The sequence below is a fragment of the Osmerus eperlanus genome, chromosome 24 (assembly GCF_963692335.1).
Source record: "Osmerus eperlanus chromosome 24, fOsmEpe2.1, whole genome shotgun sequence".
Taxonomy (NCBI): domain Eukaryota; kingdom Metazoa; phylum Chordata; class Actinopteri; order Osmeriformes; family Osmeridae; genus Osmerus; species Osmerus eperlanus.
Window position 1 is genome coordinate 10130708 of NC_085041.1, and position 68198 is coordinate 10198905.

At 41.5% G+C, this 68198-nt stretch overlaps 1 protein-coding gene across 3 annotated transcripts; it reads left to right on the plus strand.

The window, feature by feature from the left end:
• The first annotated feature begins 31904 nt into the window (after positions 1 to 31904).
• zranb2 (zinc finger, RAN-binding domain containing 2) lies at positions 31905 to 60042 on the plus strand. Of its 3 annotated transcripts, none has more exons than XM_062450507.1 (10): positions 31905 to 32068; positions 42601 to 42653; positions 56223 to 56331; positions 56469 to 56551; positions 56768 to 56844; positions 57488 to 57643; positions 57736 to 57899; positions 58292 to 58354; positions 58687 to 58893; positions 59062 to 60042. In XM_062450507.1, the coding sequence occupies exons 1-9, from the start codon at positions 32004 to 32006 to the stop codon at positions 58862 to 58864; spliced, it is 948 nt and encodes a 315-aa protein (XP_062306491.1). In that variant the 5' UTR covers positions 31905 to 32003; the 3' UTR covers positions 58865 to 58893; positions 59062 to 60042. The 3 variants fall into 3 exon arrangements, with proteins under 3 accessions (XP_062306491.1, XP_062306490.1, XP_062306492.1); XM_062450506.1 differs by having other exon boundaries at positions 31906 to 32068; positions 58687 to 58827; XM_062450508.1 differs by lacking the exon at positions 42601 to 42653 and having other exon boundaries at positions 31934 to 32068; positions 58687 to 58827.
• Positions 60043 to 68198: the final 8156 nt, after the last annotated feature.

Consider the following 68198-nt stretch of genomic DNA (forward strand, 5'->3'; position numbering starts at 1 on the left):
ATGGACATCAACCGTGAGTTGGGACTTCTTGGACTGGTGGAAGTGGGATAGTATTGGGGCAGCATGCGAGCCAAAGTGCGGAGGGTGCCGCTGTGGGAACTGCCAGCCAGGTGGCAAAGAAATGACTCTCGCTGAGGAAAGAGAGCTCGAGGTGGTAAGGGAAGGCCTCACCTATGTCACAGGGGACAGCCACAGAAAAGACCCACATTGGCATGCGAGCTATCCGTGGTTGGAAGGCCCCGTGTCGCTACCAAATAACAAGAGGACGGTTGAAGCCACGTTTTTCAGGACAGAGAGACAGCTATCAAAAGAGGCTGAATGGAAGAGCGCCTATACGGCTCAAGTGCATGACATGGTAAGCCAGAAAGCTGAAATGAAATTTTCCGAAGATGACATTCTCAGCTGGAAAGGACCAGTGTGGTATGTGAGTCACCTTATTGCTCCAAATCCCCACTCTGTCACCACCCCAGTGAGACTTGTGTGGAACAGTAGCCAAAAGTGTAACGGCGTCAGCTTGAATGATCTACTGATGAAAGGTCCGGACGTCCTCAATCAAATTCGCTCCGTCCTCCTCAGATTCAGAAGTGGAGTCTATGCTGCCCTGGGAGACATAAAAAAGATGTATAACTCAGTCTGGCTGGAGGACCGCGAAGTGTACTTGCACAGATTCCTCTGGCGAGACTCCGAGGATGAGGAGCTGGGGGAGTATGCCGTTACGAGAGTGAACAGTGGCGACAAGCCTGCTGGGTGCATTGCGCAGGTAGCGATGCATGAGACAGCCAATCTTCCTCCCTTTGCCCACCTCAAGGAAGAGAGGCGGGTACTCCAGGAAGATAGCTATGTGGATGACATTCTCACATCCCACAACATCCTCGACCAGCTGGAAGTCATCACCGCAAATGTGGAAAGAATCCTGAAAGCTGGCAGATTTGAGCTCAAACCTTGGGTCCGGTCAGGCCAAAGTGGGAGTAAGGAGGACAGTGGCGAAGTAGAGGAGACTAGGGGAAAGACATTGATCCTACCAAACCAAATGTGTGATGATGAGAACAAGGCACTTGGTCTGGGCTACATTGTGGAAGAAGACAAGCTCCACGTCATGGTGGGGATCAATTTCTCCAAAAGGAGGAAAAAGATGCGGCTTGGTCAAGACCTTCTTCAAGGGCAAATCAGAACCCAGACGCCGAATCACCTAACGAGAAGGGAGCTTCTCAGCCAAGTATCAGGGCTGTATGATCCCATCGGGTTGGTGGCTCCTGTAAATCAAAAGGGAGCGATTCTGGTATGCAGAGCTTTCCAAGAAGCAAAAGTGGGAAGCTGTCCGGCCAGAGATACATGGGACACAGCGCTCTCAGATGGACTTAGGGAGGATGGAATTAAGCTCTTCGAAGAGTATGAACAACTGGGCAAAGTCAAGTTTAGAAGGGCACTGACCCTATTTGGCTCAACAACTAAACCCTTGGCAGTTACCTTTTCTGATGGAAGTGAAGACACCTATGGGGCAGTGATGTACCTAAGGTGGGAGTCGAACAAAGGCCCACTTGTCAGACTTGTAGAGTCTAAAGCCAAGTTAACTCAGTTGGACCACAAAGGGGATGCTGTTAAAGCGGAGATGTGTGGAGCAGTGTTTGCTTCACACTTGAGAAAGTATTTCGAGCTGCACAGTCGAATCCAAGTGGAGAAGTGGTATCACCTTGTGGATAGCCAAACAGTCCTTGGTGCAATACAGCGAGAAAGCTACGGTTATCAGACATTTTTCGCAAACAGGATTGGAGAGATTCAGAGTAGAACAAGCATTCAGGACTGGTGGTGGATTCATGGAGCAGATAACATTGCTGATATCATAACCAGAGGTGCAAGCCCTCAGAACCTTGATGAGGACTCGGAGTGGCAGAATGGACCAAAGTTCCTGGTGCTTCCTGTGTGTGAATGGCCGATAAAATCAGCTAAAGAACTGGCTGCCACCGCCAGAGAGAACATTAACAAGTTGCAGAGGAAAGCTTTCGTAGCAGCACTGGCAAGGCAGGAAGTGGGGAAACAGGAAGAAGAACCAACAAGTCAGAGGAGACCACCTGCAGGGTCAGTAATTTGGAATCTTGTTGATGTCAGCATTCTAACTCGACTGGTGGAGACAGTAGCATGGATGTGGAGAACAGCAAAGAGGTTTCTCGGGAAGAACAAGTCCCTAAACAGTTCTCGACCCAGCAGTTCATGCTGCTGGCTCAAGAAGCTCACAGCGAGAGTCATGACGGAGTGGCTGGAACCTTGCTTAAAATGAGAAGGAAAGCTTGGATCATAAAAGGAAGGAGGATTGCTCAAAAAGTCGTTGATAACTGCATAATCTGCAGGAAAGCAAGAGCAAAGAAATGTCAACAAGTAATGAGTGATCTTCCTCCCGAAAGGACTGAACCTGCTGCTCCTTTCAAGTTCACAACAGTAGACCTATTTGGACCGTATTCCGTTAAGGATGAAGTTAAGAAGAGGGATGAAGTTAAGAAGAGAGTAACACTCAAAGTCTGGGGAGTCGTCTTCTGCTGTATGGCCAGCAGAGCTATCCACACAGAGTTGGTTAACACCTTATCAAGTGAAGGGTTTCTGATGGCTTATCAGAGGTTCACAGCAATCCGTGGGCACCCCAGGAAGATCTGGTCTGATCCAAGCACCAATTTCAGCTTTGGAGGAGCTATATAAGTTTCTGGACAGCGTGGACGAAGCTGGAGTTGGAGGACAACGCAGCTATAAATGGGACAGAGTGGATGTGGAGAATCCATCCAGCTGATTCGCCACATAGGAATGGCGCTGCGGAAGCTGCTGTGCGGATTGTAAAGAGAGCGCTCCAGGAGACATTGTTTGGGTGAGTTACCAAAACGCTTTGAGGGGGCAGTTCAAGCTGAGCAGAGTCGTTGCGACTAATCCAGACTGCAAAGGCATTGTGAGAGACGTCAATGTGCAGATCTTTCCAAGTTGCTCCGTCCCTTGTACATCAGATTTGAAAGGGAAGACGAGGCATTCAAATAAGGTTGAGAGAATCCGAGCAACTATTGTTCACAGGGACATTAGGAGAATCAGAATCAGAATGGGATTTATTCGCCATGAAAGTTTGCACAGACAAGGAATTTGCTTTGGCAGGAAGGTGCATACAATAAACATATAGGGACCTAAAATTTAAATATGTGGACTATCTGTACTACATAAACTAGCAGTACTAAGTGGAATTAGAATTAAATAAAATATAAAATAAAATATAAGTTGCCATAATTTACAATCTAAAAATACAAATATTACAAAAAATACAAATGTACAAGATACAATTTTGTAATGCAGTGTGTTTAAGCGGCAAGTCATTAGAGTCAGTGTGGTCCCTTGGCCTTGTTGAAGAGGCCAACAGCGGAAGGGAAGAAACTGTTTTTGTGGCGTGAGGTATTGCTCCTGATGGACCACAGGCGGAGGGGAGTGACAGAAACAGAGTGTCCAGGGAGGAGTCGGCCACAATCTTCCTCGCTCACCTCAGGGTCCTTGAGGTGTGCAGGTCATCGAGGGTAGGCAGATTGCAGCCAATCACCTTTTCAGCAGTGCGGATGATACGCTGCAGCCTGCTTTTGTCCTTGGCAGTGGCAGCAGCGTACCAGACGGTGATGGAGGAGGTGAGGATGGACTCAATGATGGCTGAGTAGAAGTGCACCATCATTGTCTTTGGCAGGTTGAACTTCTTCAGCTGCCGAAGGAAGTACATCCTCTGTTGTGCTTTCTTGATGAGGGAGCTGATGTTCAGTTCCAACTTGAGGTCCTGGGAGAGGATAGTGCCCAGGAAGCGGAAGGACTCAACAGTGTTGACTGGGGAGTCACACAGGGTGATGGGGGTGAGTGGGGCTGTGTTCTTCCTGAAGTCCACAACCATCTCCACTGTCTTAAGAGCATTGAGCTCTAAGTTGTTCTGTCTGCACCAGGTCACTAGGTTGGCCGCTTCCCACCTATAATCAGACTCGTCTCCACCAGAGATGAGCCCAATAAGGGTGGTGTCGTCCGCAAACTTCAGGAGTTTGACGGACGGATGACTGGAGGTGCAGCTGTTGGTGTACAGGGAGAAGAGCAGAGGAGAAAGGACGCAGCCCTGAGGTGATCCGGTGCTGATGGACCGGGAGTCAGAGACTTGTGTTCCCAGCTTAACACACTGCTTCCTGTCAGACAGGAAGTCTGATCCACCTGCAGGTGGAATCAGGCATGTTCAGCTGGGAGAGCTTGTCCTGAAGCAGGGCGGGGATGATGGTATTGAAGGCAGAGCTGAAGTCCACAAACAGGATCCTGGCATAGGATGCTGGGGAGTCCAGGTGCTGTAGGGTGAAGTGGAGGGCCATGTTAACTGCATCGTCTGGTTCTGTAGGCAAATTGCAGGGGGTCCAGTAGAGGAGGCTGGTTGTCTTACTTCCAGTGGAAGAGCAAGCAGTGAGTGGTGCGTCAGGAGGACCAGATTCGATCCTCAAGGTTTGACAGTGCAGCGGCGATCGCCCAAATGTTTCCATAGGGTGATCGAGTGGGAGGTGTGAAGTCAAACTGAAGTGGAGACAATTAGCAAAGTGGGCGGAACCTAAATGCCCTTCCGGGATTCCGCCCGGGGCTTTAAAGGGGCGATTGACTGCAAAACCGATTTTACCTTGTCATAGTTGAAAAATGACAGTTTGGTGTGTAAAATAGACATACAGTGAACCTCAAAGTCCATTGACGCCTCTTTCCTATATAAATCTCACAATTTGTAACTGCTGCTGTGAAACGATAGCTTTCAAAAACATTCCCCGCTGTGACGTCCCAACGGGGCTCCTCCTTTTTTGGCTCTTTGTCACGCCCCAACATTTACCTTCAGACCAGCCCACCGGTGTTCTGGCCCAGGAACATTACTGGAGCTCACGTAGATCTCAGACACTAGTTTATCAGCGCGCTGCTCTGTAGCCTACTTCCACGGGATTTGAAAGAAGAAACTTTTTCTAAGGATATTGAAAATGGACCACGGTCGTAAATGCAGTGTTCCAGGCTGTACAGGGAATGCTGACAGTCAGTCTTCCCACGGAACCAAACTCTCGACGGGCATGGCTGATGTTTGTCTACGAGAAGATCCCTGTGAAGTTCAACCCTTGGTTCTTAATTTGCTCGAACCATTTCACCAACGACAGTTTTGAAAACCTAGGACAATTTAAAGAAGGATTTGCTAAGCCGCTGTTGCTGAAAAGAGGTGCTGTTCCAATCGTATGCTCATCACAAACGCAAGCTGTAAGTATGATTTTGTCGCTAACAGTTAGCCTGCAATGCTAACGTCTCCTGTATCTAGCATAGGTAGAATGCTAAATACGTTTCTAAACACATCAGCATACCTTACTTAGCAAATGACTCTAGCTAGACTAACTGTAGTCGGCATTGGAAGGGAAGCTTCCGAAAACGAATAGCCAGAAAACGAATAGCAGTCTAGCCTATTGCTAACGCTTGTCTAGATTATCTATTCGAAAGAACTGGAGAAAGGCAGGTGCTAGATACATGATACGTTAGTATTGCTAATAACTGTTACCCGACAAAATCATACTACAGCTTGCGGTTGTGATGAACGTAAGGTCGGAACGCACCTCTTTTCAGCAACAGCTTCATAGCAAATCCTGCTTTACATTGTCCCAGGTTTTCAAAACCGTCCTTGGTGAAATGGTTCGCGCAAATGTGTCCAGGGTCGAACTGCACAGAGATCTTCTACGCTACGGTATAGACAAACATCAGCCATGCCCGTCTAGTCAATGTTAACTATAGACTCTAGCTCATCTGCTTTTTATTAAGTGATTTGCAAGGAATGCAAGAACAGCTAACCTAGATAGCGAAAACACCTAGACTGTAGGCATGTAAACTAGTTTAGCTTGCTAACGCAAGAGCATAGGTTGAATGTGTGATGATTTAGCCTAGTTTATTGGCAATGGGGCTAACGTTATTTCATGTTCCTGACTGTGTTTCATTCAAATAAATAATACCTGTGTTGTCATGTAAAACTACAATTCAAGATGTTTGTCCAGATCTATTTTTCAGCAAGATAGCTAGAGCTAACTGAAGCTGAGTTGAATCACGATAGTTTGTTTGCTAAGCTGTAGTGTAGTGCTAACGTTACCCACCTAAGTCGATCCTGTTTGCTTCGACAACAGAAGTGGAAACAACTAACGTAATCATTTCAAATGATATCTAGTCAATCTGTTGAAAACAGTGTTGTGTAGACAAAAAAGATTTCTTTGTACGTTTTTATTTCAAGTCTCCACTTTCCATGTTTCAGTGAGTGTTGGCCATGTTGCTTCACTCGTTGTAGACCAACCAATCAGCACGCAGCTCATCTATATATTCATGAGCATACCATAAAAGGAGAAAACCTAGCGTTTTTTCCCAGGAAAATTTCACTGGGTGTATAAGGGGGCATAGAACAGCACACGGGCCATTTTTAGCCCAACCAATGTTGCATACCCTATTCGGAGACCTTAAGGAACAGTGTGAAATACCCAAGAAACCCAGTCAATCGCCCCTTTAAAAAGGAGACGTCGGAAGTAAACATTAGTTGAAGAACGGCAGGAGTCGAGAGGAAGAGAGAGACTGGTCTGCCGGTCGCCAGCAAGAGATGCCCTACAAACGGCCGAATGACAGCCGGTAAGGAAACTAAGCTCTGAAACCTCCTCGCTGATGTAGCCACACAGTTGGCAGACGACTAACTCTGACGTCACTAAACCCTGTGGTGCCGGGGAAATTCGTCCACTTACCGCTGTTTAAGGAATGAGTAAGTAAGTAAGTAAGACTTTATTTATATAGCACATTTCATACAAGAATTGTAGCTCAAGTTGCTTTACATAAAATCAATAAAAACAATAATACAAGTGATAAAAGTAATAATTAAAATAGCAAATCTATAAAAACAATAATATAAGTAATAAAAGTAGTAAAACCCTTCTGAGATAAAAATTAATTAAATGCTTATGTAAAAAGGTAGGTTTTAAGCTGTCTTTTAAAAATGTCTAGCGTGTTTGCTTCCCTAATATTTATGGGTAATTTGTTCCATAGTTTTGGGGCGTAATTGACAAAGGCCGAATCACCAATCTTCTTATGACTGCTTCTGGTGACCTCTAATAGGCCTGCATTTGATGATCGCAGTGTTCTAGCTGGTGTGTAGTTTATAAGGGAGTTAGCAATGTAGCTTGGTCCTTGTCCATGTACAGCTTTGTATGTGAGGAAAAGGACCTTAAAGTCAATTCGGAAGGTAACGGGGAGCCAGTGTAAAGTAGCTAGGACAGGACTAATGTGTTCTCTCCTTTTAGTTTTGGTTAATAATCTAGCTGCAGAATTTTGAATGAGCTGTAGTCTTTCAGTGGTTTTCTTGGGAAGACCAGTGAAAAGTGCGTTACAGTAGTCCAGCCGGCTGGATATAAAAGCATGAATTAACTTCTCTGCATCATTTTGGTTTATGAATGGTCATACCTTTGCTATATTCCTCAGGTGATAGAAAGCTGTTTTGGTCACTTTATGAAAGTGAGAGTTGAAATTCAAATCTGAGTCCAGGATTACACCGAGACTCGTCACCTCTGGTTTAAGACAGGGGGTTAAGCGTCCTAGATTCTTAGTAAGCATCTCTCTTTTGGATTTGGGGCCACATAGTAGGACTTCGGTTTTGTATTCATTTAATTTAATAAAGTTATCATCATCCATTTGTTTATTGCCAACAGGCAGTTGGTATGAGTGTTTGGTAAACTTTAAGAGTACGAAGATGAGCGAGTCTGTATTGCTTTTGATGCTCTTGATCTATGGTGTTAGTGTAATTAACTGTTTTAAATGTTATATTGGGTTTAAATATGTGTATTTGTGTTTTAAAAACAGGAAAAATCTGATAAAAATGTGTATTTAAATATGTATATTTGTGTTAAAAGGTTTTTCACCTGAACTAAACCGAACTGAAAGCTGAAAATCAAATAAAAAAAGGAGAAAAAGGGAAAATGATCTGAGTGGAATCCAGTTCTTTATTTCGGGGTGGAGGCATCAAATCCCTTTCAAGTGGGGTAGCACAAAATATTAGGAGGAACTTGACAACAACGTTGAGGTAAGCGACCTGGGCAGTGGTGATTGTGGGTGCACACTAGTTCTACAAGTGATTTTAAAGGCCATATTGCAGGTTTATTTTTCCGACGAATTTGCGCTATTTGCTTGTTGGTAATAAACATTTAAACTGTTATCCATTGTATTTGATGTTGGGTGTCACAAAACGGAATATAATACGAAAAAGTAGCTACTTTTTTGCAATGATTCTTCTTTCCCCACAATGCATTGTATGACGTCACGTTGGGGAGACGACAGACCAAAGCCGCTATGAGACCTTTGAAATCAATTAGAAATAAACACTTGGCTAGTACCAGAGAATGTCTATTATGGGCTCTGCTAGTACCATCAAAACGTGGGACATCTAATCGGAAATGTCAAGTCAAGTCAATTTTATTGATCCCACTAGGGTAAATTTGTTTGTAGACAGGTATTAAGACACATTCAATCCATCATAAAATACTACATAAACAACATACCTGACACCACACAAGACAACACACAATACATTACAATACAGTGATCACTTAATATTGAAAACCCAGAATAAGATCCGTCCATAAATACTTCATGCCATTCATTTATGCACATTTAGCCTCCCAATGGCAAAACAAAAAAAAGAGTCCCCAAATCGTTTTGTTCTGAGGGTGGGAGCTCTATACCTTCTTCCTGAAGGCAAGAGCTCAAACTCCCCCTTCAGGGCATGGTCAGTACAAGCCAATATGGAGTGGGTCTTCCTTGCGACCTGCCGAACATAAAGCTCAGAGAGCTGGACTTGGTTTACCCCAATGACTTTACTGGACACTCTGACAAGCCGGTCAAGCCTGTTCTTATTAGCCAGATTCAGATTCCCAAACCATACCACCACACAAAATGTCAGCACTGACTCAATAAAAGTTATATAAAACAGCGTCATCATTTTGTTGCACACCTTAAAAGAGTTCATTTTTCTCAAGAAATAGAGACGTTGCTGTACCTTTTTTTGAAATGGCATCTGTGTTGTTCTGAAAGCACAGCCTGTTATCAAACAGAGTACCCAGATATTTATAATTCTCAACCAAATCAATCTCAATCCCCTCAATAGTTGTGAATCGGGGAATGGGCACCGACCTCCTGAAGTCGATAATCATATCCTTGGTCTTTGACAAATTCAGTTCAAGATGAAACTCCTTACACCATGACACAAAGTCATTGACAAACAGCCCATGATCCATATCTCCTCCCTTCAGCAAGCTGACTATGACCGTGTCATATGCAAACTTTATGATGTGTCTATTCTCAAACTTACTCTGGCAACTATTTGTGTACAGAATATAAAGAAGAGGAGAGAGTACACAACCATGGAGTGAGCCAGTGGATGAATGGAGCTTGTCTGAAAGGATGCCATTAACCCTCACACACTGTGATCTTTCTGTCATAAAGTCTAAGATCTATCCAATAATATTCATATCAAGATTGAAGTCAGAAAGAAGTTTCTCTACTAGCAAGTGTGGTTGAATAGTGTTAAAGATCCTGTAAAGTAAATTCCATGTTTTGCTTCTAAGTACATTATACACGTGTGAAATGAGTGCCTGAAAGCATGTGCAAAGCGCTAAAACTTTGTCACACTGAAATGTGGAGTTAAACCGAAGAACAGTTTCTCTTCCGTTTTCAGATCAGGTTTTAATGGGCGGAGCCAAAAAATGCCCTATCTACGTCATTTCGCCCTATCTACGTCAGATCACTGAATGGCTCCTCCTGCTGTACTGTTATTGTAGCCTACATCAGCTAGCTAGCTAGCTTCAGGATGTCTCCCACCGCCCGCAACTGCATCTTCCCTGGATGCAAGAACTACAGCTGCACTGCAACGCCATTTAAGTTCACTATTGCTAATGAAAGGAAAAATAGGTGGATAGATTTTGTGAAGAGACACGCTCATGGAAAGCTTTGGATAAACTCCAACAGCCGCTTCTGCACTGACCATTTCACAGCGGACAGTTTTAACATGGACCAGAGACAGACGAGGTTCACCAACACACGGCTTCTCTTGCAGCGCGGAGCCGTACCGAGCATCGCCCCTCCGGCTGTTCATCCTCCGGTCGCACCTGGACCATCCACCGCCGCCAGCAGTTCATCACTCAGTTCTGTGTGCTTGTTATAATTATACTAGATAACTTTTCCAGAGGTATCTCTGCTATGAGTTAGTGCAAACCGCTAAATTGATATTAGGCTACTCGGTGTAGAATGATGGTATTTTGGTGAAATGGTAGCTAATGTGTTAGAAGTAGCCTAGTTGGAGAGCTCACTGTCTGCTGTCTCTGGTGTCCATTTTTACTGTTACAGCTCAGGGGAACATTTCATTTATATGCATCTGTATGTTTCACTCATTGAACAAATAAATACTAATTCTATACGGTTTTGTTCGGCTTGACATAGCGTCCATTATCTGGGTCGGAGGTAGGCACTAGGCAGCGAGGGGCGTAGCTTCAGCTCCTTGAGGCGACACGCCCCCCCAGTCTCAAGGAGAGAAGACTGCTGATTTTTTCACGATTTCAAAGCCTAATTTAACATACTTGTGGGTGTTATTTTTTCATTCGAATTTGGATGGGTAGTTAATAACACATTATTCTGTGATATGGCAAACTTAAAACTCGTTTCCAGGTCCACTTTACAGGATCTTTAAAAGCATAAGAAAAATCAATGAACAGAAGTCTTGCATGAGTTAGTGGGCCCTCAAGGTGATGATACAAGCTGTTCAGCAGCATCAGAGAGGCATCCTCAACACCCTTACCAGCTCTATAAGCAAACTGCAGAGGATCCAGAGAACCCTGGATCTGCTGCCTAACAGCCAGTCCTACCACTTTCTCTAAAACCTTCTTAACCCTTGTGTTATCTTCGGGTCATTCTGACCCATCAGTCATTGTGACCCACCGTCGTATTGCAACAACTTTACCGCATACAAAAACAAAATGAAGCATTTTATTTTAACCGTCGGGCTGTCTCAGACCCCCCACATTGCAAAGGTTAAAAGAAAATTATTTTTATTTGTTTTTGTATTGGGTAAAATTGGGTAAACACAACGATGGTTCGTTATGAACCTTTGGGTCATGTGACCCGAAGGCAGCACAAGGGTTAAGTAAAGATGTAAGTGCTACCGGTCTAAAATCATTTAAGGACTTGTAAGGTTTTGTACACTTAGCGACAGGGACAATAATTGAATGTTTCCAGATTTCTGGAATCTTTTGTAACTCCAAAGATTTCATAAAAATAACCTGAAAAATATTGCAGAGCTGATCAGCACAAGTCTTTAGTACTTTGCCACAGATCTTATCAGGGCCTGGGCTCTTCCTACTGTTGGTGTGCCTAAACAGTTTTGTAACAAAGTCAACATCAATGGTCAATGTTTGACTCGACTTAGTCTTGCACCTCATCTTGTCTATCTGTTCATTAAAATCTTGTTTATCAATCTTTAAATAAAAATCATTCAAACCATCAGCCAATTGGCTATCAGAATTAAAACCCTCCAGACTGACTGCCTTATTACCCCATACATGACATCCAGTCATCTTTTTCATGCCATTCCAAGCAGTTCTTAGATTATTACTTTTAAATTCTGTCTCTATTTTGTCCCTGTAGTTAAACTTTGCTTTCTTAATTTCAGCCCTTACCTCTTTCCTCAACTCTCATCTTGGCTATATCTCCTCTATTAAATGCTGCTCTCCTTTGACTTAAAATACTCTTCAAGTCTTTTGAAACCCAGGGTTTATTATTTGGGAATATTCTAACTTCCTTGGTAGGGATCACAGAGTCCGTACAGAATGTAACATAACTACACACCACATCAGTAAATTCATTTGTCATCAGAGGAGTCCAGGAACACTGACCAGTCAGTACACTCGAAACAGCCCTGAAGTGCAAGGGAACTCTCCTCAGTCCAAACCTTATCCATTCGCTTCACAACCTGCTCACGCTGAAGCACAGTCTTGTAGGTCGGAAAAAGGTGTACTACATTGTGATCTGAAGATCCAAGCGGGGGTCCACCCACAGATTTATAAGCTCCCTTGATAGAGCCATAACACAAGTCAAGGGTTTTACTGTGACGAGTAGGGCATGAGACATACTGATAAAACCCCGATAATGCCCTTTAGTTTACAATGGTTAAAATCTCCCATAATAAAATTGGGGGAATCTGGAGATATAGATTGCAGTTCTTGTGTCACTTTAAATATTAACTCAGCTGCTGCTTTGGCGTTTGCTTTAGGATGTATATAGACCACCGTAACAAACAATTGAGGGAATTCCCTCGGAAGGTAGCCGGGCCTAAGCGACACAGAGAGTAACTCTGTGTCAGCTAGACAGACCCGTTTTCTTACCGTAAAGTTGCTACACCATCTGCAGTTTATATACAAACAAACGCCCCCTCCTTTAGCCTTCCCCGTTACCTCACAGTCACGATCAAGTCGAATAAGAGTCCCGAAACCATCAATTTCCAGTGAAGAATCCGTCTCCACATGTGTTTACAACGTCGCAGAAAATATTTCATTAGGGATAATCTTGGGGGGATTTTACAGATGGTAAATTAGCCCATAGCTAGCCCATAGCTAGCATGATGTCTTCTTTTTTTTGATCTAGATAAGTTTACCAGTAGTACTAGTCTACGTATCTGAACTAGAGCTAACAACGTGGATTTTTATGTAGGGTAAGTGGAAGAGAAATGTACTTGCCCCACTGGACAAGTTAAAACTCAAACAAAATAAAAAGCCATGTTACTTGTACAGAGGGTCTGGGATCGCTCCATTGTCAAGCGTTAACTTCATTGAAGGCGGGTACTCTGTTGAAGTTTAAAACTATTGGATCTGCCCAAAGCCACTCTGATCTGCCATAACCAATCGCTAGCGTTCGCCTTAGCCAATTCCTTCACCACTACTGTAACGGAGCTAGCTGCCGTAGCTGGAAAATCAAACTTTTCCAGAACCACGTGGGGAGGAGGGCCACCAACAAAACTTAGCAAAGATTGTTCTTGCTCTGGCTTTAACTTTTGGATATTCGGCAGCGTTGCCACAACGGACCGAATGAATTGCTTCGCTTGCATCTTTCTCTGCTGCCATTACTGAACTACAACTCAAACTAACCACAACATCAACGTCATCGTTCTCATCCACACCCTCTGTTCGCTGATTGTCCCTACAAAAAATTGATTTGAGAAAACCGACTTATGTGCCGAATTCCCAGACCTAGTACAGCCCCTCTCACTCTTGGTTCGAAATTATATGGCTGCGGGCCATCATACATATTAGTAGTTCTTGCCACCTCTTCCTCATCCCAGTCAGTCACCATAGTTCTAGTACTAGGCTGAGGCTACTCTCCTCCACGACTCCCTAACGTGACGTCATCAGCGAATTGCGCTAATATGCTAATTCTAACATCAAAAACTGGGGCCTCATCTATAAACATTGCGTACGCACAAAAAGCTTGCGTACGCTGGTTTTCACGCACACGGTGTGATGTATAAAAATGTACTTGACGTGAGAATGTGCGGGCCGTCACAGAAAGTTTTGAGCAGATGTGAGAATATGCGGACCGTCCGCAAAGTCTTGTCTGGCTCTGTAACGTCGCTAAATCTAACTGAAAAGTGCCGAAACTCACCAAACATAACAAAGTAAAGTTACTGCGTTTCTTAATTTCGAGTTTTACATCGGACCATTTCTTCTTCATTTCTGCCATGGTCTGGTACTCCGAACCCACAGCATTTACGGCCCTTTAATAATAATAATAATAATTGTATTTGTAATGCACTTTATATTTAGCTAAATCTCAAAGTGCTACAGGTAAAAATAAAAAGAAAGGGTGCATGCGCCTGACAGTTTACTCCGCCGACTTTCTTTTGTTGCTAATACCTGATGACAGGACACATTTTCTCGCCTCCACCTCTGTTGTTAGAACCTCAATCTCAAAGTCTGTGAAATTTTAATTTTTTGCGTGTTTAGACATTTTAATTCAGACAGGGACCTCAGGAGCACATTTTTTGTCCATCTGCATATTCATTTATGAATATTTCTGTGCGTAGGAACTTTTCAAGTTTTGGCCGTACGCCATCTTCTGGTATGAAAGCTGCGCAATCTTTTATACATGAGGCCCCTGGTCTTTAAAGGTGCTTTCACACCTGACATGTTTGGTCCGTTTCAATCGGACCATGGTCCGTTTTCTCTGAAAGTCAGGTTCGTTTGGAGAGGTGAGAACACGCATTTGAACTCTGGTGCGGACCAATGTTGGTTGAAAGTTTAAAAACGTAGACAGCTAAAAGTGCGTCATGTTCTATGGAAAAGTGGTAGCTCGTCGGACGAAAAAAAATAATTCCCATGGTTTGATAACATGGATATAATCCTGAGTAAAAGACCAATGAGCAACCCAAAAAACGTGGCGTGCAACACCAAATCATAACAATTAAAGATAGTATTGCAATCGCAATACGCTGCTGTTGCTCCATTGTTGTTCGTGACAAGGAAGTGATTTTCCCTCAAACATTTTCTGTCCAATAGATTAACAACCAGTACAACCACGTGTCATTGTTTTTTACAAACGTCATTGTTTTTTTACATGTTGATTCGCTTAAAACAGGACCATGTGAATACTAACCAGACCTAATGAAAAATGGAAAAAAGTAGCAACTTATCACTAATTCGGACCAAGCAAACGGACTAATAGGTGTGAAAGCACCCTAACACCATTTGGAGATATTTTAAATGATATACATATCTTGAGTGCTTCATGTACCCATTAATCAACAGTGGTGTTTAACCTGCAATATGGCCTTTAAAGTGATCACTAGTTGCCATGCTGGGTCATGAGGATCAACTTTGTCACCAATAATGACAGGCAGGAGACTAAGCAGATGGGTCAATGACATGACGCCTAAATTTACTGTCCGACTGCATTTTCTTCAGTTAAAAATGGTTTAGATTTATAGAAAAAACACTATTTATATTTAGTGTCTCTCCCCTTTATGTAACCACATTCATTTTTCAAAAATCATATGGCATTTCAATTTTTTTTGTCACTGAAAGTGTCAAAATATCATGTGCGACCGGTCGGGCATGAGTGCTATTTTGGAAACTTCTGGAAATTTGCTCATAATGTATTAAAATGTATTTTCTGCCCTGTTTGGCATCATTTCCAAAGTGTTTTGTAGTCTTATATGAAATGACAGTACTCTTTTATTGATATTTCTGTTATAATATACAAACAAACTTTGTCCGAGTATGTCCATTTTATGAAATGTCATGCGGTGCGACCATCAAGAAATGACCATTTTGGAGCTTTTATTTTGAATTCCACTGAAAGACAGGAAGTTGCATCATACATCAGTTTGCAAAGGACCCTTGAAAGCAACAAGCAGGTTTGTAACCCTCTCTCATATTTTGAAGAAAGTAACTTTTTGAATGGCTGGTATGTAGTTTCCACTTTTGGATGTCATGTGGTATGACCTCAAAAATACAATAAATGTTAATTTATATTTACAAATTGATGTTTTGATAGACAATATCGTAGTGGCCTTCTGCGCGAAACTAGCTAGTTTTATTTAGGTGGCCAATGCTGTGCCTGTAAAATTTGACTGAATAAAAAAAAATCATGTGGTGCGACCAAATATCATGTGGTGCGACCATTAAATGATGCCTTCCAAGACTGATATATATCCAATATCGACAGGTTTTGTGCTTTTCTATTCCTTTGATGGTTTATATACAAATAGTAATTCATTTTAATATTCAATAAACAAGATTTTAAGGCTTTTCACAATTTTTTCATGTATTTCAGAGACAACGGTTAATGATTAGTATTTGTACAATATAATTAGAAAAATACATAAACATAACACTTTATTAATAATAATAATAATATATTTTAATCAATTTTATCAGATGCCGCTGCCAAGTAAGGTAAAGACTGCTCGCCACAGGGAACACGTCAATTCCGACCCTGCAGCAAGAGCAGAGTACCTTGCCAGGAGAAAAGAAAGGTTTGCTGTAAAATGCAGAAAATAAATTGAAAAGCACCATGAGCTACATATTTTTCTTGTGTGGAGGACATGCATTTTTGCATTGAAATATTCATCTACTGTCATTTGTCTTCAAGAAAACACAACGCCGTAGATTTATGACATTATATCTGTTTCAGCTACCAGAGAAGAAAAGAGCAGGGAAAGATTCACTATGTTAACTCAAGTGAGCTGTCTGGTAGAGAGAAAAAGAAGCAGAGAGAGAAGTGGAGGGCTGCATCCAATTCATATAGGGATAGGAAAAAGATGGCGAATGCTGTATTAGACCTCACACCGCCAGACCTCACACCGCCATCTATGGACAACACCCCGCCAGTTCTGCCTGATGTAGCTGTAGCTCCAGAGCCATCAGAAAATGCAGGTCTACCTATCTTAGACCCAGAACCTTTTAATGAGGATTTTAATCCACCAGTCGCGTCCACGCCAGAGAGAGTTGAGAGGAAGAATACTTCAGCTGAGAAACGTAGCAAAAGACTGCAGAAAGAGAAGGGAACACTAGAAAAGCAGGTCTTGTATCTGAGGAAACAGCTGGCAGAAATGAGAAAACTAAAGGATAAATGTAGAAGGAGAGAGAAGAGATTGATGGCAAGACAAAGTCAAGGCCTAAGTGAAAAATTCAAGCAAAGGGGAGGCAAGAAACTGTCAGGAGAGAGAAAGCAGGCTGTTATCAAGTTTTTGTCCAGAGATGAAAACAGTTCTCTTTTAGCTGGGAAAAAAGACACCGTCACCAAAAATAAACAGAAGGTACAAAGAAGAGTTCTAACAAAGCCCCTCACTGAGCTCCACACGGAGTATCAGACTGAGGTCGAACAGCATCTGTCCATGTCTTACAGACAATTTGTTCGAAGGCGGCCATTTTACATCACAGAGCCCAAGTCCAAGGACCGAGATACCTGTGCATGTTCAGAACACGAAAACATCCGTCTGTTGGTGAACAAACTTGCCAAGAGAGGGCTGCTAAAGACAACCAGCATCTCAGAGTTGGTGGAAATCATTGTATGTGACCCCAAAAATAAGGCATGTATGGATCGTGTTTGTCCTAAGTGCTGCTTTGAAGAAGTTGAATTTCCTGAAACAGACGGTATTACGGTCTCTTGGGAACAATGGGAGCGGGTAACTTCAACAAATGGAGAGAAAACCTTTGCAAATGTTGTAAAGCGCACACATACAGGGCCAATACAGGAATTGAAAGAGCTGTTCCAAAAAAAGCTAGAAGCTTTAGCCATACATCAGTTCAATTGGATCCACCAAACAGAGCAGTTTCGATACATAAAACAAAATCTCACTGACTCTGAAGCGGTTCTTCACATTGATTTCTCAGAGAACTATGCATGCAAGATGAGCACAGAGATATAGGCTTATCATTTTGGAGGCAGTCGAAAGCAAGCCACGATCCACACTGCTATCCTCTACACTGTCCATGGCACAAAATCCTTTGCAACACTGTCAGACAGCCTCCGTCATGATGAGCGGGCAGTATGGGCCCACTTGGAGCCCATACTGAAGGAGCTACGGGCAACCTACCCAAAGATTACAGCTTTGCATGTTATAAGTGATGGACCGGTTACACAGTACAGGAACAAAGCAAACTTTTACATGCTTAGTACCGTACCTTTCCTGTCTGGATTTGAATATGTTTCATGGAACTATTCTGAACGATCCCATGGAAAGGGTGCCCCGGACGGTATTGGTGGTGCAGTAAAGAGGGAGGCAGATCAATACGTTCTACGAGGAGGCGAGCTGCAGACTCCACAGGATTTGTACGAAATTCTGGCCAAAAAGTCAGGATCAAGCATTCATCATCACTGGATAAGCGAAGAGGCAATACAAAAGTATGATGAGCTGATTCCAGACAAGATGATGGCTGAGAAGGGCACCTTAAAGATCCACCAGGTTTTGTCTTCACAAGCTGCACAGATAAGCCATAGGGAGGTATTGTGCTTCTGCAAGCATGCAGAAATGAAGACCTGCTTATGCTACCAGCCAGTAAAAGTTGACCTGACGGACACCACATGCCACACTGAGAACGCGTCAACAAATTCTGAGCCACCAATGGAACAAGATAGTCTTCAAGACTTATGTGGAAAGTTTGTGATAATAACATATGATGAGCTTCCATACATTGGCCAGGTCCTTGAGGTTGTGGGAGAGGAGATCAGGGTCAATGCCATGCGGCAGTCAGGAAATAAGAACTTATTCAAGTGGCCACAAACTCCTGATGCCATTTTCTACTTAAAGAAGGATGTCCAGTCAGTGATCTCAGAACCTGAGCCAGCAACCTCTCGCTGCTCTAAGTTGAGCAACAATGACTGGAAAAAGTTTGAAAGTTCCTGGGGTTAAAGAAATTCCTATACACCAATATAATCCCAATGGTCCCAGCAGAATGAGTAGGAGTAGTAAAAGGAGCAATTTGATGTTTTGAAAATGAAATGTTTACAAAATGCCATGAATGAAATTCTCTGAAGCGTTTTTCTTTTTTTTTTTTTATGAAAATGGTATGTTGTGGAAATGAAAATTAAATGTTTACTTTCACCGAAAAAATCTGTTACATTTTAATAAAAATCTGTTTTAGATTTTTGCATGTCAGTTAGTGATCTGTTTTAGATTTTTGTACGTCAGTCAGTCAGTGATCTCAGAACCTGAGCCAGCAAACCTCTCGCTGCTCTAAGTTGGGCAAAAATAACTGGGAAAAGTTCAAAAGTTGGGGTTAAAGAAATGCCTATACCCAATCCCAATGGTCCCATCAGAATAAGTTGAAGTAGTAAAATTTGATGTTTTGAAAATGAAATGTTTACAAAATGCCATGGATGAAACGACGAAATGATGTTTGCTTTACTAAAATCTGTTAAATTTGAATACAAATCTGTGTTAGATTTTTGCATGGAACTTATTCCATCCATGCATCATCTTCCGCTTGTCCGGGGGTCGGGTCGCGGGGGCAGCAACCTAAGCAGGGAGGCCCAGACTTTCCTCTCCCCGGCCACTTCCACCAGCTCTTCCTGGGGGACCCCGAGGCGTTCCCAGGCCAGCCGAGAGACATAGTCCCTCCAGCGTGTCCTGGGTCTTCCCCGGGGCCTCTTCCCAGTGGGACGTGCCCAGAACACCTCACCAGGGAGGCGTCCAGGAGGCATCCTTATCAGATGCCCGAGCCACCTCAACTGGCCCCTCTCGACGCGGAGGAGCAGCGGTTCTACTCTGAGCCCCTCCCGGATGACCGAGCTTCTCACCCTATCTCTAAGGGAGAGCCCGGACACCCTGCGGAGAAAACTCATTTCGGCCGCTTGTATTCGCGATCTCGTTCTTTCGGTCACTACCCACAGTTTGTGACCATAGGTGAGGGTAGGAACGTAGATCGACTGGTAAATAGAGAGCTTCGCCTTTCGACTCAGCTCCTTCTTCACCACAACGGACCGATGCAGAGCCCGCATCACTGCGGACGCCGCACCGATCCGCCTGTCGATCTCGCGCTCCATCCTTCCCTCACTCGTGAACAAGACCCCGAGATACTTGAACTCCTCCGCTTGGGACAAGATCTCCTCCCCGACCCGGAGATTGCACTCCACCTTTTTCCGGTCGATAACCATGGCCTCAGATTTGGAGGTGCTGATTCCCATCCCAGCCGCTTCGCATTCAGTTGCGAACCGCTCCAGTGAGAGCTGGAGGTCACGGCCCGATGAAGCCAACCTCGGGCCGTGACCTCCAGGAACTTATTGCTTCCTAATATATTGTTTTTTGATCATTTGGTGCGACCACACATCATGTGGTGCGACCAGAAATGGCAATAACTGTATTAAAATCAAAATGCAATATGACATTTCTGAGGCCAAAATTTGAATCTCTGATCGAGTATGCTTAAGGGAATTATATTGTTTAAACATTTTTTTCAGTTTTGTGCAATTCACAGGAAAAATGCGTATGTTAACTACATGTAGGTAGGTGACTGTGATGTTATTGAACAAAAACACATATCAACAACTATAGAATTTCAGAAAAAATCAAAATAATTAGTTTCTAAAGACTTCATATTACTGAGAACTTGTAAAATAAATGTAAATAGGTTAAGGAAATATGTTCATTTTTTTAATATTTCACGGTCGCACCACATGACATTTTTAAAGGTCATGGCCAATTCATGAACATGAAAAAACACTAAAATTAGTTTAAATAATTGTTTTATATAAATTCATACATACACAACATTGTTAATGTTTGAACAAATGCAATAAAAAATCATATTTATTGTATTTTAAAATTGGCTTGTTAAAAATCCTTATACGTCATTGACCCAGATACCAGTTCTCAGCTGCTTGGCCACCTATCGTTTTGGCCTTTCCACTCACCTGACAGGGAGGTGAGCTGGAATCTTAGTCCTTGTAGGCAAATTGTTTGATTCGTCTGTTCAGCTGAGTGAAGTGAATGTGAAGAAATGCTTGACATTTATAAAGTACATTGTTTCCCACACATAGACTAATTCGTGGCGGTGCGCCACAGAATCAACACCGGCCACCACATATTGCATTTCGTTATTCTTTTTTAACATTTTGTTTACGCTATTTAAAACACGCAGCGTATTTGTTCAGCTGCATTTCCTTTCCCTGCTCTCCCTCTGTCTCTCGGTCACTCACGCGTTTCTCTCACATACAGACACACAGTCACAACGTCAGCACACGTTAGCAACGATGCATAGATACGCCGTTCTAGACAGACAACGATATCAGCGAGCCCTCAGCATTAGTACCATAGCTAAAAGTCTGGGAAAGTTGAGGTTACTTTTCGCTAGGTACCTCTGAACATGTCTTAATCTGCTAGACAAGTGGGTTCCTCTTTGTTCTTTTGGTGAGAAATCTCACATGCCCTACTTACCGGCGTCATGGAGCTGACCAGCTAAATTGTTATTTAGCACTAGCGTTGCTACCTGCATATACCAGCTCCTGGTCTCCTAGATTCAGACCAAGCCCCGGTAAATTGTAGAGCTAGCTAACTACTACACTTCTGTAGTAGTACAGCAGGTGAGGTGGACAGATGTAGAAACAGGCAGGTAAGAAAGCAGGTCTCAGGTGTCAGGGTGTCAGGGTCTCCGGTCTCAGGGAGTCAGGTGGCTGAGCGGTGAGGGAGTCGGGCTAGTAATCTGAAGGTTGCCAGTTCGATTCCCGGCCGAGTCAAATGACGTTGTGTCCTTGGGCAAGGCACTTCACCCTACTTGCCTCGGGGGGAATGTCCCTGTACTTAAGTAAGTCGCTCTGGATAAGAGCGTCTGCTAAATGACTAAATGTAAATGTAGGTCTCAGGATAAGGGAACTCATTTCTATTCTTCCGTTTCTGGCAGATAGGACTTGAATGGGGTGTGAATTTTATATAGGGTGTTAAATGTGTGTATTTTGGGTTGGTCGTGTGATTCATTTTTGATTAATATTATTTAATATAATAAAGTTCTGTGTAACAAATTATTAACAAAGTAATTATTTTGGCCACCTATCGTTTGCCCCCCCCCCCCCCTTTAGGAGGTTATTTAACCTTTTCATGTTCCTGTTAAATTTGCCTGAAAACGCCTAAACAGCATACCCAAAGTAAATTGGAAGCTGTTCTTGAACCATTTGGAGTACATGCATGTAAATGATCTCTTTTGAAAGCTGACACTCTGAAGTTATGTCCCCTGTTGTCAGGACCCCTGTCAGTCCTTCTAGTGTTGAGTAATAGAAGCTTGAACACAAGGAAAGTGAAAATTTCTATTTCCGCCTAGATTTTGTTTTGAAAACAGAGGCCTGAATAGGCCTAGAGGTGGTAGGTATTATCTGGAAGACTAAATTGGACCACAGGTTGAAGCCTTACCCAATTAAAATCAAAAGTCAAACATAATACCACAATATATTCATATTTGACACATGTTTTTATAAGAGTACATCCAGGAATTTTCTAAAAGGGTCTTTTGGAGACTCCAAAATGACCCTTTGTAACCAAGGTCAAGGTCAAATAAAAAGGTATTATTTTTCATAATTGTTATCTCTAATGAAAGGTGGTACTTAGAACTATCATATATAATAGCTAAATCCCTAATTAGTAATACTGAAACACAAAAACTGAAGCATGAACACATTGGAGTGCTTTATCTGATTCCAAGGATTGGCGCACAAAGAACACTGATTCTGTCAACCATATTGCGCAATCGACTGTTATTTTGAAGGCTCCACAGACGCATACAAATGAGGTATTGGCATTTTCAGCTAGCTGTCAGCTACAAGGCTAACGAGCTAATTTCAGAGCCAGTCGAAGCCAGTTCGAGAAATTTGTTTAGAACGAGTGTGGGGGGGGGGGCGGGGGGGGGGCAGGACGCACAGACCTAGTTGGCTTTAGAGGGCTGTCAACGGGGCATGGAAGCTCCTATTGGGTCGAACAAGGTGTCAATCAAAAGGGGAGGGTTCAACGGACATTTTGAGACCTTCATTTTGTAAATACTCCGTTGATAAATCTGAGAAAATAACACTTTTATGTGAACAAGTTGTTTCTTCCGTCGGCTAACTTGCATAATGAAACAAAGGATAATGGCTATTCATGAACGTAAAACATTGTATTTGGACGAATTACTTTACATGGTTAGATACTTTGAACCCTTGGGACTTACGCAGATCAAGTTTTGATGGCATGATTTGCACACCTGGACCTATTTGAACAACTTAGGGTGAGTACAACTTTTTTCTTTGGCATTGTTGAAGGAATGTTCACCGGAAAAAGACGTTGACTTTGCTTGCTATTGCGACTTGATCTTGAATTGGTTTATTTCAATGGAAGCACAAGAATCGTAGCTTTCCAACGATGTATAACATGTGTAGCGTCTAAAAAATATATTTTTTAGAATTTAGTGCGTCGTAACTGAGGAAGGGGGAGGCAGCATTTTTGTCTCGCGAGCGAAACAGGAGCGTAAACAGGTTAACATTAATACGAGTTCCGCCTGGTCCCCCAGTGGCTAGAAATTTTGATAGGTGTAAACCAAGCCCTGGGTATTCTTCTCCGCCCTTGAGAAAATGATATCTCAAACGCTCGGTTTTTAAAATCCTCTACTTGTGACATCCCAAGGAGGAAGGTTACCTCCCCTTTCTCTGGCCCGCCCATGAGAATCTGAGCTACGACCATGTGAGTGTGATATCGGTTTTTCCTCGAGAGACATCATGGCTTGCAAACGAACTATTAGCATAACAGTTGCTCAGTGTTTGGATATACAAATGAAAACAAGTCTTTTTACAGTTCCTTCATCCGAGTCTCTGAAGAACCAGTGTGTTAATTTTATTTTCTCTGGAAATGCGCCGACACATCTTCCCAAAGTTTTGTTTTGTCTGCGCCAAACATTTCAGCCACGACTGTCTCCTCAACTTGGGCCAATACAAAGCTGGCCTTGCTGACTGTCTAAAATTAAATTCTGGATCAGTACCAACTCTCCTTGGTCCGGCTACAAACCTCGGATAAGTAAGTCAACTAACACTCATTTTGTTGCTTTACTGTATATGGTTACCTATCTTGCTACCCTTCATGTCAGAATGTCACCTTCAGAATGTATCTGTAAAATTAGTCCTGGGTCTTTCCCGGGGCCTCTTTCCAGTGGGACGTGCCCAGAACACCTCACCAGGCGTCCAGGAGGCATCCTTATCAGATGCCCGAGCCACCTCAACTGGCCCCTCTCGACGCGGAGGAGCAGCGGTTCTACTCCGAGCCCCTCCCGGATGACCGAGCTTCTCACCCTATCTCTAAGGGAGAGCCCGGACACCCTGCGGAGAAAACTCATTTTGGCCGCTTGTATTCGCGATCTTGTTCTTTCGGTCACTACCAACAGTTCGTGAGGGTAGGAACGTAGATTGACTGGTAAATAGAGAGCTTCGCCTTTCTACTCAGCTCTTTCTTCACCACGACGGACTGATGCAGAGCCCGCATCACTGCGGACGCCACACCGATCCGCCTGTCGATCTTGCGCTCCATTCTTCCCTCACTCGTAAACAAGACCCCGAGATACTTGAACTCCTCCGCTTTGGTCAAGATCTCCTCCCCGATCCGGAGATTGCACTCCACCATTTTCCGGTCGATAACCATGGACTCAGATTTGGAGGTGCTGATTCCCATCCCAGCCGCTTTGCATTCGGTTGCGAACCGCTCCAGTGAGAGCTGAAGGTCAGGGCCCGATGAAGCCAACAGGACCACATCATCTGCAAAAAGCAGCGACCCGATCCTGAGGTCACCAAACCGGACCCCTTCAACGCCCTGGCTGCGCCTAGAAATTCTGTCCATATAGGTTATGAACAGAAACGGTGACAAAGGGCAGCCCTGGCGGAGTCCAACCCTCACCGGGAACAAGTTCGACTTACTGCCGGCAATGCGGACCAAACTCTGACACCGGTCGTACAGGGACCGGACAGCCCCGATCAGGGAATCCGGTACCCAGAGGGACACGGTCGAATGCCTTTTCTAGATCCACAAAACATGTATAGACTGGTTGGGCGAACTCCCATGCACCCTCCAGGACCCTGCCGAGGGTGTAGAACTGGTCCACAGTTACACGGCCAGGACGAAAACCACATTGCTCCTCCTGAATCCGAGGTTCGACAATCCGACGGACCATCCTCTCCAGGGCCCCTGAATAGACTTTCCCAGGGAGGCTGAGGAGTGTGATCCCCCTAAAGTTGGAGCACACCCTCCGATCCCCCTTTTTAAAGAGGGGAACCACCACCCTGGTCTGCCAGTCCAGAGGCACTATCCCCGATGTCCATGCGATGTTGCAGAGTCGTGTCACCCATGACAGCCCTATAACATCTAGAGCCTTAACCCTTGTGCTGCCTTCGGGTCACATGACCCAAAGGTTCATAACGAACCATCGTTGTGTTTACCCAATTTTACCCAATACAAAAACAAATAAAAATTATTTTCTTTTAACCATTGCAATGTGGGGGGTCTGAGACAGCCAAACGGTTAAAAGAAAATGATTCACTTTGTTTTGGTATGCGGTAAAGTTGTCGCAATACGATGGTGGGTCACAATGACTGATGGGTCAGAATGACCCGAAGATAACACAAGGGTTAAGGAACTCCGGGCGGACCTCATCCACCCCAGGGGCCCTGCCACCGCGGAGCTTTTTAACCACCTCTGCGACCTCAGCCCCAGAGATAGAAGGGCCCCCCCGATGTCCCCAGACTCTGCCTCCACGTCAGAAAGCGTGTTGGTGGAAATAAGGAGGTCTTCAAAGTATTACTTTCACCGATCCAGGACGTCCCCCGTCGAGGTCAGCAGCGCACCATCCCCACCATATACAGCGTTGACAGTGCACTGCTTCCCCCCCCTGAGTCGCCGGATGGTGGTCCAGAACCTTTTCGAAGCCGTTCGGAAGTCATTCTCCATAGCCTTGCCGAGCTCCTCCCACGCCCGGGTTTTTGCCTCCGCAACCGCCAAAGCCGCATTCCGCTTGGCCTGCCGGTACACATCAGCTGCCTCTGGAGTCCTACCAGCCAATAAAGTCCGATAGGCCTCCTTCTTCAGCTTGACGGCATCCCTCACCTCCAGCGTCCACCACCGGGTTTGAGGGTTCCCGACGCGACATGAACCGACCGCCTTGCGGCCGCAGTTCCTGTCAGCCACCTCAACAATGGAGGCCCGGAACATGGCCCATTCAGACTCAATGTCCCCGGCCCCCCCGAGACATGATCGAAGCTCTCTCGGAGGTGAGAAGAGAAGAGAAACCTTCGAAATCCAACGTAAATTAAGAAAGAACCCTAAAAATACAGCAGAAAGTGTTGTGTCATTCAGGGATGCCACTCTTTTGTAATTATACATTTCAAGCACTTTTCAAGCACTTTTCAAAGATAAATGATTTCTATTATTATTTTATAAATTGTTTGTTAGCCGTATTCTGGGTTTCACTTCAAAGTTCCAACTCCTCCCAAAGACACTTACTGTAATGCCAGCATGAGTTAATTTTTTGGCATTTGCGCGGCAAGTTTTTTGAGCTTTATGTAAAATAAACATTGCCGTTTTTCAATTCAACCCTCTACGGACACAGTGAAGCTTGTGTCGCCATTGGCTAGTATTTTTTTTTATTTTATTCGCCAGACTTGTTCCATGAAATGTATGAACAATGCAACTGAAAAAAGTAGCCTACATTAAATGATTGAATTATTATTTATGTTGCATATGGATGTAATATTTAGCAAATGTATTTCTGCCACTTGACTTCAGCCACCTCTCCACAGCTGATGATGGATCATACTGCTGAAGCTCTGGGCCTTCTGTTGAAATGAAGATCAGGTCTGAAAGGCGTGAGGGTGTGAGATTGCTGCGGGCATCTGATTTTATTCTCTTTTGGGTACTGAAGGCTTTTTCGCAGTTGGCAGAGCTGATTAGAAGAGCAAGAATAATCTGAACAAAGAACAGTAATCTTAAAATCTCAGTTTTCGTTGTTGAGCAGCAGCAAAATAACTAATTGTATGTCTGTTGTCATAGCAGCCAATCATGTTAACTCGTAGTCAAGCGACGGTGCGTCACTGAAATCTGCGCTAAACGTAGGATATTATTTGCCTCGAACAATTTACTATCCATTGACTAATTAAAGATAATTTTTAGTCGTCTAGCGTGAAATTTGGTTACATATGCGAGTGATATACTCGCATTGGTAAAACCTTGTCTAGTGAAAGTGATGGCTTTATCATTTCTGGCTCCAAATTGTCGACAGGGGAAGCAGAAACATGCATCTAGCTTGGCTGAGTTCTCTAACCAAGTTCGAGAGCGATACCAACTTGGGTTGAATGCCCGAGGACCTTTGCTTAAAATGCGTATGGGGTACGTTTGCTGAACCGACTGCATTGGAGTGCTGTCATGCAACCCATAACTGCCTTCACCCGCAGCGGCGGTAACGTTGGTACCGAGAGACAAGGATGTGCTTCCACTCGGACCAGCACGCTATGCCTGCTCTGGAGTAGGAGTTTGTTGTCAAATATCCCTTGTCGCAAGAGTTTCGAGGTTGATTTCACTTTTAGCGGTAAACGTGTAGGCGGAGCTCTAACCTACGTTTCCCATTATCAACCAGCCAATAATGAGGAATCATAAAAAAATGCATATTACTGAAAGCCCTGACAGACTTTTTCATACCTTCAACATGTAACATTTTGGGATTTAGTCCGAAGGAGCTGGGGGAGCGCATGATCAATCTGGGGGGGGAAAGGCTAAAGTCAAGCACTTTTAACCCTCGTGCTGCCTTCGGGTCACATGACCCAAAGGTTCATAACGAACCATCGTTGTGTTTACCCAATTTTACCCAATTACCCAGTAATTCTGCACCATGGCTGAATTTCGGTAAAGGGACTTCAGATACAGTATTAGGGGACCACAAAGGCCTATATAAAAGCATCCAAAAACAGCATGTCATGGGACCTTTAAATTAACAAACTTCCAACAAACTTCTAACAAACAAATTCTCCAATATTGGAAAATGATATTCATCCTTAACCTTTCTCCTCATGGATCCACCTTATGGAACAATAGGGTCATTGTAATCAATAGGAAATCATTGTTTAAATATGATTGGTATGAAAAGGGCATTGTGTTTGTGAATGATGTTATAGATGACAATGGTACCTTTTTTTAATATAAAGCTTTCTTAGACAAATATAATTTAAACTGTACTTATAGAGTATACAACAAGATCTGTAAAGCAATACCTATACCATTATTACAGTTAGTTCAAAGCACATTGTTATATGCAAGAATAACACCCTTACCAAACGTAGTTATTAACGATTGTACTTTATTTGACAGTAAATGTAATAATACATATATTAGTGATGCTTTGAAATCTATACATTTGCAATAAATTAATTGATTATAACAGAGGATTGTGTGTACAGGTTCCTGTGAAAGAATTTTAGGACATAGTTACAATGTATGTGTTTTATAAGTGGTAATATGTAAGCTCCTATGTTCATTGATAAAGGATAGACAGTGAATGTAAAGATCTGATGCTTTGTCTTAAGGTATTTATGACCTGTTGTTTTATGATACCTAACTAATGCCCCTTTTCCACCAACGCATTTTGGGTGCCGGTGCTTAATCGCGAACCAGTTCTTTCTCTTTTGACAGACTGAGAACCGGAAAAGTGGTTCGTACGTGGTTCTTAACCCTTGTGCTGCCTTCGGGTCACATGACCCAAAGGTTCATAATGAACCATCATTGTGTTTACCCAATTTTACCCAATACAAAAACAAATAAAAATAATTTTCTTTTAACCTTTGCAATGTGGGGGGTCTGAGACAGCCCAACGGTTAAAAGAAAATGCTTCACTTTGTTTTTGTATGCGGTAAAGTTGTCGCAATACGACGGTGGGTCACAATGACTGATGGGTCAGAATGACCCGAAGATAACACAAGGGTTAAATAGCAGCATTTCGGAGCTGGACTAGATTGGGAACCAAGTAAGAACCGCTTGGGGCGGGATTACCGTGACCAACAAGACGAACAGAATCCTTTGACCGCCATTGCCCTAAGTTTTTACAATTCATATTTCAGCTAAATGGTACTTGTAAATCAGCATCTGAATTCAAATGTAACGAGAAGTGGGCAGTGTAGTTGCTGAAAATGTGCTTATTTTATTGATGAAACTGCTAATTTGTAAATTTGCTCCGACTTTTCGATAACCTAGCTAGCATCGCAGTGCAGTGCAGACACTAGTTGCTGCATTTGATCATAATCCTATCAAATGAGTGAAATAACAAACACAAATGTTATGAGCTATTGAGCCTATATTTAACACAAATGTAATACACAAGCACTATACAGCAAAAGTTTCTAAAATGTTGAGCTGATAATGCCAGTGTTGTCATACTGCTGCGAGTCCAGGGTATAGGTATTACGCTATAGCCAAGAAAACACGCATCTCAACCTCGCGTTCTTACGGTGCGTGTCCACTTCAGCAGAGTGGGCGGCGCGGTGCGTCGGCTTCCAATTCATTTTCAATTAAACCAGGCGTTGACGCTCGCGTAGGGCATTGTGGGAAGGCGAGCGGAGCGCTAGCGTTGGCCAATCGGATTGGTTTCTTGTTTCTTGTAACGTAGCAACTGTTGGTCATGGATGGAGGAGAAACTTATTGTACGTGTCTGCACACCCAGTTCTGTTCAGAACAAAGTTACGTAATGTGACGAGCCTGAAATTAAAGATTACATTAAACTAATAATGCATGGTGCAGGGTTGGCGACGTTGTCAGTGTCCCTAGGGTGTTTTTATACTTTTAAATTCAGTCTTGTCACATTACGTGACTGTTCTGTGCCACTGGTAGCTTGTTAGCCCAGCCTACAAACGACTGGTTGAGTGACCGGTGGCGTAACATGTATTCTACTGTAATCTTGCACTAGTAAAAATTCTGTATTTTTACACAAATGTTGTGTAAAAGTGGTATTTTGATCGATATTGTGAGTACATGAACCTAAGTCTGCACGCTTGACCATGACTACAACAGTGACCTTGAGAACTACAACTCTGTATTAACTTTTCTAACACGCCCCCGAGCGTAGTGTACTGTGGGAAGGCAAGCGGTGCAGAGCGTTAAAAAACGCTTTAGTGGACACGTACCGTTAGCGTTCTTCGGATTGATAAACAGCCTTTAGTCGGGCTCTGCTTTGTGTCTGGCGCTGCCGCGCTGGCGCGCTAGCGTTGCTTGGAAAGATGAGACGTATACAGTGACTTAATGACATGGCTCTGTGGTGGCTCTCTAGCCTGTGGAAAAGCAAACCGGTTCTTAGATGGCTCCGTTCTTGAACCAGCTCCGAACTGGCTCTAGCACCAGCTCCGAACTAGCTCCCGGTTCACTTTGGTGGAAAGGGGGTATAAGAGCCAGAGATGTGGAGGTTGGGGGACTCTTGAGTTCTTGTGACCTGAGGGAGTAGGTTTAGATAGATAAGTTGATCCAGCTGCTCTGACCTTTTTTTATTTTTTATTAATCCTTGTTTGAAGTTTAATCTATATTATCTCCTCATTTAGAGAGAGAGATGTGACATCAAAGAACTGAGACACTTGGCCTCATATAAGGCAGTGTTCACCACTCTTTCGAATGACTGTAGCATGTCCTTCGTTATGACGGGTCACAGAGTACTCTGTTTTCTTATGTTTTGTACAAACTAATCAATTGTATTAAGCCGCCATCTTGACTATTCAAACCACACAGCACCGTCAGAATTTTCCATCACATTCCGAATAGGGTTGCATTGTCCACAGAATTTTTTTTTTTTGAATTCATTTAAAGGCCCATTTCCTCAAAGGTCAAATAGACTCACTTTAAAATAATTTATAAAATATATCCATATTCGCTGACTTTATTAGAAAAAGATTCAAATTTGATGTAGACCCTTGTGTATTTTGTGAGGTGGCTGATGAAACTCTGGAACCATGCTTCGGTGAGTCCGATGTAATCATATTTTGCATTGAGGCTCAATTGCTCTGCGAGCAATTTTATCTTTCATCTGCTCTGCAAGCAGGAGTAAGAAAAATGCGAGCGCGCACAGCGCACAAGCGAACATTTTTGGCCATTATTTGAGCGCAAAATAGTTTTTGAGCTTTATGTAAAATAAACATAGCCGTTTTTCAATTGGTAAAACCTTGTCTCGTGATGCCATCACTCCGGCCCTGCTCCCATCCATCCTCCCTGACGCGTATCGTTACGGTAGGGCCGCCCGGCCCAGCTATCGGTAGCCTATCTGAGAAAACGTTTTGCAAAAGACGCGCTATGGTGCAAACCGCTAAATTGATATTAGGCTACTCGGTGTAGAATGATGGTATTTTGGTGAAATGGTAGCTAATGTGTTAGAAGTAGCCTATTTGGAGAGCTCACTGTCTGCTGTCTCTGGTGTCCATTTTTACTGTTACAGCTCAGGGGAACATTTCATTTATATGCATCTGTATGTTTCACTCATTGAACAAATAAATTATAATTCTATATGGTTTTGTTCGGCTTACATAGCGTCCATTATCTGGGTCGGAGGTAGGCACTAGGCAGCGAGGGGCGGAGCTTCAGCTCCTTCAGGCAACACGCCCCCCCAGTCCCAAACAGAGAAGACAGCTGATTTTTTCACGATTTCAAACCCTAATTTAACATACTTGTCGGTGTTATTTTTTCATTCGAATTTGGATGGGTAGTTAATAACACATTATTCTGTGGTGTGGCGAACTAAAAACTCGTTTCCAGGTCCACTTTACAGGATCTTTAACACAGGCAAACGGTGCATAATCTAATTAGGTATGTGCTAATTTTCATAATATACCACAACAGATCTAAACGTTTGGTATAGCCAGGTGAAAATGTCTTGTAGAATCTTGTTGACATCTTACAGTAAATAATTATAGAGGCAAACAAATGTCACCATAAGACATTTTCACCTGGCTATACCCAACGTTTAGATCTGTTGTGGTATTTATGAAAATTAGCACATAATTAATTAGATTATGCACCGTTTGCCCATGTTATCAAACAATTTCAAAAAACTTGTGATACATTTTTTTTGTCTTGATGTAAGTAATCAACTCAGTAATTTTCATGGTGATATCTAAAGGTCTATATTTTTACCCTATTCACGTGAGAAAAAGAATGAATAGGCTATATTTGGGTATTTTTCGAAACTTTCCCCTAATGGGATTCTTCGTTTTTTTTTTCCTTACTCAGGACATATTGAGGATACAAAATCAGTTGAGTTTGTTTCTGCTGCAATTTATCCGACCTTTTTTCATAAAATGGCTTGTTTCTGAAGCTGCGGTCGCTTATTTGTCTCGCGATAGTTGGCAACCTTGATCACCAGAATTTCTGTTCAGCTGTCTGACTGTCTGGAAGGATTTACAGTGTGAGCCTTTAGCTTGTTAGATAGTCAATAAACATGGAGACGAAGTCGGGAAAGAGTTTCCGCGTGAGCGACGGGGACTGGATTTGTCCAGACAAAAAGTAAGCTACTAACAATCCGGGATTCTGAGGGGGTCAAATATCTAGCTAGCTAGTCGACCCATCTCTTTGGAAGCGAGTCAGGTAGCTAGAGCTAACGCTTCTTTTATGACATGGCGAGCTACAGTTCCACTACAGTAGTAGAATATTACTACGATGATGGCTCTAAATTGTTTTATTCCGTTGTATGCAGTAACTTGGCCAAGTAGCCATCCTTAAAATGTGGTTTGCTTATCACAGTACCTAGATTTTAAACTATTTCAAGTAATCGTCATATATCAGTCACACCGTGCCGAAGCTGAGGAAGCGATATGGTTATAATAGCCTAAAAGAAGCATGTTAGCTGTCTAGCTAGACGACTGTAGTAGACTAGCTGGCTAACACATCATCTGCGGGGCCTGTTTGTATGTACAGATTATGGGGCATATTATTTTCCAGGCCGATTCCAATTCAATTTACATTACTACTTGCCAATTAACCAGTAAACTTCGCTAGATTGCAAGATAGCCACCCCTTCTAAGTGAGCTTTCTATTTACGCTAGCTAGTTAGTCAAGCTAATTTCGACATAATCAATATAAGCAAGAGCCAAGCTAGTTAGCCTAGCACTGTCCTAAACGAAAACGTGACAAATTGTTAGTCTCATTCGCAACAATGTGGTTGTGGCTAGCGAATTACTTTATTGTTTATGTTGGAATTAAAATACATATATTATAACTTAAATAACCGAAAATTGCAATAATAGCAAACATACTGTGTAGAAAGTCCTTTTTGGGCCAGAGTGCAGCGGTGCAGCATAGAACGCTGTTTCTCGCGATGTCACCGGAATTTTCAGAAGCACCTCCATTTCTTTGCTTGGTAACTAGCACTACCAGCAAGAAATGTGGTGGGAAAGTCTGCATGTAGACACTTGTCCAGCTTCCTCTTCTACACAGAGTGCTTTGAGAATATGCGTTTCAATTTTTTTTCTTTCGTATTGACTGAACGGCAATAGTTTGTACCAATCAGTGTCCTATGAGGAACTACTGGCAGCAACGAGTATTATTCAAGTTAGGCAGTGATAGAACGAAGGTTCATCCAGTCACCTGCCCAGTATGTTTGTCAAGTGTCTGCTGTTTTCCAGTTTCCAAGGACAATTTTCCACTTGACTGTATAACAAATCATCTGCCCAATACATTTTTGTGGACGATACCGATATTGCAGAGACATTTAAAATTAAAATAAGTAGTAGGACATCTACACATTACACATTTATGCATTTAGCAGACACTTTTATCCAAAGCGACTTCCAAGAGAGAGCTTTACAAAAGTGCATAGGTCACTGATCATAAAAACGAGATAGCCCAAACATTGCGAGCAGCCAAAACATGAAGCATACATTGTGAAAACCAAATAAGTGCCAAAGGGAAGAACCATAAGAGCATGCAGTTAAACAAGTTACAATTAAACAACATGAAACTCAAAAGTGCAAGTGTACCTGTAGAACAGTTCAACAGTAAAAAACAACAACAAAAAAACACATACATGAGCTTTTATGACATCCCATTCTAAATCCATAGGTATTTATATGGAGTTGCACCTATAACAGCTTCCACTCTTCTGGAAAGGCTTGCTCTGTGGGAATATTTGCTTATTCACCCTGAAGAGCATTTGTGAGGTCAGACGGATGGATGAAAGGGCCTGGTTCACAATCGCCGTTTTTATTAATACCAAAGGTGTTCAAAAGGGTTGAGGCCAGGGCTCTGTGGGCCAGTCAAGTTTTTCCACACCAAACTCATCCTTGGATGAGTTTGGTGTGGAACCATGCCTGGTTGGAACCATGCCTTTATGAACCTTGCTTTGTGCACTGGGCCACAGTCATGCAAAATCAGAAAAGGGCCTTCCCCAAAATGTTGACACAAAGCTTGAAGCACAGTAACAATGTTACTCCTTACATTTTTATTTTTTATTTATGAGGTTATTTGTTGACTCTTGCCAATATTAAAAGTTTTAACAAGATGAGAGATAGCGAAGTGGTTAGTACTGTACTATAAAGCAAGAGGTTTCTGGTTCAAATCTGCCTGAAGGTGATACTTTTGATAAAAGTTTAACAACAAATTATCAAAGATATTTTTAAATTCATAATAGCCAAATGTTAGTGTACATGCATATGAAAATACAAAGACATTGTCACAAATGAGCATCTTTGTTCAATCATAACAATGTCATTGCTAGCTACAGGGTTCCCGCGGGGTCTTAAAAAGTCTAAAATTCGGAACTTTAAATTTAAGGCCTTAAAACGGCCATATTTTCATCCGAGGTCTTCAATTTCATTTAGTCAGGTCTAAAAAAGGTTTTACCCTCGTTCATTTCCAAAACCGCTGGCCGCAGAAAGTTATGACAAAGTAGCAAAAAAGTATTGAGTCGCAGCCTACAAAGCGGAGCTCTACAAACGAAACCAGCAGAACGCTGCCTTCAGAAGGTTGGTTCGGTGTGTTGTAGTTCTTTCTGGGGGATATTGGTGTTGGTATGTACACTGTGATAAAACTACAAATCCTGTTATAAATGCAATACCTGCCTGCGAAATATGTCTGCGCTTCCTCAGAGTTTGTTAAAGTTCGGCTACGTGTGGAAAATGGGAAAGTGTACTTTCAACGAGACATGGCTAGATCACAGCGATTTCTATGGAGTTAGATTAGTTTCATAATTCAAACAAACAAACGTAACAAGATTCACAAATGTATTTCATGATTCACAAATAAATGTAACGCGATTCACAAATAAATGACCCCATTACATTTGTTTGCAACTTGACGAACACAAGTTACAAATCGGAGAACACGAGTTACAAATCGGAGAACACGAGTTACAAATCGGAGAACACGAGTTACAAATCGGAGACGGAGAACACGAGTTACAAATCGGAGAACACAAGTTACAAATCCCTGCATTTGTGTGTGTGGATTTTTGGAACTTTCCTGACGCGCTTAGATTCACAAATGCATTTTTTTCAAAAAGAGGTTACTGTTTCACCAAAATACCATCATTCTACACCGAGTAGCCTAATATCAAGTTAGCGGTTTGCACTAATTATAGCAGAGATACCTCTGGAAAAGTTATCTATTATAATTATAACAAGCACACAGAACTGAGTGATGAACTGCTGGCGGCAGTGGATGGTCCAGGTGCGATCGGAGGATGAACAGCCAGCGGCGCGATGCTCGGTAAGGTTTCCGCGCTGCAAGAGAAGCCGTGTGTTGGTGAACCCCGTCTGTATCTGGTCCATGTTAAAACTGTCCGCCGTGAAATGGTCAGTGGCGCAGAGGCGGCTGTTGGAGTTTATCCGAAGCTTTCCATGAGCGTGGGTCTTCACAAAATCTATCCACCTATTTTTCCTTTCATTATCAACAGGGAACTTAAATGGCGTTGCAGCGCAGCTGGAGTTCTTGCATCCAGGGAAGATGCAGTTGCGGGTGGTGGGAGACATCATGAAGCTAGCTGATGTAAGCTACAATAACAGTACAGCAGGAGGAGCCATTCAGTGATCTGACGTAGATGGGGCGAAATGACGTAGATGGGGCATTTTTTGGCTCCGCCCATTAAAACCTGATCTGAAAACGGAAGAGAAACTGTTCTTCGGTCTAACTCCACATTTCAGTGCGACAAAGTTTTAGCGCTTTGCACATACTTTCAGGAACTCATTTCACACGTATATAATGTACTTAGAAGCAAAACATGGAATTTACTTTACAGGATCTTTAAAATGTCTTAAAAAGGTCTTAAATTTGACTTGCTGAAACCTGCAAGAACCTGTAGCTAGGGTAGAAAGCTGTACTTAGGCTATTTAAAGGGACAAAGTTTCCACATTCAATGCAGCCAATATTCCCGCCAGCAAAACCACCTTTTGTTTCATTGACTTCCTTTGCAGCTCACTTCCGTTGTGTTGTGGCTTTTGCACGGACACGTCTCGGCCACCGTTGAAACGTCATTTGGTGTGACAGAATTTTTTTGATTCTCACACCGTATGGGAAGACAAAAGTCATGTATTTATGTAGTGTGAAATCTGCTATTTGAGGAGTCAGTAACGTTTTAAATTCCTTCACAGAAAAGTCTTAAATAATATACAAATAGCATGACAGATTTATCTTCATTGTCACAGACTTGTTTTCATATAGTTGTGCAAAATTGTTATGCAAAATTATGAATAACACAATTCCCCCCCATAACTTGATTGACTTTTCCAATAAATACAAGTCAAACTTTTCTGTCATCCTTACAAAACTGTTTAAAAAGATGAGTTGAATTGTATCTCACATAATGCAACACTCAACAGTTTATTTTTTTGATATTCTGAGATAAAACACCTTTTGTGTCACACCATAGGACATCATGTCACACCAAAGGACAAATTCTAGTTATTGCATTAGAGGAAATGAGTTATGACATAACTATGTCTATAAATATGTAATTTGTATTAACAATACAAACAGTATCATGTACACAATGTTTTTAGAAAACAAAAAATTAACAACAAAATGAACTTTAATCATCAAATCATTCTTAATTTTATTAAATTGTGTTTTTGGGATCGGGCTGGGCAATATGGGTAAAAAATTATCAATATAGATGTTTATATTTCCATTCGATAACGATAATTAAGACGATAGACCACAGATCTGTAGTAGTAGCAAAATAAGTCTCTTTCCTCAACTTTTTCCCTACACTCGGCATAAATTTTAGGCAGCGCGGTGTGAGAGAAATGTTCGCGGCCAGGGAGCACGTACCTGGGGTCAAGTAAGCTTTTTAAAAACTTGCTTTTTATCAATACCTTGGCGCAAACTCACACTTTATGCATGTTCCAACGAGTGATTTTGCTTCAGGTGGTAAAAAAGGTTTGTCATATTACCGTCGTATTACCAACTGTTTGTTTACTACACAATTTGAACCGAATATTGCTCTGCTCTTTGTCGGATTACAAAAAGCCAAACCACTTCCAAATAACTGAAGAAGACAAACCCTTTTTATCAATAATCTTTTCATTGGAAGTTGCTCCCTCGCCATGGCTATCACTGCCACTGTTTTCGGCAATAAGACTCATTTTCCGTGGTTAACATTAACTACTCCACTTAAGGTGCTCAGTATATTTTAGTGAGCGTAGTCTACCATTTCTCCGCAACTTCCTGCTGCATCATAGAAATTAAATGGACTGCTGTTCCTAATTATTCTCTATCGACATTATCAATATTATTGAAAATGAATTAATGTTACGATATCTTTATTACGATATACGATATCAGGCTAGGCAGAGGTATACAACTGAGCTAGAGGCAATGGCTGAGAAACAGCAGTTCCTGAATTTTCAGTTAAAAGACGAAAAAGAAATCAGACATAGTTGAAAAGGCTACCACCAAAAATAAATATTAATTGGCAGGAAGTAAAATCAGTCACTGGTGTTGCTTTTCCACGGTAACGTTACCGCAGCCAGCTGTTTATAGCTTACCAGTAACAGGTTAAAACTATTAACCTATAGAATTACTCAATACTAATACCAACTGTTAGCTTGAAAGTAGTGAGAACTAATAATTGCCATGTTTATGTTCATTATGATAGTTCAGTCAAGACACTCGGTTGGACTTTGGCGGATTGGATGTACTGTATACATGGGGAAGGCTACCTGCCTTGATAATGAAGCAGGGAGCAACGAGTGAAATCCCTCGACGGGAGCACAGACAGACATGGGGGAGACCATTGTTGTGTGTGTTCTTACATGTGAATGCGACATGGGGTAATTTGTGGAAAAAAAGATTCTGCTCTCTCAAAAGCTCCCTCGCTCTCTCTCTCCCTGCAGTTCTTTAGTCAGGCAGTGCGTTCATGTGTTTTGTGGGAATGGCTTTGAAGGAAGGGGGTGAGATATTATGGTTTGAATTGTTTGGAATCGAAGCAAAAATAGCTAACTTTGCACAATTTACCGCCACAACCTTTAATGATCATGCTATTCCTCACTAACCTGTCACGAGCAACTAGCAAGACATATTTGCATGCATTTCCATAATTATGGAATTATTTACTTAATAATATATACTTTAGGGGTATCCAGTGTTTCCTCTAAGATTTTTTTTTGCAGTGGGGGCAGGTCTGTCCGACACCCCCCCCCCCCACGGCCGAAACAAAGTGCTGAGCCTATATTTCGGAGCAGGTTAATGTAATAGTCTAATAGCTAATGTAATATTGCACATATTTTTGTCCTATTTCCCCCAAAGAAATAAAGTTAGGCTACTTACAGTCATAAAGTATGTTCTAAATGCCAATGCTGCCAATTAATAATTGACGTTATTGTAAATGGTCAGTAGCCTATCGATTAAGGGGCCACTCGGAAGCATGTACGCTGTCTGCTTCATTTGATCTTGATAAGCTAAGCATTCTGTAGCTAATAATAACAATATACCCACTATTTATTAATTAAAACTACTTCAGCATAATAATGCAGCAATCGCTATCGAATCGACATGTGCAATTTCGCTAGCAGGGGAAGAATAGCCTACAAACAACGAAAATCACCAGTTAACTTAATTTAAATTAGCAAGAACTATAATACAATAACTGCCTTAAATTAACTGACAACATAAGTTAAACGACTTACAGTTCTCAAGGACGCACACACGCAATCTCAACTGCGCTGTGAAGCGCGTGTCCGTGCAATCCTCCGATACGCTTTCTAACAATCACTGCTGATAGACGGCCTAAAATTTTGTACAGTCCTATTTCTGATACCGTGGCGGCAGAAATTTTGCCGTGGCGGGCCGCCACGGAAAAATCAACATAGCGGAAACACTGGGTATCACACCAAAGGACAGCTAAACTTAACACTTTCAGTGTGACATAAAAAGTCACATGAATAATTCTGAGATAAAAACTTTTGATGTGAACATGTTAAGCTGTATAGGGGTCTTCAGTAACATGTCCTTGTTTCGGGTCCTTCAACTAAATAAAGTTGTCTGTGGAATTGCCCGTTGTTATATCAGGATATGGCGTCACACCGTAGGACATAGTTTTCAGTGACAAATTGTATCAAGTTCCAAAACTTAAAAAAATATGTGGATGACGGAAATGACCCTCCGGTTCTAAAATGACAAAACACAGACGATGCCCATTTTTTGAAGCACCATTAGCGACGATGCCAGTGTTAGCAGCATCGGTGCTGCGCCTCTTCCGGAACTTATGGGGGCAGTATACGCTTCAGAGTGTTCCAGTACTTACATTCAGAAGTAAGGCACGAAGAAGTGGAACTTCTTTGGTATCTTTTCAAGATACCAAAGACCGTGGTATCGAAATTGTGAATTGTTATTTTACTGGTATTGGCACCGACTACTGAAGTTCTAAATAATTCCTTTGTTAATAATTTGTTACACAGAACTTTATTATATTAAATAATATTAATCAAAAAAGAATCACACGCCCAACCCAAAATACACACATTTAACACCCCTATACAAAATTCACATCCCATTCAGTCCTATCTGCCAGAAACGGAAGAATAGAAATGAGTTCCCTTATCCTGAGACCTGCTTTCTTACCTGCCTGTTTCTACATCTGTTTGTCCACCCTCACCTGTTGCTTCAGCTGGCTCTCTCACAGCAGCATGTTGGATGCTGTCCTCCTCTCCTGCTCTTTCTTCAATGCCTAACAAATCTATCACTTTCTCTCCCTGACCCTGTCTTTCTGCTTGAGCAGCACTGGTTGAAGCCTGAAAATAATTCTGCGGAAATTGTGGGGCGTAGTAGTTACTGCACTCAGTGTTTCCCACAGATTAGAAAGCTATTTGTGGCGGGGGGGGGAGGGGGAGGGTCGAAATAATTCACAAAATCAACAACAACAAACAAATAATTTCTGCATATGCAGGTAGCGACGCTAGTGCTAAATAACTATTTAACTGGTCGGCTCCATGACGCCGGGTAAGTAGCTAGCTCCTGAGACTTCTCACCAAAAGAACGAAGGTGAACCTTCGATTATGTCCGTAGGTACCTAGCGAAAAGTAGCCTCAACTTTCCTTGACCTTAGCTACGGCACTAATGCTGAAGGCTCGCTGATATAGCTGTCGGTCTTACTAGAACGGCGTAGGTATGCATCGTTGCTAACGTGTGCTGACGTTGTGATTGTGCTTATGTGACGGAGGGAGAGCAGGGAAAGGAAATGCAGCTGAACGAATACGCTGCGTGTTTTTACCTAAATAGTGTAATTTTTGGGGGGGACAAAACACAATATGTGGCGGCCGGTGTTGATTCTGTGGCGCACCGCCACGAATTAGTCTATGTGTGGGAAACACTGGCACTACTACAGAAGTGTAGTAGTTAGCTAGCTCTACAATTTACCGGGGCTAGGTCTGATTCGAGGAGAAAAACGGAGCTGCCAGCTGTAGGTATGGTAGCAACGCTAGTGCTAAATAACTATTTAGCTGGTCGGTTCCATGACGCCAGTAAGTAGGGCACGTGAGATTGCTCACCAAAAGAACAAAGAGGAACCCACTCTTCTAGCAGATTAAGACATGTTACTTTTCGCTAGGTACCTATGAACATCTACTTTCCTAGACTTTTAGCTATGGTACTAAGGCTGAGGGCTCGCTGATATCGCTGTCTGTCTAGAACGGCGTATCTATGCGTCGTTGCTAACGTGTGCTGACGTTGTGACTGTCTGAATACAGAGACGCGTGAGTGACCGAGAGACGGAGGGAGAGAAGGGAAAGGAAATGCAGCTGAAGGAATACGCTGCGTGTTTTAAATAGCGTAAATAACATTTTAAAAATAATAACGAAACGCAATAAGTGGCAGCCGGTGTTGATTCTGTGGCGCACTGCCACAAATTAGTCTGTGTGGGAAACACTAATGTGTCTCGTGGAAAAACCAATATCGCACTCGCACGGTTGTAGTTCATTTTCTCATTGGCGGCCCAGATTCTCTGGGCGGGCAAAGCAGAGAAAGGGGAGGTAACCTTTCCTCGTATGACGACATAAGAGGCGGAGAAGAATATCCAGGGCTTGGTTTACACCGATCAACATTTCTAGCCACTGGGGGACCAAAGGCAGGCTAGGGGAACTAATATTAATATTAAATCACCTCCTAAAGTGACATTTTCATGTCATAGGACCTTTTTAAAACAAAAAAAAATGTTTGCACTACATGGACAATGTCTGTATCAAAATGTTCATCTTGGTCCCGAAAGCGTTGCTTGTATCGGATGGAAGGTTCTCATTGTTTCCCACAGAATTTGATTCCATTTGTGGTGATAGGCAGGGGCGGAGCCAGACGTTGTCAACATTAGGGACTTAAGCCAAATCCCAATACCCTGTCTTACCCCTACCCCTTACCCCTAGCCCTTAGTTTTGTGCGTTCCCGTGAGAGTAAGTTGTGTCCCAATACTCTTTTTGATCGAGGGGTAGGGCCAAGACAAAGGGGTATACACCCCTTAAAACCAAGTGTTTTCGGGAGCTTACTTGAAACCAAGGCGTATGTGAATACTGTAGGGGTGGAACGGTACACTAAAGTCACGGTTCGGTTCATACCGCGGTTCAGACATCACGGTTTGGTACAACGGAGGGAAAAGCAAAACAAACCAGGTTCCTCTACGAGTGAATACGGCGCATTGAAGATGACATGTAAATTCCGATTGCGTCAGTATATAATATATATGTATATGTAATATATAAATCACAAGAATAAACAGTAAAAATACAAATTTATTAAATAAAATGATTTAATAAAAATGTTTAAGTTTGAATTTTGGCAGGGTAGGCAGTGCCTATACCTTGCCTACCCAGACTGCACGTCACTGCTCACAACTGCTGAAAAACGTTGACACACAGTGCTCATCATATCCACCACTGTCTCGCCTGTACTACTGTAACTGAATGGGAAACCGAAGTTTTCCCAAACTTGCAATCTTAAAAAGGCCGGCGGGTCCTCTATCTCTCGTGGGTCGCCACCATTCGCCATACTCGTCCTTAGTGCTGCTAGCTAGCCTATCTCTGACTCACGGCGGGCCAATCAGAGCTTCAGAGCTACAGATTAGATGTCCCGAAAGAACACGAGTATCTAACAGTAGTTCCGCATTACATTAATTAATTTTTTATTTTTATACCGTGTATTCTCCGTGTAATTTCATGCACCGAACCGTGACGCCCGTACCGTACGGTTCGGTACGAATACATGTACTGTTCCACCCCTACTACAATCCCATTCTGAAAAATACACTGACTGACAGACAGACAGAGACTCCTGGCATTATTAGAGATATATTATCAATGATAGCCCCGCCTCAAAGACTTGTCTGCTGGACTAAAAGGAAGTCAAAGTTCCAAATATAAATTATTTAACAAAAAGAGAATTTTTACAGGGAAAAGTGCAATATTATTGTTTAGCTAATTTATGATTTTTATTTATTTATTCAGATACAATATATTTAATATCAATGTAGTATTGTTTAAACCCAAGTTATACTACCCAAGTTATGAGTTGCACCCAAACCTGGCTGTTCTCTTGTTTACAGTAAAAACTTTTTTTTTTAGGTGTGGAAATGTGAATTTTGCGAGAAGAACAAGCTGCAACAGATGTGGCAGAGGTAGGTACTTTCTTTACTAAGCTTTGAGATTCCATGAGTAGCTTTTTAGCTATGTGTATTCTGACATGTTAGTTTATGGCAACTCTGCACACCCTTACCTGTTTACCAAAAACAATTGTCTTCAGCTAGAATTGTGACCATTTGTTTGATTTTTTTTTATTTATTGACAAATTGCCGTATTAAAGGGGATAAATGATTCAGGATTGCTTTTTCTCATGTTATTAAATCGAGACACCACTTGGTTACGTATATCGATGTCTCCAAGCAAGTAGTGTTATGCACTGATATCAAACGGGCAGCATTTTGGTTGGCCCCACCAAATCTAACTCCAAGGTTTTTTGAAAAGTTGTCAGCCCTGCATTTATGGTACTCTGGATTATCTGGCTGCCATTGTTGCCGGTTGCGCAGTATTCACATACCCCTTGGTTTCAAGTAAGCTCCCGAAAACACTTGGTTTTAAGGGGTATGTACCCCTACCCCTTAGCCCTACCCCTCGATCAAAACGAGTATTAGGATAGCCCTTACTCTTACGTGAACGCGCTAAACTAAGGGGATTGGGAAGGGGTAAGGGGTAGGGGTAAGACAGATAATTGGGATTCGGCCTAAGCCTAACAACCTTATTTGCGCATAAGTGGTGTCATGACGGTGGTTATCAGCCTGTTAACTCAACTCAGGTTTTTCCAGTCTAGTTACAGATGTATGCTCCTCATTGGGTGTGCTTGCCTTTGACAAGGCACAACCTATATTCTCTCATATATATTGGGTGTGCTTGCCATCTGCACACGTTAGCATCGAACCATAGATACAACATACTAGTAAGACTGAGAGCGATATCAGCGAGCTCTCAGAATTATTACCATAGCTAAAAGTCTAGGAAAGTTGAGGCTACTTTTCGTTAGGTATCTAATATGTATTAATCTGCTAGACCAGTGGGCTCCCCTTCGTTCTTTTGGTTAGCAGTCTCACAAGCTCTACTTACCGGCGTCATGGAGCCGAGCAGCTAAATACTTATTGGGTGTGCTTTGCCTTCGGCAAGGGCACAACCTTTGTTCTCTCACATATATATTATTTATTATTGTTTATTTTCGCCCCCCTAAGGATCAGTCAATATTTGGACTACATACACAACGGCGGTGTCAAAAGGTTCGTCTTGTTAGCGATTGCGTTGGTTGTATTTTTATTTACGTTCCGTTGCATGGTTTAAGTAGAAATTGCGTTTTTGTGGTGAAAAGTGAAGCTAACGGTGGCTAATTTGCTAGCCACAGTCACTGACGTTACTAACGTCACTACGTCACTAACGTCACGAAAACACGCGTGACTACCTTTGGCAGAACATTCGTTTCGCATCTGTTAACTTGGGGGATAGCTAGGCTAACTATAGCTTTACTGCAAGGCAGCTGCAGAAACGCCACAAGCAAAGAGGCCAGGGTGATAACTATTTACTCATTTTACTTTGTGATGTGAAACACAATTGTGAAATGTAATGTACAATATTAGCTGATATTATTAAGGAAGTAGGCCCACATCTACTTTCGGAAACGGTAGTCTACTATTTCACTGAAGCATTAGCATGACATTAGCCTCTGTTGCCCGGGCAACACATACTACAGTGGTCTATGATGCATCTGTTTTCAATCGTTAAAATAAACATTCCTCACAAATACATAATTTACGTAGAATTTACCGGGGCAGCTTCTCCACACAGGGCTATATCGCATTTTGCGTTGTTACTGACAATGATCGCTACCAGTGAGCTTTTTATGAATGAGCGATTTTCCACTAAATAAATGTCAAGCTTATTTACGTTTTTGGGTGCATTTTTCAGTTAGCAGATGGTAATGTTTGAATTGCGATTCCATCTTCTACTGCCGGTAACGTCGTAGAATAATCTTCAAAGGGGGTTCTTTATTAATGAATGAATGCAATATGAGTAGGCTAAATGCCTGAAAATATCACGAGAAGGGAAAACTTAAAAGGACGTTTAAGTCATAGAGATTAGGTCAATTTTTACACCGGTCTGCCAAATTTATTTGTTGATTCAGCTATGAGGCTGCCTCTTGCAGGGGAAATGAGAAGACGTCATATTTCATTCTACACTTAACTCGTATTTTGAGTTGTAAATGAGCAGCAAAAAAAAGATGCTTTTAAATCTATGTAATCTTTATAAATAATAATTAGGCCCTATGCATTTTTATATAAAATATACAGAAATTAGTTGTAAAAATGTCATTAAAAAACGGACCCCTGTGCAACCGACGCAAGCAAGCACACCCTACAATTTCCCCAGAAATTGTACCCTCTCTAGTTTAGCTTTGTTATCTAGCTAGTATATCACTGTGTTTGCGCAGTTGCCCCGCAAGTATCATGCCGTCGTGTGGGACTGATCGACAAGCACATCATACATTTAACCAATTTAAGACTGGCATGTACAGTAAGTAATGTATTTAAACTCAAACTTGTGTCATGCGTTGCTCTTCCTCTGATCTGTAGCAGCATCGTTGCACGGTTTATGATTATATTACAGTAAGTAAAATAATACGTACATAAGTCTGGCTCAGTACATAAATGAAGTGAACACCATTTTGCTCCCTGCATACATCTACAGCTGACACAAAATACAGCCCAGGCTGGCGTTATCGCAGGAAACGTGGTAGAAATGCACCCTAACTCGTCCCTCAATTTTTGCACTACATTGACGTTCTGTGTCAAAATGTTTGTCTTGGTCACGATTGAGTTACCTGTATTGTGTGCAGGACACACTTATTAGTGGTATCTTGCTTCCAACTTTGGTTTTGACAACCCAGTCATTTGGAGCAGATAAACATCTAAAAACATGCAGGGCTACAGTAGGCCCAAGGACCAGGATCAATGCCTAGGATTGAGAGAGGCTGATGTAGAGAGTATTAGACAAGCTGACGAAGTTGAATGCGCTTTTACCTTCTTACAACACGGATAGCTGGTCAGATGAGCCCCGAGTCTTCAGAAAAGGATGTTACTGACAATGATCGCTTCCAGTAAACTTGTTATATTAGCCAGTTTTCCTTAAATCAATTTTGGGGGCATATTTTCAGTTTGCAGATGGTACTAGAATTGCGATTCCAGTGAAGATACTGCCAGTGATAACGTTGTTAGAATCATTTTGTTTCATGCAATAGAGAGAATGTAAACAAATATCACTAGAAGGAAAAAAACTTGAGGGAAGTCCTGCCTGACTGAGCCAAAATTCAGAAAATTCTATTTGGTGCTAGAATATATTAATATTTACAGGAAATTTCATATTAAATCATACACCTGAACTGTTTATACCATATTGAAGAGAAGAAATGGTCTTTCCCACAGATTAGAAAGCAATTTGTGGTGGGAGGGGGGGGGGGGGCAAAATAATTCCTTCGTTAATAATTAGTTACACAGAACTTTATTATATTCAATAATATTAATCCAAAATGAATCACACACCCAACCCAAAACACACACTTTTAACACCCTATACAAAATTCACACCCCATTCAAGTCCTATCTGCCAGAAATGGCAGAATAGAAATTAGTTCCCTTATCCTGAGACCTGCTTTCTTACCTGCCTGTTTCTACATCTGTTTGTCCACCTCACCTGTTGCTTCAGCTGGCTTTCTCACAGCAGCATGTTGGATGCTGTCCTCCTCTCCTGCTCTTTCTTCAATGCCTAACGAATCTATCACTTTCTCTCCCTGACCCTGTCTTTCTGCTTGAGCAGCACTGGTTGAAGCCTGAAAATATTTCTGGGGAAATTGCAGGGTGTAGTAGTTACTGCACTACTACAGAAGTGTAGTAGTTAGCTAGCTCTACAATTTATCGGGGCTAGGTCTGAATCTAGGAGAAAAACGGAGCTGCCAGCTGTAGGTATATGCAGGTAGCTGGTGCTAAATAACTATTTAGCTGGTCGGCTCCATGACGCTGGTAAGTAGGGCACGTGAGATTTCTCACCAAAAGAACAAAGAGGAACCCACTTGTCTAGCAGATTAAGACATGTTCAGAGGTACCTAGCGAAAAGTAACCTCAACTTTCCTAGACTTTTAGCTATGGTACTAATGCTGAGGGCTCGCTGATATTGCTGTCTGTCTAGAACGGCGTATCTATGCATCGTTGCTAACGTGTGCTGATGTTGTGACTGTGTGTCTGTAGGCCTATGTGAGAGAGACGCGTGAGTGACCGAAAGACGGAGGGAGAGCAGGGAAAGGAAATGCAGCTGAACGAATACGCTGCGTGTTTTAAATAGCGTAAACAACATTTTAAAAAAGATTAACGAAACGCAATACGTGGCGGCCGGTGTTGATTCTGTGGCACACTGCCACAAATTAGTGTGGGAAATGTGTGGGAAACACTGAAATAGGGCTTTCTAATGATATACAAATATGTATGGTTATTTAAGGCAAATCATCCTTTATCACAATTTAACGCAGCAATTCTTTACACAAATCTTCTCCGTCCGCCATACTTCATCAGACGACTTTATTTTCAACCTCTTTTATTACAAGATACAGGAAAACTTGGAACATATGAAACACTTATGTGGGCAATATAGAACAGCAGATATATAAAAAATAAATAAAATAAAAACAAGTTCCCCTCCCACAAAACTGGCTCACGCTAGCTGGCTATACTCCTCTCCATAACTAAAAAGGTTTGACCACAATCGACCAAATTGGCCAAACAAGGTATAGATATTTAGCTTAAAGGGTACATAGTGTAGCTAACTAATGTTTATTTAGCAAATTTCACAAAATCGAGGTAATACAGTACTACTGTCAGTAGCTGCCTGTCTTTTGATGCAACTGTTTCAACTATGTGAGGCTGCCAGAGAGCCTATCACCATTACCTCTTGCACTAAGGGAAATAAGAGAACCCTGTTTCATTCTACTCTTCACTCTTAGTATTTTCAAGTGTAAATGAGCAGAAACAAATGTATGCTTTTTAATCTATGCAATCTTCATAAATAGGCTAATAAGTATGCATTTGCATAATTATTTAAAATATGTAGAAGTATTTGTTGTAACATTTATTAATTATTAGTAATAAAACTGACCCATCTGCAACGGATGCAAGCACACAATTTCCTCAGAAATGTTACCCTCTAGTTTAATTTGAGGTTTCTGGCGTGCGGCAAGATGCAACATGATATGTTGCGTGATTGGTGTATTATAAATGTTTGCTATAGGGAGTAGTATAACACTAAGAATGTGAGACTAATCATGCATGTATTGGGTGTGTTTGCCTTTGATCCTTATTGTGTTGCTTGTATCTCCATGAATGTTCTGTGCGCGGTTTAGGAGGAATTTAAGTTTTTATGTCAAAGTGAAGCTAACGGTAGGTAACTAGCTAGCCACAGTCACTCTGAAAGAACTTCAGTGTCACCTTTTCAAAATAGACCATCACCATGCATGTACTCCAAATTGTTCAAGAACAGCTTTCAATTTACTTTGGGTATGCCTTGTTTAGGCATTTTAGGAGAATTTGACAGGATTGTTAAGAGGTTATTAATTAGGTTTAGATAATGGTAGAGAACCGTTTTACACTTCGGTGTTTTACACTTCATGAACAGCGCTCTACTCTAACTTTTACAGTACATGCGCTCCTAAATGAAGAAATCTAGGACCAGAGTGAAAAAAATAACATATTACATACACATTAATACTGTGTGTGCGCGTGTCCTAAGGGACATCTGTGGAATATGGAAAGCCACGTGTCAAAACCTGTAATATAGCGTTTTCATTCAGACGACACATTTTGTCATCTTAAGACTACAGAAATGGCCATCATAACATGGCCGTTTTGAACGTCTTAAGACGTTTAGACCACCTTCCAATTGGTTGGTGTCAACATACCCACCCCTTTTTGACATTGGTACCAACATACGCACCCCCTTTTTGACGGGTCTGCTTTGGGATGTACGTAGGCCTACGTTGTGATCATGTGGGCTCTTACGTAGATTACGTGCACATGCGATATAGGGATGGGCGTGATTAATCGGATATCCTAAAATAAGTTAGTATTAGAATACTGTTTTCTAATACTTATGAGCATAGTTGAATAAATAAAAAAGTTTTTACTTTAATGTAAAAACGTTAAATTAAATATGCTTTCCATGTGTCGTGAATTCTAATAGTTGTGTCGTTAGAAATTATGAAAACGGTAGGCTAGTATACGTGACCCTGCGTTCTGCTGCGAGTCTCCTGTCATTTCATTTGGCGCTCCAAAAAAATAAATGGAAAATGGCTAGTAAGCGGAGCGATGGGTGGAGGTATTTCAATGAAGTTGATGACCAAAAGACAATTCCCTCAGTGAAGTTTGGCTAGCAACAGCAGCTAGCTTGCTCGTAGCACAATTTACCGGGGTCAGCTTCTCAACGCAGGGCTCTAGACTGAAGCCAAATTGTCGCATTTTGTTACTGACAATGATCGCTTCCAGCAAACTTCTTTTGAATTAGCCATTTCCCCCTAAATAAATGTCAAGCTTATTTACGTTTTTGGGGGCATATTTTGAGTTAGCAGATGGTACTGTTTGAATCGTGATTCCATCTGAAATACTGCCGGTGACAACTGTTACAATAGCTTGTTTCAAAGGGGGTTCTTAGTGAATTAATGCAAGATGAGTAGGCTAAATGCTTGAAAATATCACTAGAGGGAAAAACTTTAGGGGACAGTTGGACCACTCTGCAACCGACGCAAGCAAGCACAACCTACAATTTCCCCAGAAATTGTACCCTCTCTAGTTCTATGTAGTTGTTGTAGTTGTCTAGGTGATGTTTTATGTAGCGCCATGGTCCTGGAAGAACGTTGTTTTGTTTCATTGTGTACTGTAAGTATATGATTGAATGACAATAAAAGCCAGTCATGCCTTGTCATGACAACAGACCCAGAAATCTAAAGCCCATCATGATCCTGGATGTCCATAGTGGATCTTGTGTATATGTTCATGTCCTAAAAGTACATCACACTAGGGCTGTCCCCGACTAAGATTTTCTTTGGTCGACCAAGACTCGACTAGCACTTCTGAAAATTGACGGATCAAAATGTGAAACTTTTTTTTCTATAAATGTCACAATGTTTTTCATCAAACCATTTTGTGTGATGTTTTACCTCACTGTTTTAAGAGATAATATGAAAGAAATACATATGTAAGAAGGGAGATTGACAACTAAACAAACATAAATGTACAAACATTTTCCCGATATGACTCGATGTGGCTGCTGGACATTCCAGATTCAGCCGCTATAAGCCATTACTAATAATAAGCCTCATGTCACCAGTCCTGTTGTTACCGAATGCCGATATAATACAAAAAATACAAAAAATATTGTTTTATACATACATATTTTTTTAACATGCAAATCAGCGCGCTATTCACTGCCTGAAAAAGTGCAGCATGCGAACTTACGTAGAAGCCGAGTGGGGAACGGTGCAACAGAGAAAGATTGTGTTGTCTTGGCCGGAGAAGATAATGTCATTCGATTTGGATGTGATTCTTATAATAGGCATATTCATTTTTCAACCCAGTGCATGTTAGCATGAGCGAAGTAGGCCAACTTATGGTTTTCAGGTGGTAGGCTACATCATATTCAACGTCGAACTATGAAAAATAAATCGTTGTTGGCAGAGTTTGCATTCAACGTTTTTTGAGTCACCCGGTACTTTTTAAATGTAAATGTACTGTAAATTAAATGCTGCCATACCACAGATTTATTTGCCATTTTGCCTAATAACACCGACAAAGTAGGCTATGGCAGAGTTTGTAGTTCGGCAGCCAATTTTGCTCGTGCCGTGTGCAAAAAAACAAACAAAACAAAGCACAGATTAAGGAAAGGGAAAACAATAGCACATTTTCTTTTAAATATCTATATTTTTTGAGTTGATTTATTTGTCTTAAATAATATAATCTACAATTTCTGTAGAACATTTCTTTAATTCTGCAATGGTGACACAAGCGGGAATCAGAAAAACCTTAGTCGACCAAGAGCATATCGACCAGAAAATCGACTAGTCGACTGAGTGGGGACAGCCCTACATCACACAACACTTTACTCCAAACCTGTGCTGTAGCTTTGGCCTTTAGCCTACCCTTGCACAGCATCAAGGATTTAAAAAATGTATCTCTTCATCGGTCAATTGACTTATCGCAAGCTATCCGTCAAGCTTTCGGTCGTTAAGGCGCAAAATGCCATATGGAACATACAATTACGATAGCAAGTACCGCCGGAGTTTAGAGAGGAGTCAATTTTCCCATTTCCACAGCCCAAAATCCAAGAGTAAAACAGTGGTATGCCTCATTCTCAGCTGAATATTTTAAAGATTATGAGTGTTTCAACGTACTGTGTTACTATTGTACTCTCTAAAGCCCTATGCTAGCTACCTATTAGATGTGAGATTACATTCGCAAAACTGGATAAAAAAATTATGGTTACTATTTACTAGTACGATTAGGCCTACTTCTAATATTATCTTAATAGTAGCTAGCTTTTAGAGTTACTTTTACTAACAAACTAAACTAACCGCTGTAAAGTTAAGCTAGATAGAGATACAGCGGCCAGGTAGGTACAGAAGCTAATGTAATGTTGTCAACTGACGCTGTATCTAGCCACTACTACTAGTATGATAATATTAGCAGTAGTTAATAATACTAGCAAGTAATCATTTTTAAAATCCAGTTTTGCGAATATTATCTAACATAGCGTGAGCTTTAGCTAGACCAGGACAACAGATTACTAGCCAGCTACACTCCAACAGTACGTATTTAGCTCTAGTAAGCGGGTCTGTGCTGGAAACTTCACATTGCTATGACAACAGACGTACAATTAGTTATTTTTCTGCTGCTCAACAACGAAAACGGAGATTGCCAAAGTAACGTAAAGTCGCTAGATTTGTCGCTCGTTGCTAGATACGATTTTTTGTCGCTAGGGAAGGTAAAATGCACTCGTCACGCACAAAGAGGTGGATGCAAAAAAGCTACAATTCCAGTCTGAGCAGAAAACGCTTAATAATGATTTTTGTTGTCAAGACAATTTAAGATTACTGTTCCTTGTTCAGATTATTCTTGCTCTGCTAATCAGCTCTGCCAACTGCAAAAGAGAATAAAATAATATGTCCGCAGCAGTCTCACATCCTCACGCCTTTCAGACCTGATCTTCATTTCAACATAAGGCCCAGAGCTTCAGCAGTATGATCCATCATCAACTGTGGAGGGGTGGCTGAAGTCAAGTGGCAAAAGAAAGCCATTTGCTATACAATGGTAGATTGAATCCATATGCAACATAAAGACTAATTCAGACACATTCAGTGTACATAGGCCCAAAATGTCTTTCACATTCCCACACTTTTTCTTTTTGTACAATTAATGTCAACCAACAGTAGTAAACAGTTTTTTTAAATAAAAAAAATCTAGCTTCAATACAATTCCTAATCGGGTAACAAAATGTCAGTGTAGTAGTCGTTTCTTGTGTGTGCGCATGTGTCATGCCATTACCCATCTGTAGTATCAATTTTGAAACTGCAATTCCTTCACTCGCTTATGACAACTGACAAATGCCGTTACCACTGTTCTTTCTGGACACTCACGAAACTGCAGCCTTGATCTTTCCGATCCAAGCGCTGTCTTTCTGGCTATTTTTTTCAGATATTGTTCAACAGACAGCGGATTTAAAAATTCGTGAAAAATGTTTTGTGTATTTTTATGGATTTGTTATTTTCTTATCTTATACTCCTCGTTGTTTCAAACAAACATTTAACAGAAAAGACAAACTTATACAATTTCCTCACTTTTTCTTTAACTTCACTTTCCTCACATAAAAGAGAAGTCAGGATTCAAATTCTACATAGAAAACACCACATCAGATTATGTATTTACTAGTGGTGGGCATAGATTTTTTTTTAATCTAGATTAATCTCACTATAATCTTGGTATTAATCTAGATTAAAATTACTCATTTGAATTCCGCCGAAGGCATTCAGAATGTGTGCTACCCAAATAATGACTAAAAGTCTTTGAGAACGGGTTTCTCAAGCCAGGTGGCCCATTTAGACCAGGGGCTCATCTCCTGTTTCCAAAATGCATCACAAACTGCTTGAGAAAGCTGTTCTACTATGATAATTGGTGATGAAAAAAAAAAAGACTAAATGTAAAATAAATTATGTTCAATAAGATTTAGCCTACTTGTGTTTATTAACTGTTAATTAGATTAGTTAGCTTGGCTGATAGAGCTGTGCTGACGGGCTTGCCTCGGTTGCACTCAAACATCGTAGTTTGACGACGACTCTTCCCCTGCGCTACATCAGTGCTTGGCCCGCATCTTCCGCATTAGCTAAGGGATGCTTTGCGTTTAGGTGGTATTTGAGACTGGAAGAACTCCTAAACTAATTCCGCATAGCACAAGGTGCAAACAACCTTAGTCTTGTCGAGGTTTCCATTGGGAAGCTTCTTAACCCTTGTGTTATCTTCGGGTCATTCTGACCCATCAGTCATTGTGACCCACCGTCGTATTGCGACAAATTTACCGCATACAAAGACAAAGTGAAGCATTTTCTTTTAACAGCTAGGCTGTCTCAGACCCCCCACATTGCAAAGGTTAAAAGAAAATTATTTTAATTTGTTTTTGTATTGGGTAAAATTGGGTAAACACAACGATGGTTCGTTATGAACCTTTGGGTCATGTGACCCGAAGGCAGCACGAGGGTTAAAAATAAATTTTCCCTGAAGCAAACCAGGCGGCTTCATAGCTGCATCCATGTTAGCACGTCACGTTTGATGTGATAATTTCATACACAAGGCATACACACAGGTTCGAAGACTCGTTCTCGCCCCCTACAGTGCAATTCGGCTAAGTATACATCCGTGCTAAAATATCAAGGTGAAAGTCATCATAGCTTGCGTAGTATAGACCCAGCTCCCAACCCAATTTTGAGAATAGATTAACGGCGATATTTTTTTTAACGCCCGATAAGAGTCTCACGTTAACGCAGCACGTTAACGCCGATAACGGCCCATCACTACTATTTACACATGCATCCAAATCCTGGTCGGCAATCTGCAACTCGCCCATTTGGTTAGGATTTATTAACAAATGTTTGCCATGCATTTGTCTACCACCAGACTTAGAATTAGTCATAACACACACATCTCAGTAGCAATAAACTCATGCAGAACTTGTAACCCCTAATGGGATTCAAGATCCTTTGTACGACTTCAACGCAACAGGCCTCGAACCCTTTAAAATATATTAGTATACTTTTTAGTAATTATAGGACTTCAATAGACCTACATGGCTCATACAATTCCCTAAAATATCGCAATAACATGTATTTGTGAGAAAGAAAGAAAATTCGGTAACTAGATATGACCATTTCAACCAATCCATTCACAGATCAGGATCCACTGTGAGTTTTGAGAACATTCCACATTACACTTAGTCATTTAGCAGACGCTCTTATCCAGAGCGACTTACAGTAAGTACAGGGACATTCCCCTGAGGCAAGTAGGGTGAAGTGCCCAAGGACACAACGTCATTTGGTTGGCATAGCCGGGAATCGAACTAGCAACCTTCTGATTACTAGCCCTATTCCCTAACCACTCAGCCATCTGACTCCCATATTACCCACACATTACCCATACACTCATCCACACACCCATGGATGGACAACCATATGCACTATGCATATAACAACTGGCCCAGCAAGGGCGACCAAAGTTTGGGAAAGACACAATTGTCCCCACCAATATTTTGTTAATTTTCAAAAAAAATATTTTGCACAATATATTTGCAAAACTCATTCGTATTATTATCTATAATATGTTCTTTTCCCTGAAAAGTGAAAAATACATTTCCAAGTTAACCAATGCGCCTGCGAGACAAGATGATGTTATTTCATTGGCTGAAGTGTCAGTCAGTCACTTTGTGAATCGTGACTTGCAGAAAGAGAGCTGGCAGTAGTCTGACACGCTAAGCTACTAAATACGCCAGGAAATAATAAAGCCTCATATTAGTATTTCGTTTGGTCTCAGCATTGATATTTTTTGACACTTTTGTGCTTTTGTAGATAAAATGTCAACCCAAAAAGAAGAGACCACCCAGAGAGTAAGTAGCTATCAAGAAGGTCGTTGTTAGTTAGCTAGTAGGAAAACTACCCACACAGTGCAAACCTGCTAGCCTTACATCGCCATGCATTCTACAATGGAAACATGTTTTGAAAGTTGTTAGTGTAGTAGAGCATGTCACTTTTGCTTGTATTAAATCTATCCCTAGCGTCTGCAATCTTTCGACAAGTGTGTTAGCAGTAGCTGGTCTTGTTGAAGTCAGAAGGATAAAGCTAACCTACCCACATAATGGGACCGTGCTAGTTTAGCATAGTACCAGCAGGCTAGCAACTCAAAAGTGATATTAACTGGTAATAAGTAGGCCTATATGATCCCTACCAAAGCTGAGACCAAACCTACGCCCTTGTGGCCCAGCAACAAATAATTTGGCCACAACTGCATCTTTGAACTACATCAGACTAAACACTGAGGATTTACAGTAGGAATGTAGCAATATCACATTTTGGACCCGAATTAAGTAAATGTAAAAGATAGAACTGCACGTCTATTTATCGGACAAAAATTGTACCATTCAAACAAAACTCTGTCAAATTCAACAATAGCTTAAACCTCACCACAACTTCGCTCAACGTTATCAATCTCAGGAACTCGCCACTTTTCCCCGTTCAAAATGTCGCATCGACCCACCTGACCCTGAGGAAGAAGCCTGTTCTTGCCACTCACGAGTCCAGGTCGGAGCTCAATGAACATCCGGATGCCCCCTCCAAAACTGTCGTGGAAAGTTTTGAATCAATCGTAAAGCTGTCAATCGTAAAGTCAGGTGAAGTACAGAGTTAATGTTTATTTGACGTATGACGTAAACTTAATAACGTTATCAACATAACATCATCGACACACAAAAGCATTCTAGAATGGAACCGGAAGAATCCAGCCCAACAGCACTACGCAGCTGATGGCCCTGAACCCCCAAGAACATTCTTCAACAGACCATTTTATAGATACGACAGTTCTCAAAAGTTATTGGTCCATCCTACAGACATGTAGCTATACCAAATCTCTTCTGTTATTGGTTAAGTCCTTAGAACAATACAGTTGAATCCACATTGTCTTCAGACCAACTGTCTCTTCCTCCCAGGTGACAAGAACTCTACCAGGTCACTCAGACTTCCCGTCTCTAGACTTGTAGGTCTCCTAGTTAGGTGTCATAAAACTACAGATGGCATCTCTGCCAAATGGAGTTGAATCAACATTCATTGTATCAAGCTTCTTAACCAACTGTAAACTTCTCTTAAAACACGTTCATTGTACATAGGCCCAAAATGTCTTGTACTTTTGATAGTACATAGGCCCAAAGACTCCTAACAGTTTTATCAAACTATGTTAGGAGAGATTGAATGGTGTGCAGGTTGATGCCATATAGTGTGGTATTGAACCTGGGGTCTCTTGATCTGCAGTCACATGCTCTACCACTATACTATTATATGAATGCAAATTCATCTTTTGCCCAAACAGAGAAAACGACTGAGGCAAAAATGATGAAAGCAGGAGGTACCGAGATTGGGAAGACCCTTGCAGAGAAGAGCCGTGGCCTCTTTAGTGCAAATGACTGGCAATGTAAAACGTAGGTGACGTGTTCGTATTTCTTACAATGAAACTGCTGTCAGTTTATCCAATTTTACTTAGTATTAGTATATTCTGATCTGATCGGCACTTGAACATCCTCCTTTGGACTTGAATCTTATGTTTTTGTTTTTAAAGATGCGGCAATGTGAACTGGGCCAGGAGGTCAGAGTGCAACATGTGCAACACTCCCAAATATGCCAAGCTTGAGGAGAGAACAGGTTAAACTCTATTTACAGAGTTTGGTATTTGTTTAATGTAATGTATTAATTAGCAGACGCTTCTATCAAACGCGACGTACAATACAGGGAGTATTTGAACCTGCAACCTCTGGATCTGCAATCAAGTGCATTAACCACTAAGCTATACCCTCCCCCCGATATATATTTTCTTGGTTAAATGTTATTCTTAGGGGTATCTTGTTTTCTTTTCTATAGGCTATGGTGGAGGGTTCAATGAGAGGGAGAATGTTGAATACATAGAACGTGAAGAATCGGATGGAGAATATGATGAGGTACAATTTTTTTTTAAATTCATTTGAAGCAGTGCTTGTTTCCATATCCCCAAAAGTGACCAACTACCCAGAATGCCAAGTAGAATGTTAAAGGTCCCATGACATGAAATGTTCACTTTAGGAGGTTATTTAACATTAATATGAGTTCCCCTAGCCTGCCTTTGGTCCCCCAGTGGATAGAAATTTCGATGGGTATAAACCAAATCCCTAGAAAAGGGTCTCTATTGTAACGTCACAATACTGCTTTGCCCGCACAGAGAATTTGGCCCACCAATGAGAAAATGAGCTAAGACCGTGTGAGCGCGATATTGGTTTTTCCTTGAGACATGGCTTGCAAATGACCGAAGCATGGCAGTTAGCCCCACCTCTTTCTTCTTCATTGCATTTCAAGCTACAGACACAGAAACGTCATGTCCTGTGAAAAGCTCATTGTGGCACTGCTCGTAGTGGCTGTAATTCTGCACCAAGGCTGAATTTCGGGAAAGAAACTTCAGATACACTATTAGGGGACCACTAAGGCCTATATAAAAGCATCCAAAAACAGCATGTCATGGGATCTTTAAATACTTTCATGTTTGTATGCTCTTGAGGAAATGTACACAGTTTATTCAGATACACTTACAAAGAAAAACTTTTACATTAGTTTGGAAGGAAAAAGAAAAAATATCGTGGAAAGACCAGCAGCAAGTCAAGCTCAAAAGAAGTTAAAGAAGAAAAAAAGGTTGAGTCTAATAAAGAAGACAATGAGGAAGAAGAAGAGGAAGATGATGATGGAGACCTTTCAAAATACAAATTGGATGTAAGAAAAAACGTTGCCTATTTGCCACTTTTAGGATTTTCAGACAATTTATTTACACAGGATGCCTTAAATACCAACTAATGCTAACCTAGGATGATGAGGATGAGGACGATGATGATGCCGACTTGTCCAAGTATGACCTGGATGCCAGTGATGAGGAGGGGGAGGCGAAACCAGTAGTAAAGAAGAGCAGCCGCTCTGGATCGTCCCGATCCTCGTCCCGCTCTTCCAGCTCCAGCTCTCGGTCCAGGTCCAGGTAAAAGGGTACAGGTCAAGGGTAACTCGAGGCAAAATGTCAGTATCAGCTCAATTTTTCTTCCAACCTATTTATCTACATGAACTCTTAGATGTTTGTTTTAATATTCTCTTGTTTATTGCTTGTGTGTACACAAAGTACAAATGCCGCTAATGTCTTTTTTTCCAGGCGTTTGTTTAACATATTGGTTTTCAGTGTTTATATATTTATCAGCATCTAAAAAGTTTTTAAAGAAACAAACTGCATGTTAGTTACTCTGAAGTTGTCTCCGGGAGATCAGATCTCCTGTTGAAGCAAATTGTGTATTCTCTACCATGTTGAATCTTACACCTGTGGAGTAAGGTAATCATCCACTTGAAAAGTATTGGAAAATAGTATTTTGTGTGTTTCAGATCCCAATCTAGAAGCTCATCCAGTTCCAGATCTAGATCTCGATCAAGCAGGTCCCACTCCAGGTGAATGGTGACATGCACTCCTCTAGGAGAGAGTGTATGTAGCTGGACAGGTGGTGCTAGAAACAGCATGTTCCCATGTCGATGGTTACAGGAAAAAGTTGGAAAGTAATGATCTTCAATGCATTTACAAGATGTGCACAAATTTGTACATTTACTAACATGATATATACTTTTGGAAGAAGAAATGTTGACAGTGTTAATGTAATCTTCTTGAAACCCAATGGAAACCTTTTTGACCATGGCAAAATTTGGTACCAGTCTGTGAAGATATCCAGGTTCAGCCACATTGCCTTACTGACTTTAATGTTTGGTTTATCCCCTCCCAACAAAAGATCCAGCTCTGGAAAGGGCTCTTCTCAAAAGCGGTCTCACTCATCCTCATCTTCACCAGAAGGAGGAAAGAAACGCAGTCGCTCAAGGTCCTCATCTGGGGGGAGGAAAAAAAGGCGCTCTAGATCAGGATCATCTGAAAGGTTTGGGTTTCTGTGGAACACCACAATGGTGTACTGACTTTTGGCCTGCCATCTACTCTCTTAAATGTGAGATTCTATCAAGATTTAGGAAACACACTGACTACTGCTATTGTGACTGCTTCATAATCCTGGTATTGCAGGTGTATGTTCTAATTCCATGTCTCAGTTAGAGCTTAGGTTTAACCTGTCAAGTGCACATATCTCTCACATTACAAGTCTTTTTTCTAATTTCAGACACCGTGGACAGTCACCTGGATCCTCCCATTCTGGCTCAAGTTCAAAAAAGAAATAAGTCAAAAGCAGGTCCATAAAACAAGGCACATGATTCTTGGTATAAATGCATGTTGTGGTTTAAGAAAAAAAACATAATTATGCTGTTCACTCTACCAGAGTTTTGCAGTGCATAACAAATCTCCCCCACAATGGCCCCCCGCTTATTAAACGTGTTATTGTTTGGAACTTCAGAGAAACTGTTATAAGGTTACTTCCTTAATTTTAATCTACATAATGTATACTATCAAGGAAGTGACACATTTTAATCTACTCATTAATTTGGGAAATACGAATTACACAAGAAACTTTAATTTTTATTTGTCAAGGATGATCTTAAGATGTTGGTCTTACAAACATGATTTAGGGGGGATTCAAGATGCACCATGTGTGAGTATTAATATTATAATATTCTTAACAAATGTTTGTATATCCACCATCTTAATATCTGTGGGGAATTTACCTATGAGCGGAATAGTGTTGAACCAATTTGTTTCTAGTGTTGAAGGTAAGTATTTATCTTTACTTTGTAATATTTTGTGTTTAATCAGGTGGAAGCAATGGTGGTTTTTAGGTGTGGGTGGAAGAATAAGTAAAAGAAAAAGATTCAAAAACACTTTTTGAAGTCAGTTATTGCAGTAGTAAATGTAATATCCATGAGTTACAATTTGTGGTCTAGTTCTACAGAAATATAACCAAATTAAGTCATTTTCGGATTAGGTTATGATTAAGAAAACATTTCTTATTAAAAGAATTGTTCTCTGTGAGAGAACTTCAGTCGTTATGCTTCTCCTTTTGTATACGCCAGTAGTTCAAAAATGTGAAGTAAGGATCAAACATCAGATAATGACAGCATCAATAAAATGTGATAGATGAATTTTTGTTAAGTTAAAAGAAATTAAATTGTAAACATGTAGTAAATAAAGCGTCAAGTTTTTTGTTGTATTTCTCATTATGTTAACATTTATAGATTTTATAGATCAGAGATTTGCTGGGTGAAGGGGGAGGAGACTGCCAGCTGTTGCTGATGTGTTGTTTTAAACACATCAGATAAAATGTTAAAAATATATAGCTGCAAGCAGAGAGCAATGAGGGGGCCAAGCAGATCAAATGGCGAAAAAACATTTGACTGTACCGGACAAATGGTTTTGAAAATCACAAAACCATGTGAGGCTTGGTCTAAAGATGATCTGTGCCACAATTGAAGATGGGATCAAATCTGTAGGAGTTTTTATTTTTTTCATGCATAGAAAATGGCGTCCTCAATTTGGCTGGTATGCAAGTTAACATGTCACCCATGGGGTCACCCATGGGATCTCCCAAGATATCACCAGGCAAAAGAATCACTTAATTAAGGCAAACAAATCAAGTTATTGGCTGAAACGCACTTTTGCTTATTTCAAGGCCCCCTAGAGTTAAAGTGACGTTAATTCTTGTGGACCTTTTTAGAACACTGGCTGTTTATCAATTCGAAGAACGCTATGAACATACTTGTGTCTTTGCGAGAACGGTCTTGCAAGAGCGCGAGGACTGAGATTGAATTGAGATGCGTGTGTATTTACAATGACTTCTGGGAAATCAGATGCGTTCCTGCTGATGATAGTTGATGATAGTCTATGTGGCAGTCTCACATAGTTGAAACAGTTGCATGAAAACAAAGGAATTGGGCAATCCTGTGTAAAAATTGTCCTAGCCTATGTGACTTAAACTTCCCCTGAGGTTTTTCCCTTCTAGTGATATTTTTAAGCATTACTCATATTGCATTCATTCATTAAGAACCCACTTTGAAACAAGCTGATTCTTACGGTGCGTTTACACTGCAGCGATGCGAGCGACAACATGTTTTCCATTCATTTTCAATGGAGCCAGGCGAATCGCTTGCGTGGTGCATTGTGGGTAGCGACACGATCGAGTTGAGATTTTCTCAACTTTATGCAAATGAGGAGCGATTTTCGCTAGCGATGGCCAATGGCAGTGTTTTCTTGTTTCTTGTAACGTAGCAACCATGGTAAACATTTCTAGCTTTCAGTTTTTAAGATGGAGGAGAAACTAATCGCCTGTGTGGCTGCATATCCAGTCCTGTACGATACGTCTCTGTATTTGTACAAAGACATTAATAAAAAGAATGAGGCCAGGCGCAGGTTTGCCGACGTTGTCGGTGCTCCTGGTGTTTTTTTGTACTTTGTACTCTCGAACAAAGTTACGTTCCAGGGAGTTCCAGCCGGGCTACTACTATAAGCCCGGCTGGAACTCCCTGGTCGTATCGACAGATTAGCAGAGACTGAGTACTATAATAAAACGTTTTTACACATGTCAACGTGTATGTCTATTAAACAGTTTTGTATTTTGTATACAAGTTGTATTTTGATCGATGTTGCGAGTACGTAAACCCAAGTCTGCACACTTGGCCATGACAACTACAACAGTGACTTTAGAGAACTACAATTCTACATTAATCTGTTTGATACGCCCCCGCGCGTGGTGAACTGTGGGAAAGCGAGCGATGGCAAGCGATTCGCGTCGCTGCAGTTTTAAACGCACTGTTACGCTGCGTTCACACTGCAGCGGAGCGCGGGGCGTCGGCTTCCAATTCATTTTCAATGAAACCAGGCGTTGACGCTCGCGTAGGGCATTGTGGGAAGGCGAGCGGTGCGGAGCGTTGCAAGTTGGATTTTCTCAACTTTATGTAAATGAGGAGCGTGAAAACGCTAGCGTTGGCCAATCGGATTGGTTTCTTGTAACGTAGCAACTGTTCGTCATGGTAAACATTTCTAGGTTTGACAATTTCAAGATGGAGGAGAAACTTTTCGTATGTGTCTGCACACCCAGTTCTGTTCAGAACAAAGTTACTAATGTGACGAGCCTGAATTTAAAGAATACATTAAACTAATAATTCATGGTGCATGGTTGCTGATGTCGTCATTGTTCCTAGTGTGTTTTTATAGCCTACTTTTAAATTTTGTCTCGTCACATTACGTGACTGTTCTGTGCCACTGCTAGCTCGCTAGCCCAGCCTACAAACGACTGGTTGAGTGACTGGTGGCGTAACATGTATTCTACTGTAATCTTGCACTAGTAAAATCTTGCACTTACATAAATGTTGTGTAAAAGTGGTATTTTGATCGATATTGTGAGTACATGAACCCAAATCTGCACGCTTGGCCATGACTACAACAGTGACCTTAGAGAACTACAACTCTGTATTAACTTGTCTAACACGCCCCCGAGCGTGGTGTACTGTGGGAAGGCGAGCGATGCAGAGCGTTAAAAAACGCTGCAGTGTGAACGCAGCGTTACAACGTTTTCACTGGCAATATCTCAGCTGGAATCCCCATTCCAACATTACCATCTGCAAACTGAAGATATGCCTCCAAAAACGTAAATAAGATTGACATTTATTTTTTAACTGGCTTATATAACAAGTTTACTGGAAGCGATACTTGACAGTAACAACATCCCTGGTCTGAAGACTCGACGCTCATGTGATCGGTTATCCACGTTGTAAGTCGGGAAAAGCGCATGCAACTTTGTCAACTTCTTATACTCCCTCTATATCAGCCGCTCTCAATCCTGGACAATGGGCCTCATTCACCAAATGTTCTTAACAAATTTGTTCTTAAACCCCACTTACGCAGTTTTCACGAAGATTCTGGCATTCGACCAATGTTTTCTTATTTGGGATTTGTTCTTAGGTAAGAACAGAATTTACGCACACCCAAGAGCACACTTACACACAATTGAGAGCTGACATGTTTGCGCAAAATAAGTAGGCTAGTTATACCGTTTTCATCTGTTCTAATTTTAAATTGAATATTTCTCTCCTTTATAATTTTGCAACCTATAATTGTCATTATTTTACACATAATTATGTTTGTTTTAATACACACTAGTCTTACACTTCTGCTCATTTGAAAAGCACTGTGTATGAATTGTGCTATGCCTATATAAATAAACTAGCCTGGCTTTGCCTTCAATTCATATGTCAATGCTCATATGTCAATTATGTTAACGGGGAACCTTGCCATCCAATAATAAGTGACTGATCAGGGTATTTATAGGCCCAAACTACCCCCCTCCCCCGCATTAGTCTGGGAACAATTTTGCTGTTTAGGAACACATCATGAATCACATGTTGACTTTTCTGAAGAACTTTCTTAAGAACTAATTTAAGAAATAACTTAAGATATTGGTGAATGAGGCCCAATGATCCTGGTCCCTGGGTCTACTGTAGCCCTGCAGGTTTTTAGATGTTTATCTGCTCCGAATGACTTGGTTGTGAAAACAAAAGTTGGAAGCAAGATAGATAGCCCTTGAAGGATTGAAATTCTTTGTGTCTATTCCAATATGTAATGATAGTATTCAATGACACAAATCTGTGTTCTAGAAAGAGTGGTCTGGAGTCGCAGAGGTCCGATAATATCAGCTTTAATGCAGCAGTTGGAAATCAACAAGTACAGAGCTCTGGGGTTGTCTAAGTTTCCCTACCCGCAACAGAGTTTGGGCTGGTTCACGAAGTCCAACTGGCTATCTTTCCCTGCCCCAGCATATCATATACAATGCAATTGAAACACAAGTATCAAAAAAGGGTTGAGCTTGTTCTCTCGTGCATCAGGGAGTTGTTCTTGCCTACGTGTCCCACCTGCTCGGGTGCCATCTCCACCCAGTTTCAAGGTTGTTTCTGAAAATGAAGTGATAGAGACACAAAGAACAGCCTGCTTCCCACACCCTGTGTGAGACACCATGTTTAAGCCTGAGCACACTTCTCAGATCATAAGACAGAACTTTAACCCTTGTGTTATCTTCGGGTCATTCTGACCCATAAGTCATTGTGACCCACCGTCGTATTGCGACAACTTTACCGCATACAAAAACAAAGTGAAGCATTTTCTTTTAACCGTTGGGCTGTCTCAGACCCCCCACATTGCGAAGGTTAAAAGAAAATTATTTTTATTTGTTTTTGTATTGGGTAAAATTGGGTAAACACAACGATGGTTCGTTATGAACCTTTGGGTCATGTGACCTGAAGGCAGCACGAGGGTTAATAAGCACAATGCATAACTTTACTAAGCACAATATATTCTTTAATCCCTCTTTTGATCTCTGAAAACACCAGAGATCAATCAACATAGCCCGGACTAACCACCGCCTCCTCGTCCTGGTCAGCCAACCCCAGCAACGGTATTTGGAACCCTGTCTTTGGGTTCTCCACAGCCGAGACAATGATTCGGTTGCACAGGGACCTGATACACGGGATACAGCAACAATCATGTTGATATTGATATAGCGCACACTTAAGTAAAATAGCGGAAACCTTCTTAGTCCAGTACAATTCTAGTGTGGTCAAGCAGTATCACTCTTGACCTAGTCGTAACCCTCTTTTCCGGACTCACATTCGTAGCAATAGCAAAAGGTTCACTGGCCCTTCTCCACCAACTCCTGCAACGTACGACTGGATTCTGGAGCAGCACAACACATGCTTCAGTGGTACCACGTACTTCCTTTCCCCAGCACCCTTAGGGCGTGCAAGGTTCTCTCGATGACCTTGAATGGTCCTGTCCATAAATGTACAACAGGCTTCCCCGAACATCTGATGATGTATTGGGGCAGGGTCTTTAAGGGGAAGGGGGGGGCAGACCACTCCTAGGTCTGATGAGGCATAGGGGCAGATGGGGCAGGGTCTCCAAGGGGAAGGGGTAGATCATCCAGTGAGAAAGGGGGGGGACATGGTCTCCAGGGGAATGGGGCCTTAGAACAGGGGTTAGGTAGTCAGACCCGCCGGTCTGACTCGTCCTGAAGCAGAAAAGAGTTACAGTCCCAGCATCACCTTATCTCCCATGATCAAGCAGTAACTGAGTCAAATGAGATGCGAACTGTCGAACACCAATGATTAAACACAGATATTGAAATCAAGAACCCATTTGAGGATTTAAAGTGGATATTTTTTAAGTTCAAATAAATCCTTTCACACCCTTATAGGGTGTGACAACAAACCCAAATAAAAAAAAAAATCCCATTACCGATTACACAATGTTGACATACAAATCAACAATAATGATGAGACTATGCAGCGTTATGGCCAAGTGGTGTGGACACACTGGACACAGTGGGAAAACCCTAATGATGTTATAGGGGAAAACCCACCGTCGCTCCACAGAGTGGACATTCGACATCCATGTATCCACGGCAGACCTGGACATGCTCACAGGCCCCCTTCACCACATACATACAACTTCAGCCAAGCTTTTAGAATTGTAATAAAATAAATTCGAAACAAATAGAATAACCAGAAATTATACAGGATATTTTAAAGTTCTCATAAGATCCCTCCTTTCATTGATAACTTTAATCAATACCCAATCTCCTTGTTTGACTCCTCCACTCTTTGGTTTACTGCTTCACCTGGAACAGAATTTAGCAGAAGACATCTCTTTTCTCGTGAGCATTAGGTTTAAGTTGTGGAATTATGATCTTCCATAATTCAATTCAAATGTTGTTAATGCATCTGGTACAGGACTGGGAAATATTTCAATCCACTGTAAACATATCTATAATTACCAGGCAGTATTGACCCTTCTTTCACTCCAAAAAACCTTTTCTGTCTTTTAAAACAGTTAAGTTTAAGACCAATATTGTTTTAGATTCTCTATTTTACCAAATCACACCTCTTTTTATCAAAGATATGATAAAAGCAATTTTCATTATGCCAAACCAGAATCCGTATGCTTCTTAAATGAAATAGAGACCAAATAATGTTCTTAATGTAGCTATTAACCAAACATTTTTCCCAACTATATTTTCTATAAAGGTCAGATAGGTAGAACTTCATAACTCGTTTTGCTGCAGTTCAAAACGAGCCAATTAGCTCAAACCATCATAACCACAATTTATCAGACTTGATGAGTCTTCCCAAATTATTTTCAGAACTGAATGTTATAATAACCCTCTTCATGCACTAATACCATTTATTAATACAACATTATCACAGCCTAACTGTTTATCCCAAACAGTATGCCAGGCTCTGATAAAACTCTCAAATAAAACTTAAAACCAAATTACAATTAAACTCCAACTAAAAATACATTTAGTTTTTTCTCTTGCTCATTTTTAACCAAATTACATCTAATACCTCTGGGATCACCTTTGTAAGATCTCAAGTAATGGGACTCTTTTAGCCCCCACCTTTCTCCAACTCTCCTCGGGATTTCTGTAACTTCTTGGTCAAAGAAAAAAACCACACCACACTCCTCTCTATTTTTATTCAACACAAAACAAGTTCAGGGACTCTAACCCTTTTAGGACTTTAGAGGACACTTAACCTCAGGGACTCTAACCCTTTTTAGGACTTTAGAGGACACTTAACCTCAGGGACTCTAACCCTTTACACAAAACAAGTTCAGGGACTCTAACCCTTGGAGTGGATTTAACCCTCTCCTTTTTTATAAACACAAAACACGTAGGCCTACAGGGACTCTCACCCTTTTGAAGAGGACTCTAACCTCTCCTTGACAAAGACAAAACACGTATAGGGACTCTCACCCATTTGAAGAGGACTCTAACCTCTCCTTGACAAAGACAAAACACGTGTAGGGACTTCCACCCTTTTGGAGAGGACTCTAACCTCTCCTTGACAAAGACAAACGTGTAGGGACTCTCACCCTTTTGAAGAGGACTCTAACCTCTCCTTGACAAAGACAAAACACGTGTAGGGACTCTCACCCTTTTGAAGAGGACTCTAACCTCCCCTTGACAAAGATAAAACACAAAAACGGTTGATTTCCCACCACTGTTGGTTTGACTAGATACGATGAAACATAGTAATCGTCTAAATTTGGTTCTCAGTTCCGAATAGCAGTACTTTGAATTAACAGGTGTCTGCTTACCTTTTTTTATGTTGAGGCCTCTGACGATTACGTCTGCCTCCTCGTACCGGTGTATGGGTCTCTCCCCCGATCCGTCGCTCGGGCCGGAACCCTCTGGACTCCCTCTTTTCAGCGTTGGGATCACCATTTGAAGGATTGACATTCTTTGTGTCTATTCCAATATGTAATGATAGTATTCAATGACACAAATCTGTGTTCTAGAAAGAGTGGTCTGGAGTCGCAGAGGTCCGATAATATCAGCTTTAATGCAGCAGTTGGAAATCAACAAGTACTCTGGGGTTGTCTAAGTTTCCCTACCCGCAACAGAGTTTGGGCTGGTTCACGAAGTCCAACTGGCTATCTTTCCCTGCCCCAGCATATCATATACAATGCAATTGAAACACAAGTATCAAAAAAGGGTTGAGCTTGTTCTCTCGTGCATCAGGGAGTTGTTCTTGCCTACGCGTCCCACCTGCTCGGGTGCCATCTCCACCCAGTTTCAAGGTTGTTTCTGAAAATGAAGAGATAGAGACACAAAGAACAGCCTGCTTCCCACACCCTGTGTGAGACACCATGTTTAAGCCTGAGCACACTTCTCAGATCATAAGACAGAACTTTAATAAGCACAATGCATAACTGTACTAAGCACAATATATTCTTTACCCTACAACTAATAAGTTATAAAACTAATGAGGTTTTTATGTATATTTGAGTCCACACATTCGTAGATATAGGCCTACGTTTCAACTATATGGATCAAATGATGAGGTCGATCGGATTAAATGAGTGAAAACGAGGCACAATTTTACCTCATCTGTCCATATTTTTTGTGTTCTGCAGACGGGAGAGAAATGCCCATGCTAGCTAACTAGCTAGATTGTAACCCTCAGAATGTACTAGCTACTCTAAAACGGGCACTCGGCGGACATAAATCCCAACTGGAAAATGTTAGCCATTTTAACAGCCCTGGAGAGGAGACCTTCGTGAACAGATTGACATAAAGTTTAGGCTGTGGCATTGAAGTTCAGGTTAGTAGCTAGTCATAGTTTCACCAATTGAAAAACGACTTTCCTAACAGACAAAATAACATAGATGTAATGTATTGAATTATTATTTATTTTTTAATTAAAAAAACAACTCAAACATTCAAATCGAATATAGAATGTAATCACAGTTATTTAAATAAATACAATGTAGCAGTAGAAACAAAATAGTGTATAGACAAGTTTACGCGCCAAATCC

Excerpts from the sequence above, each read along its gene's own strand:
- zranb2 (XM_062450506.1), top strand. The coding sequence starts at position 32,004 with ATGGAGACGAAGTCGGGAAAGAGTTTCCGCGTGAGCGACGGGGACTGG. Across the intron at positions 56,332-56,468 it reads AATGACTGGCAATGTAAAAC|ATGCGGCAATGTGAACTGGG; the intron begins GTAGGTGACGTG and ends TTGTTTTTAAAG. Across the intron at positions 58,828-59,061 it reads AGATCAGGATCATCTGAAAG|ACACCGTGGACAGTCACCTG; the intron begins GTTTGGGTTTCT and ends TTCTAATTTCAG.